Source organism: Prionailurus bengalensis, chromosome A1, assembly GCF_016509475.1.
Source record: "Prionailurus bengalensis isolate Pbe53 chromosome A1, Fcat_Pben_1.1_paternal_pri, whole genome shotgun sequence".
Classification (NCBI taxonomy): Eukaryota; Metazoa; Chordata; class Mammalia; order Carnivora; family Felidae; genus Prionailurus; species Prionailurus bengalensis.
In genome coordinates, this window is record NC_057343.1 from 80,861,590 (window position 1) to 80,932,873 (window position 71,284).

The following is a 71,284-nucleotide window of genomic DNA, read 5'->3' on the forward strand; positions in this document are numbered from 1 at the left end:
TTGCCCTTCCCCTGCCCCCTGCTAACCAGCCTTCTGGTGTCTACACCTGTACATCCGACTATTCTAGATGCCTCACGTAAGAGGAACAAGCAGTATTTGTTCTAGACGCCTTCTGTGTCTGGGTTATTTCCCTTAGGTAGCACCTTCCAGGTCCAGCCACGTTGTTGCCAGTGGTAGGACCCTCCCCCCCGCCCCGCCCACCGCCTCTTCTGCCAGGCTGAATAATATTCCAGTGCACATACATTCCACATTTTCTTTATCCGCTCATTTGTCGATGGACACTGGGGCTGCTTCCATATCCTGGCTATTGCAAACAGCACTGGGTCGAGCATGAGAGTGAAGTATGTCTTTGAGAGATCCTTATCTCATTTCCTTTGCATATATACCCACAAGTGGGATAGGTGGATCGTGAGGCAGGTCCACTTTTAATTTTCTGAGGAGCCTCCATCCACGCTGTTTTCCGTGGTGGCTGCACCAGTTTACAAGGGTTTCAATTTCTCCACATCTTTGCCAATGCTTTTTTTGGGGGGGGGAAACATTAGTCATCCTAACAGTGTGAGGTGATATCTCATTGGAGTTTTGATTCGCATTTCTTGACGATTAATGGAAAACGTGAGGCATCTTTTCACCCACCTGTTGGAGACTTGTATGTCTTCTCTGGAGAAACGTCTATTCAGGTCCTTTGCCCATTTTTTAATTGGGTTATTTGGCTTTTTGTTATTAAGTTGTAGCAGCTCCTTATGTATTTTGGAAATTAACCTCTCATCAGATATATGGTTTGCAAATATTTTCCTCCCATTCTGTATGTTGCCTTCTCCCTTGGAGTCTCCTCTGTGGTGCAGCTTTTTAGATGTGCCTTCACTTGTCCGTTTTTGCTTTGGGTGTCAGATCTCAGAAACCATCGCTGGAACATCAGGGGGTTTTCCCCCTTTTTTTCTCCTAGGAATTTTATAGTTTCGGATCTTACATTCAAGCCTTTAATCCATTTTGAGTGCAAATTTTTGTGCCCGGTGTAAGATAAGGTATGAGTAGAAAACTGAAAAGCCTCGCCAAAAAAGTGTTAGGAGAACTCAGCAAGCTGACCGGATAGGAGTCAAATTTATACAATAAAAAATGCTCTTATATGGACATTGTTAGAAAATGAGATGGAAGGGAAAAATCACATCATAATGGTAGAACAAATTGAGAAACATCCAGGAATGAGTATGGCACACATCTATGTCATGTGTGTACACAAAAAAACAGCATTACTTGGGGTGCCTGGGTGGCTCAGTCAGTTGTGTCCGACTTCGGCTTAGGGCATGATCTCACGGTCCGTGAGTTCGAGCCCCGCATTGGGCTCTGTGCTGACAGCTCGGAGCCTGGAGCCTGCTTCATATTCCGTGTCTCCCTCTCTCTCTGCCCCTCCCCCACTCACACTTTTTCCCTTTCTCAAAAGTAAATAAATATTTTAAAAAATAGCATTACCAAAGACCCAAATAAAACAGAACACAGTACCATGAAAATGCCAGTCCTTTTTAAATTAACAAAGAAGTGCATCAATTCTAATGTTCAGCAGGAAGAATTAATGTACTACGGGGTAGTAAGAACATCACAGAAAACAGTGGGGAACCGCCACAAACACAGTGGAACAAACAGAGAGAGGAACAGAACAGAGCCCAGAGGCTTCTCCAAGCACACGCGGGAATTCACTAGATGAGCAGGTAGCTTCAAAACTGAAAAGAAGCTGTTCATACAAACTGGGGGGAGTAGTACCTACACATTCAGGTATATTTAGAAGAAAATACAAGTTGGGGTGCCTGGGTGGTTCAGCTGGTTGAGCGTCCGACTCTCGCTTTTGGCTCAGGTCATGATCTCAGGGTTCATGAGTTCAAGCCCCGTGTCGGGCTCTGCGCTGACAGTGTGGAGCCTGCTTGGGATTCTCTCTCTCTCTCTGCCCTTCATCTCTTCGTGCTGTCTCTCTCTCTCTCTCTCTCTCTCTCTCAAACTAACTAAACTTAAAAAAAAAAAAAAGGATCATAAAAGAATTAAAAGGCTAGCAGAATATTTTTGAAATTTTGTGGTTGGGAAAGCAATTTTACAGAAGAGATTAAATTCAGAAACCATCAAGGAGGAGAACAGATTTGACAAAAATGTTCTGTGGGTTAACGACACTAGAACAAAATTTAAAAACAAGGGACAGAAAGGCAAAACGATGGGGCACGCATTGACAAGGTCTGACCATATACAAAAGGTTGTATCAATCGATAAAAACAGCAATCCAGGGGCGCCTGGGTGGCGCAGTCGGTTAAGCGTCCAACTTCAGCCAGGTCACGATCTCACGGCCCGTGAGTTCGAGCCCCGTGTCAGGCTCTGGGCTGATGGCTCGGAGCCTGGAGCCTGTTTCCGAGTCTGTGTCTCCCTCTCTCTCTGCCCCTCCCCCGTTCATGCTCTGTCTCTCTCTGTCCCAAAAATAAATAAAAACGTTGAAAAAAAAATTAAAAAAAAAAAACAGCAATCCATCAGAAAAATGGACAGAGCATACAAAGAAGTCACAGGAAAATAATTCAGATGACAAATAAGCATATAAAAGATCATAACTGAGGGCTACCTGGGTGGCCCAGTCGGTTAAGCGTCTGACTTCGGCTCAGGTCGTGATCTCACAGTTCGTGAGTTTGAGCCCCACGTCGGGCTCCGTGCTGACGGCTCGGAGCCTGGAACTGCTTCCAATTCTGTGTCTCCCTCTCTCTCTGCCCCTCCCCTGCTCATGCTCTCTCTCTCTCTCTGTCTCTCAAAAATAAATAAATGTTAAATTTTTTTTTTTTAAATAAAAGATTGTAACTGAAACGTCTGTGTATTGAGATTGGCTTAAAATTATCGTCAAACCCTTGTTTAAATTATGTTGAGAATGTTTTGTCCCATAAAAAGATATTGAAACTTTAGGAAATTGATTCTGAAAACTCGGTCGGAGGCACTTCATGCCGTCGGGCAGCCGCAGTCACTCACCCCTGATCCGTGTTATCTCACTTTTCCTTTTTGGTCCAAGTCTGGCGGGCACTAACCACCATTCTTATTTTTTAAAGTTTGCATATCTTTATTCAATATGCAGATGGGTCAGCTGAGTTGTCCTATCTCTTTAAGGGTACACTTTTTTTTTTATATGTTCATTTATCTATTTTGAGAGACAGAGGGATAGAGGCTCGAACGGAGGAGGGGCAGAAAGAGAGAGAATCCCAAGCAGGCTCCTTGCTGACGTGGCGCAGAGTCACAAACTGCGAGACCGTGACCTGAACCGGAATCAAGAGTCGGACTGAGCCACCCAGGCCCCAGGGTACACTCTCGATTTGGGGGGAAATACATGCTGTCATCTTTCACAAATAAAATAAGTTTCAGAGAAAACGTTCTGTTCTTTACGCACAGAAATTAGAAGCAGGGTTGGAGGAGTGGGCTGGAGACTTCCCGGGTGTCCCTGCACCAGATTGGATGGTCTGACCTACACTGCATTTTAAATTCTTTTTAAGTGTGTTTCTAGCTGTGCGCCCCATGGGCTGCCTCTCTCAAGGTGAGATGAATTATTCCCTTTCCAGTTTCAAAAATAGCCACTAATATTTTAAACATCATCGTTGTTGCTCTAAAAAGCCACACACAGTCAGGGGGCCACCTTAATTAAAACTGGTTTCCAGGACTGATATCTGCAGTAATTTGAATAGAATGATGAAATCAAAGGCAGGCCGGGCTGTGGTGGGCACATGATGGGGGTTGTCAGAGAAGCCTCAGCTTCCCCGAGGCCTTCTGGGCAGAGCCGTGGCCAGAGGGACACTCCCCACCGGAGGGTCTCGTCCTTGACTCTACTCCTGGAAGCAAAGTCTCCTGGCTCCACCCGGCCCCAGACTTCCTATGAAACGCTAATTCTTCCGTCATCCTGTTCCGCTCTCTGTGTGCAGTTTTCAGTGTCTCTTTAAAAGAGATTGTTATAACTTGGCTGTATACACGTTTTTCATGAGACAGATGAGCCAACTGTGTCTGGGGAGGGATGAGGAATTCGCAGCCTCTTTTTCAGCCGTAAATATCTGCGTTATGCCCGTCAGCCCGTGTCGCTCAGTTTCAACAACAAACGCCAAGCAGGTGTGGGGCAGGACGTGCCGCGTTCCCGGTATCTGAGAAAGGGAGATTCTGCTGTCACCCTCTCCGGGAACCCCACAGGCATAAACCTAAGCCCTCACTTAAAACCGCCTTCTGCAGTCTGCACCAAAATTACCTCCCCCACGCCTCTGTGCCCAACCCCTCCCCTGCACAAACACTTAAGTAAAAAATCCTGTCTCCTTTTGGAGACTGAGTTGGCCAGGCGTGTCCAGAGCCCTGCAGATATTCATAAACCGTGACCCAATTACTTTACTTCCAGGATTCTATCTTAAGGAGGTGATACTGAATCTGGAGAAAGCCACACACTCGAAGATATAAATGCGTCATCGGTTAGGCAGCAAGATGGGATTATCCGCCCTCCTCTCCCTTCTGAGGGAGGGCACACACCCACCCGTCTACTACGGATATGGATCACACCAAACAAGGAAGACGGTCGGTCCCCAACTAATGACGGTTCTACTGTGTGACGATGGACACCGATCCCCGTCCAGGACAGGATGCGCCGGGTGTGGGATTTGGGTCTTGTGCTGGGCTGGTGAGCCGCGGTTCTGTCTTTCCTGCTGATGCTGGGCACGGAGTCTCGAGGACAAGCAGCCCCCGTCTCCCCGTACGACCAGGCTGTGTGGCACTCCTGGTACAGACTTCAGTACCTTCCACCAGACGCCCCACCAGACATGTGACTTCCACCAGACTGTCACATAGGCTCTGGGCTGGATGATCTGCCCGACTGCTGGCTGACGGCAGCATGCTGAGCACGCACAGGCCAGGCCACGCTCCGCTGTTCCGCAGGGCAGGCGTGTGGAATGCATTTGCAACTTCCCGTTTTTCCCCACCAGGACGTAATGTCCACGAGAGACGGAACTGTCCCCAGTGCACTGACTCCATTTTACCACACGGGTCTTCCTCGGCTTAGGATGGGGTGACTTCTAGTGTTTTGTGACGACAAACAATATCGCCGTGGTCACTGCTGTTCGTACGTTTTGTGTGCGTGGGGGACTGTTTCTGCCCAAAACTCCTCCCGCCAGGGGCCTGCGGTTGAAGGCTCCGAACACTTTAATTGGTAATAGATGCTGACACACTGTTCTCAAAGCAACAGTCTGCAGCCCTCACCTGCCGGACAGCAGCCCCTTGCCACACCTTCAGTGCCGTGCGCCCAAATGTCTCAGCATGGATCTAACAGTTACACGCAACTCGTAACCAGGTAAAGAGCACAGAACCCTCCACACTTAGTTACGCTTTCCAGACACAATCATTCCTGCGTCTTACTTCCATAAACAACGATTTCTTTGTCTTCTATGATTTTTTTAAGTGTTTATTTTTGAGAGAGAGAGAGAGAGAGAGAGAGAGAGACAGAGCATGAGGAGAGGAGGGGCAGAGGGAGAGGGAGACACGGAATCTGAAGCAGGCTCCAGGCTCCGAGCTGTCGGCACAGAGCCCGACGCGGGGCTCAAACTCACAAACTGTGAGATCATGACCGGAGTCGAAGTCAGACGCTCAACCGGCTGAGCCACCCAGGTGCCCCGAAACACACATCTATTTTAAGTCACTCTGATTTGGTGGTTTTGGGTTATACACACCCCAATCTAATCCCACGTGATATACTGCCATTATAACCTCAAACAGTGTGCTTGAGATTCTGTTGTTCTCTGCTCCGCTCCTCCTTCCCAAGGGGATACTGTTGGCTTCCCGTCAAGCACCCGCACCCCTCCCCATCACGCCCACGTGCCATTCTCTTTACAGCTACAGCTGGGCAGTCGATGCCTTGCCCACAAGCTGAGTCCAAAGACACATGGACACCAATGCATCACTACGAACTTTGTTTTTTGAGTAGTGTCTGGAGAGCAAGCATCCTTAGCCCCACACCAGGTAAGAAAGTCAGTGCTTCTTTCCACTGTACCCCACACCCATCACCCGTTACGAGATAACCTGAGACTCTGGTCCCACAGTCAGATACTGATGTGTTGTATTGATACAAACAACAGCTATATGGACCACGTTAAACATTCCTTGTTTCCTCACTCATACTGTTGCTATCATGGATTCTTTGGGGGGTAAGGGATCTGGCTGAAGTTAGGGTGACCGATTCACCTTGGTTTGGGATTGTCTTTGCTTTAGCATTAGAAGTCCTGTTAGCTTGGTTGGTAACAGGGTTCTAGGTTCAACACCACCTTCCTTTCAAACCTTTGGAGTAACTTTTCATTAGTGGGAACGTCCATTACCCTACTGGAAGGTGTGCCTGGCTGCCCCCCACGTGACAGGGTCCCCAGGGCAGGTTCCTACATCTCACTCTCCTCGACCTGAGGGCCAGGTCCATGGCCACCTGGGGCACATCCTGCAAATGTTAGCAGTTTTTACAGAACCCACCTGATTTTTTGGAATAGTCTTACATTACAGGAAACTTGCAAAGATACTACAGACCCCATATGACACCTCTATTATTAACATCTTGTATTAGTGTGGTACGTCTGTTAGAATTAAGAAACCGACACTGACACAGAGTATAATGAAGTTCTCTACTTTATTCAAGATTTCCTTAGTTTTTTTTTTTAAGTTTATTTACTTGAGAGAGAGGGAGTGCGCATGAGCAGGGGAGGGGCAGAGAGAGAGAGAGAGAGAGAGAGGATCCCAAGAAGGCTCTGTGCCACCAGCACAGAGTTCCAGCTGGGGCTCGAACGCACAGACCGTGAGATCATGACCTGAGTCGTAATCCAGAGTGAGATGCTTAACCGACTGAGCCACTGAGGCGCCCCCAGATTTCCTTAACTTTTAGCGAATGCCCTTTTTCTGTTCCTGGGTCCCGCGTTACGTTACTTGTGTCCCCTTATGCTCCTGGCTGAGAGTTTCCCAGACTTTGCTCTGACCACGTCGACAACCCTATGCCCACTGTGCACCTGCTGGCATGCCCTCCCGTTCGGCCAGTGAGGTCACGACTCTTGTGTCAATGAAACCGCAGAGGTGAGTGAACACCGGGAGGTCTCTGAGCAAGCACGACTCACCGAGGTAAATTCTAGGTAAACAAACAAACAAACCTGTTTTGCCTGGTCGGGACAAAATACCGCCCCGCCCCGTGCTTGTCCACGTCTACATCTGGCCCCTCTGCCTGTTGCACGGAGTACCGGCTGTCAGCCGCTGGGGCTGAACCCTTCGCACTTTAAAACCATCGTCTGGTGCCGCTCGTATGGTTCTGTCTTCTCCCTCTTCCCGCTGCTCTTGTCTGGAGCGTCAGGTGTGATGGCGTGACCTCCCCGTCCCCGTGGGCCCCAGAGAGCAGCGCCCAGGAGACGTCAGGTTCAGGGTCCCGTCCGCGGCCACGGAAGCCGTCACGCATCAGAGAGGAGTCGGGGCTCTCATCGACCGCGACCATGCGTGGCAGACGTCACCTCGACAAATCCGCGTCTTGCTTCAAAGCCTCTATTCCGTCTGGAACTAAGAGTGGCTTGTTGTAGCCTGACAGGCTGGGAGGCTGGGGGGATTTCATGTTTCTGGAAGGCGGGCCTCCAGCGCAGGCGGGAGCGACCCCGCAGGGTCTGTCGGAAGAAATCACTGGACAGGACGGTCGCCAGGTGGGAGCTGTCGGCTAGATTAGCAGTCAGCACCTGTCCCCAAGGCTCCGGTCAGGTGTCCCCCTGCCAGCCTGGCCCCGGGTCTGTCTCCCCTCCACGAGCCAGGAGTCACCTCAGCCCCCTTGGTCACAGGATCTCACCACCGCTACTCCCCAGGAGGCCCACGGGTGGCAGAGAGGGCAGTGGGCCCCGTGAGTGGCCTGCACACGGTCTGCTCTCCCCGTGAAGCCCCTCGAGAGCACGTCGAACGCTGCATTTTAATCCTGCTTCCCTGCCTGCTGGCACAGGCCCCTGCCGCCGGGACAGGACTGGTCTCTCCCACACTTCCCTCCTCCTTCCCTTCCGGAGACAATTTCAAATCTACTCAAACGAGGCAAGGGTCACTGTTGGGCACTGAAACTTAATGTGCTATTTGGTGTCACGGCCCGTGTTGTTTCGCCCACAAAACTGGCTTAGATTATTGTGAGCGGTAGGAACTGTCAGAAGAGCCTCGGCGGCAAGCGGCAGAAACGAGGGATCTTGCAGCAGAGGGAGCAGGACCGGCTGCCGGTGCATCCCAGCTGCCCCTCTGGTGGCGTTTCTACAAACACGTTGATCAAATTCCCTGGTGGTGGCACCGTGGCGGTCACAGGTGGTAGGGAGCGAGACCCGTCATTTTCCGAGTTGCGGGGACCGTGCCGCTCAGGGAGCGGGGAGAGGCCGAGCTGTTCCGACCCCACCTTCCTTACCTTGTCCTGAAAATGGGTTTCACCTGAATGTATTTGTTTCAGCTGTGCCCCACAAACAGCAGGGGCAGGGGAGAAGTCCACGTCTCGGTGGCCCCCTCCCCTGTCCCTGACTCTCATGAAGGTGGTGTCCCACTCCTGTCCCCGCGGCTCCGTGCTCCTGCCACACCCACACTCGTGCCCACAGACAACACATGATCGTCGTGTTCTGAAGCTGGGATACCCGGACTCGTAGCGTGCACGCCACTCTGCGGCACGGGCCCCTCACACGGCTTCACGTTAGACGCCCCCCCCCCCCCCCATGCCGCTCCGGGAAGACCCTCGGGGGCTGCCAGCTGCACTCTGGCGCAGCTTTTCAGGCCCGCACACTCGTTCGTGCAGCCTGCCCCGACAGCTGGGAGTTCATCTCGTGTCTGCTGGTACGCAGCGTCCGAGATGCCCGGGGACCCGAGTCCTTCTGTTCACACCCTTCCCCTTCGGGGTGGGCTCCACATACCGACTTGCTTCCGAGTCTGGCAAACAGTCTCCCACACCCTCCTTTACCCACCTGGGGGGAAGGCGGCTGCTGTGACGTGAGAGGGCCACGTGGCGGGGACGCAGTTAGGCCACACGGCGCGCGGCCCAGGGGGAGCCGGAGCACCCTGACCGTGAGGGCGCCAGGAGGCGGAGCCCGGATGCTCCGTGTGGTTCCCACGTGGCCGCGCCGCCCTGGTGCCTGTTGCTCCAAGGCTCGGAGCTTCGGGACCGCGTGTTACACAGCAGCAGGCGACTGACACCACACACGGTGAGAACCCAGGGACGTCCCAGAGCACCGCCAGATCTGGGTTTCCATGTCGTCTTTACCGCAACTGTCAAGGAGTGGCGTGCGAACATCCTGCGTTAGAAACACGGCCGGCCAGGCATTAAGACTCCGCCGTGACTCTCATACCAGGAATTTTTCATCTGCGCACAGATTACCGTAACCCTCCCTGCATTCTCAGTGCCCCTCGCTGTTTCATTTCGTGAGCGCCTGCCAGTCGTGAGCGCCGCACTCTGGTTAGACGGTGACTCCTGCTCTCTGCAGTGGCCGGGCTCCAGAGCTGCAAACCCTGCGTCAGCATGTGCTGACCCGCTGCTCTAGGGAGGTGGGGGGGGGGGGGGGGGCGGGGCGCGGGGGATGGAATCAGGCCCCTGCGAGCATCTGGTCCCAACATCTTCCCCAACCATCAACTCGTAACCTTGTTTCACGTGTGTCTCTGTTTAAAGACACCCCGCTTGCCACACGTTGTTGGCACGTTACCGCTGACCCCGCAGACACCAGCAGGGCACCTCACGCCTGAAGGAAGCATTTTCTCTGCAAGGCGCAGCTCAGCCTCCCTGCACCAGGGGCGCTCGGCCCGACCCCTGTGGCCACTTCACAGTGAAGCCACCAGCCAAAAGCACAGACATGTGAAAACCGTGGCACAAAACGCACTGGGAAGAGGACCCCCGACCCCCACCTCCCCCGCAGAGCCTGAGCGCTGGGACACGGGGCGCAGAACACGGTCTCACGGTCTCTGGTGGCGCCGTGGGCGCTACGATGGGACTGGACGAAAGATCTGCACGGAGCCCCGAGGGCTGATTTGGGGTCTGAACACGCTTCAGCAAGTAGGTGATTTCCCAAGTTGGGAGTCTGCAAACATGAGGGATGGCTGCACAGACACCTGCCTGAGTCTGGGTCCCACGATAAGGCGGTGCCTCGATCGGCCGCTTCCCGGTTTGCCCCAACGGCACATGTCCTCTTTCTGGCTCGTGGTCCAGACAGGGCGCCCACCAGCCCAGGCCCACCCTTCCACACCATGGGGATAACCAACCGGACCCCAAGCATCTCCCCTGCACAGCGGGCACAGCCTGAGCTTTGCCTGTGCGGGCACTAGGGGAACATGGTGGGGAGGGTGGGGAGGGGGGTCTCTCCCTGGCCGGGGGTGCATTTTTGCACATTACAGCACCTGCCACACACCCCCAGTAGCGTGTGTGCGGAGGCTGTGGGCGCATGCAGGGGCATCGTGCCCCAGGTCAGTCCTCAGTGACACTGCTGCCTCGGCCAGGGCCTGGTGACCACCTCACCACGACCCTCCTGGGGGCTGCGACCCCCTGGGGACCCCGCCAGCCTTGGCCGGCCCTCGTCGGGCCCGGACCCGTCGTCACCCGGGGGGCTGTGACCACAGCTCCTGCCCATGAGGCCCGAACTGCAAAGCACCCCTTTGCGAATGCCTGCGGCCTGGGTCTCCTCCCTCAGCCCCGTGGGGCCCTGTCACAGCTCCCTTCCCGTCCCTGTAATTACCCTCCTGTCCTAGTTCAGGGGTTTTCAGAGCAAGCGTTGCTCTGAGTCTCTGTCCCTCCTGATCACCTGGGCGGCCTCTTTACCCCTTTCGACTCGGGGTGCTTCCCGATTTCCCATCTCAGTCTCCCTTCTGAATCACCCCCAGAATCTTGAATCCCTAACTTCAGAATTACCTGACAGAGAGGTTATACAAAGTCTGTTTCAGGACGGTTTCTAAGACCTAACCAAATCTTAGTTTCCCACCCTACAAAACCCCTGAACAAAGCCGCAGAGGCCTGCGTCACCAGTGACAGAGAAAAATAAGACGCTGTAAACATCCCACTCACCCGGGTCAGGTTCACTGGTCTGAGTTCTTTCTCAGCAGTGACCTTGGGGCCTCGCAGAGAGGAGGTCCGGCCAACACACCCCAGTAAGTCTTCACGTCTGTTCCCAACGTCTCCTGACTCATCCCAGCTCCCTCTCTGCACGCCCCCTGCCCTCACCCCCCTGGGCCCCGCCGGCTGTCCTCCTGAAGGCAGAGCTGCCAGTGAAGACTGTGGCCTCTGGACCCTTCTGTCCCCTCAGCGCCCACACCGCGGCCTCCCTCCCACCACACGCCCTGTCCGTCTGACCCTTCGTGACTCGGTCACAGCTCGGACGGTGTCACCGTCTGCCCAGATTCTCGTCGCGGACCAAGTCTAACGCGAGCTCTCCCCCTGCCCGGTGTCACTCGGGCTCGTGGTCACCGAGTGGGGGAAACCAGGCCCGTGGAGCCACACCACGTGTCCGGACACCCCCTGGCCCTCCTGCTCCCCCACACAGCCCCCCAGGGTGAAGGTCCCCACCCGCCTCCCGTCCTCACTCACAGAGCCCATCTGGAAGCATCCCCTCCTTCCTGTCTTCCCATCTGCAGACTCTCCAGGAGGCACGGCCCCTTCTTCCTATGGACTCCTTCTTGGTTCTCCATTGCAGGAGAACTCTTCAGAAATTTCCTAGTTTCCGTCTCCAATTAATCTACTCCCATTCTCTGCCTCCTCATTATGAAAACATTCGATCTACAGACAAGCTAAAGAATGCCCAGGCACACCTGTCTAGATTCCCAGTATCTATCATTTAGTCCCTGAGGTCTCACTGCCCCAAATATCAGGGCATCGTACACCCAACACGGGGCTCGAACTCATGACCCCGAGATCCGGTCGGAAGCTCTACCGACCGAGCCAGCCAGGTGCCCCTCTTCAGCAGTTCTTAAACTGTGACCTGCAGGCCCTTGGGGACCCTGGGGCATTTCCGGGCACCCCAGATGTCATAACCATATAATCAAGGAGGGAGGACTTCTTCCTGTGACAAGTACGTTGATGGTTCACAAGAAATGCTACCAGTCTCAGCAACAATTTCCCAACTACTATTCTATTTTTCAGCACTGCACTTTTTAAAAAGCCAATTCCACTTAAGAACGTCCTTGACACAGTGAAAATAATTTTATTAAGATCTCGACCGCCGAGTACGTATTCTGCGTGATGAAACAGAAGGCACACATAAAGGATTTCTGCCGCACGGTGGGGGCGGTCTCTAGGAAAAGCACGTGTCTGCATCACAATGTAACTAGTTGCTTTTTTCTGGAAACATCGTTTTGACTTGAAAGCACGATTGAGAAACTACAGTTACTAAGACCTGGGTGTCTGACAGATAACGTTCTGTGGAATTTCACCAGGTGACCCTAGCCACTTCAAGAGAAACGACCGACTGAGTCTGAAGACGAAGTTTGAGCTTTCGAGCAAAAATTAGAATTTCCAAACTTGTATCCACCACCATGCACTTGACAGTTTCCAGCTGTGAACTTTTATGAGACTGTTATTGATATTAAGGTGATTTTGTATAATAAATACAATGTTTCAGCATTTGGAAGATCTGCAAAACTCAGTTAAAGAATATTTTCCAGCCCCCTGGGTGGCTCAGTCGGTTGAGCGTCTGACTTTGGCTCAGGTCGTGATCTCACGGTTCGTGGGTTTGAGCCGCGCATCGGGCTCTGTGCTGACAGCTCAGAGCCTGGAGCCTGCTTCGGATTCTGTGTCTCCCTCTCCCTCTCTGCGCCTCCCTGATTCACACTCTGACTCTCTTAAAAATAAATGTAAAAAAAAAAAAAAGAAAGAAAGAAAGAAAGAAATTCACTGATATGGTCTGATTTAACACTGCAACTAACCCTGAAGAAACTACCACTGTAGAGTTCTGGTGTATCAATTACCTGTTTGAGGCCATATTTTCTTTACATACTTCAACCAAAACATTTATTTAAACCTTTCTCTTTCAAATGTTTTATAGTTTTCAGTGTAGGGTTTTGAGTATCTTTTTCTTAAATACAATTAACATACAGTGTTACATTAGTTTCAGGTGTACAATGGGATTCAGCAATTCTATACATTTCTCAGTGCTCATCAAGGTAAGTGTGCTTTTCATTCCCTTTATCCGTCTCGTCCATACTGATCCACCTCCCCTGTTAACCACCAGTTTGTTCTCTGTACTTAAGTCTGGTTTTGGTTGGTCTCTTTTGTTTTGCTTCTTAAATTCTACATACGAATGAGATTATATGGTATCTGTCTTTCTCTAACTTATTTCACCCAGCATTATACCCTCTAGGTCCATCCATGTCGTGGCAAATGGCAAGACTTCATTCTATTTTATGACTGAACAATATTCCACTGTATATATATACATACACACACCACGTCTTCTCCATCCTTCATGTATCGATGGGCACTTGGGCTGCTTCCATATCTTGGCTGTTGCAAATAATGCTGCAGTAAACACAGGGGGCATGTATCCTTTCGAATTAATGGTTTCATTTTTTAGGGGGGTTAATAGTAGTGGAATTACTGGGTCGTATGGTAATTCTGTTTTTAATTTTTGAAGAACCTTCATATTTTCATAGTGGCTGCACCGATTTGCATTCCCACCAAGAAGTTCATTTTTTTCCACCTCCTCGCCAACACGTTTCTTGTGTTTATTTTAGCCATTCCGACAGGTGTGAGGTGATAGCTCAGTGTGATTTGGATGTGTATTTCCCTGACGATGAGGGATGTTGAACATCTTTTCATGTGTCTGTTGGCCACCTATAGGCCTACTCTGATGCTCTATCCATTTTTTTTAAACTTGAAGTTTATTTATTTGAGAGCGAGCGAGCACAGGAGTAGGGAAAGGACAGAGAGAGGAGAGAGAGAATTCCAAGCAGGCTCTGCACTGTCAGTGTGGAGCCCAATGTGAGATGCAAACTCATGAACCATGAGATCATGACCTGAGTGGAAATCAAGAGTCAGACGCTTACCCGACTGAGCCACCCAGGTGCCCCTCCTCTGTCCATTTTTAACTGGACTGTTTTGTTTTGTGTAGAGTTATGTAAGTTCTTTATATATTTTGGATACTAATCCCTTGCCAAATGTATCAGTTGCAAATATCTTCTCCCAGCCAGCTGATTGCCTTGTTTTATGGTGGCTTCCTTTGCTGTGGTAAAGCTTTTTTTTTTTTTTTTTCTTGGTGTAGTCCTAATAGTTTAACTTTGCTTTTATTTCCCTTGCCAGAGGAGACATATATAGAAAAATGTTTCCATGGCTGATGTCAAAGAAATGACTGCCTTTGTTTTCTTCTAAGATTTTTATGGCTTCAGGTCTTACATTTAGCTCATTTTGAATTTATTTTTGTGTGTGGTGTGATAAAGTGGTCCATTTTCATTCTTTTGCACATAACTATGCAGTTTTCCCAACACCAGTATCGGAAGAGACTTTCCCCATCATATAGTCTTGCCTCTTTTGCTGTAGATAACTGACTATATAAGCATAGGTTTACTTTTGGGCTCTCTGTTCCGTTGATCTGTGTCTATTTTTGGGCCACTACCATACTGTTTTGATTACTATAGTTCTATGATATAACTTTAAGTCCAGAATTTTGATGCCTCATTTTGTTCTTTTTTTCAAGATTGCTTTGGCTATTTGAAGTCCTTTGGGGTTCCAAACAAATTTTTAGTATTATTTGTTCTAGCCCTGTGAAAAATGCTGGTGGTATGTTGATAGGGATTGCATTAAATGTGTAGATTGCTTTGGGTAGTGTAGACATTTTAACAAGATTTGTTCTTCCAATCCATGAGCATGGGATATCGTCCCATCTGTTTGTGTCTCCTTCAATTAGTTTCCCCAGTGTTTTATAGTTTTCAGAGTATAGAGCTTTCAAGTCCTTGGTTAAATGTTATTCCTAGGTATTTTATCATATTGGGTGCAATTGTAAGTGGGATTTTCTTAATGTCTCTTTTTTGCTATTTCACTAATATATTTCATTATGTACAGATTTCTGCTTATTAATTTTGTATTCTGCAACCTTACTGAATTCATTCATCAGTGCTAGTAGTTTTCTGGTGGAGTCTTTAGGGCTTTCTGTATATATATCATGTCATCTGCAAACAGATTTTCTTTCCATAGTTCAACCAAAACATTCATTTGAACCTTTTGTTTTTTCTCTGAAATGTTTTACAGTTTTCAGTGTGGAGGTCTTGAATATCTTTTAAGATATATCCCTAGGTATTTTATGGTTTTTGGTATTACTGTAAATGGACTTTTTAAAGTCTAATTTACCAGGGCGCCTGGGTGGCTTGGTCGGTTAAGCGTCCGACTTCGGCTCAGGTCATGATCTCACGGTCCGTGAGTTCGAGCCCCGCGTCAGGCTCTGTGCTGACAGCTCAAAGCCTGGAGCCTGTTTCGGATTCTGTGTCTCCCTCTCTCTCTGCCCCTTCCCTGTTCATGCTCTGTCTCTGTCTCAAAAATAAATAAACGTTAAAAAAAAAAATTAAAAAAAAAGTCTAATTTACCAATTGTTTGCCACTAGTATTTAAGTATACAAGCACCTAACAGGGTCTTCAGACCAAAAAAAGTTAAGAACCAGTTAACTATTATAATAGTTTAGGATGCACTTAATTTTGGTGAGACATGCAGAGCAAAATTTAAGCTTATTCTTGGTCAATGTTAAAATGACGTCCGTATGTTTTTAAAGTACTAGATCATTCTTTGTCTTCTTAAAGTCTTAATTTAAAAAAATTTCCTGGGAATGCAAGCTGGTGCAGCCACTCAGGAAAACAGTGTGGAGGTTCCTCAAAAAACTAAAAATAGAACTACCCTACGACCCAGCAATTGCACTACTAGGCATTTATCCACGGGATACAGATGTGCTGTTTTGAAGGGACACATGCACCCCCATGTTTATAGCAGCACTATCAACAATAGCCAAAGTATGGAAAAAGCCCAAATGTCCATTGTTGGATGAATGGATAAAGAAGATGTGGTATATATGTACAATGGAGTATTACTCATCAATCAAAAAGGATGAAATCTTGCCATTTGCAACTGTGTGGATGAAACTAGAGGATACTATGCTAAGTGAAATTAGTTAGTGAAAGACAAAAATCACATGACTTCACTCACATGAGGACTTCAAGATCCAAACAGATGAACATAAGGGAAGGGAAGCAAAAATAATATAAAAACAGGGAGGGGGATAAAACACAAGAGAGTCATAAATATGGAGAACAAACTGAGGGTTGCTGGAGGGGTTGTGGGAGAGGGAAGGGCCTAAATGGGGGAGGGGCACTAAGGAATCTACTCTTGAAATCATTGTTGCGCCATATGCTAACTTGGATGTAAATTATAAAAAACAATAATAAAATTAAAAATTAAAAAAAAATTCCCCCAAATATATACAAAGTACACAGAACAATGAACATTTACATACCCAGTGTCAATATCAGCTCACATCCAGGCTTGTTTGAGCTTTGTCTCCACTCACTTTACCACTCCTGTTTCAGTTTTTTTAATGTTTTATTTTATTTTTGAGACAGAGAGAGACAGATATGAATGAGGGAGGGTCAGAGATAGAGGGAGACACAGAATCTGAAGCAGGCTCCAGGCTCTGGCTGTCAGCACAGAGCCCGGCAGAGGGCTCGAACTCGTGAACTGAGAGATCATGACCTGAACTGAAGTCGGACACTTAACCGACTGAGCCGCCCAGGAGCCTCTTGGGTTGCTGTCTTTTATGAAAATAAGCACGCAGGGACATTACTGTTAGCTGACAGCAATTTAGACCCCTAAGAGCCACCTAGTGAGACCAAGTATCCATACAACTAGAGCACACATGTTAACAAATCAAACAGTGGTAAGAAATAACTACACGGGCAGGATCAGGGGAGTCAAGTAAAATCTTACAAGCAAAATAAAAGGCAATACTGAACTTGAACCTCCCTTCCTGTTTCCTGCACAGATGCGCCCTACGGGCCCTCACACCTTGGAAAGAAAGAACACCCTAGGAACAACTCGAGTGTGAGAGTTTTTTATTCAATTTGTAAAGAACAGTTTAAAAACAACATGTTAGTTACACTCTTAGAACATTGGTTTGTTCATCTGACATTTTCTCGATCTTCACCAATTTTTATTACAAAAATCAGAAAAGTAAAAATTCATTACAATATGTGCACAGTGTGACCACTAGTTGCCTAAACAAAAGCTAATTTCTATAAAACCATAAACTTAGTGCAGTTTTATTAAGAGAGATCCGAAATTCTCTCAGTTGACTGGATATACATAGTGGTATACATTTTAAAGCAGAAAACCCCAAAAAACAAAAACGAGGAAAAAAGAAAATATAAGTCAAAAAGTCAGTTAAACATTCTGACCTGGCAGTTCCTACAAAGAGTAATTTCCACTACCTATAAAGGAAACCGTTATCTGTGGGAAAAGGTGTAGAGACAATGCAAGAAATGTGGAATAATATCATAGGTCAGTCCCGGGCTGCACGTATTTTCAATGAAATCCAGGGCAGGGAGCCACGGCTTTAAAGAAGGGGCCGCTCACACCCCCGAACCACTACGTGTGGCTCTAAGCAAGACCTTACCACACGGCAAGTCGCAAAGTTTCCATGAAAAGACTGAAAAATCAAACATTCTCTTCAAGAAATCTTTGTAAGGCTATACTTTGCATAGGGAAAGAGCTGTCTTCTGTCACAAATTCTACAGGAAAGAGTAAAAGCAAGCTCTTCAAAATCACTATGTGCAAGGAGTTGAATCACCAGGCACCTCATTTTCTGGCCCCAATTTATGTTGATCAGATATAATTTAATTTGACTGAAGGAATAATGGCAATTAAGGTGACGGTATTCAAAAGAAAACACTGCGGCTGGCGGGAGAAGAATCAAACTCCAGAAGAGGCTCACCATCCTGTGAAAGAAACAGCTATGCACTTAATAAGCCCTACGCGTGCACACAATAGGGACTCGGGAGGAGCTTTTCCAATAAAAGCTTATTTTTTCCAGAAACCTAAAGTATAAAAAAATAGTACAAGTCGCAGCATTCCCTCAAATCGATGCCACTTCAGGACTGAGCTGGCTGCTGCAGGGGGGTGGGGGCGAGTGCGTCTCTAAGAGCCGTGGTACAGGTGCATGGCCCCCAGGGCGCCGCTGCCGTGTCTGTCTCCCCCCTTCGCGGAGCCGGGGCACTCTGCCACGCTGTGGAGCTCGGGGATGCTTTCGGCAGTGTCCCCAAAGCCATGGTAGTGCCCATAGTGCAGACTCTCATCGATGTCCTCCACCCACGAAGGTCTATTAGCTACGCAGCTACTCGGACTCCCGTTCAGGTGCAGAGAGCCGCACATCTCCGAGTTAACGCTCACGGTCTTTTCCGGTTCCTCGGTCCCATTAATACAAACAGAACCCTGACTACTTGGAAAAGGCCGTCCTGGCACTAATCCGTTGCTAATTCCATTAGATCCTGTCAAGCACTGGTCATTCCTGCTTTCCATCCCACTGAGCTGTGTCGTGGAGGGGAAGTCCAAGTGTCCATTGATGGCACATCCGTTTGTCAATGTATTCGACACGGAGCTACTGTTTTTCACATCTGCATTAAGAAATACACCTGTCACCAAAATTCAGAACCAGGGGGGGAAGGAGAAAGTGCAAAAAATGTTTCACTGCTGCTACAATTGTAAAGGGTTTATTTAGCTTTTGTTTTTTCTCTCAAACAGACCGGTTCCTTCGCCGAAGTAGAAAACTGTGCACTGGCAGATTTAAAAATAGAACACAACAGTGCCACTTGCCTGGTAAGATAGGAAACATTTATGAATTTCAGTAGCATCGAGTAGCTGAGTTTAAAAACCTAAGCTGACAAATAACACGGCACGAAAAATACCAGCAGTACTGAAAAGCTGTCAAAAAAAAAAACCTGTTCTCATTTTAAGACTACTTTCAGAAAGAAGTTTTAAAAATCACCCGAGAAAAAAGTCCAGCAGAACTAAACGGAAGGATTTCCACGGAGCTAAAATAAAACCCCACACCTCTGCAGCTCTTAAGGGAAAAAGAGAAGGGTCCGTGAAGCCGGGCCTGGGGCAGCTCCTGGGACCAGGCGAGACAGTGGCGCAGAGCTCCGTGGAGGCCGCCCGCCTCTCAAGCCGGGGAGGTGGACGCAAGAGGTCACGTCTTAGCGCCACTCGCATCCACCTGGCACTTCTGCGAGATGCCACACGGCGGCGCAGGCACAGCGCAGAGCGGCGACGAGAGAACGAGTCGCTAAATGTTTTCCCGCGTCCGCCCTGGGGCCAGCGGCACATTGGCACTGACTGGTGGGCTCCTCCAAGTTCATCATTTACAGGGACAACGGGGTCCAAGGCTTCACCTAATTGGACTGCTGTAAAAAATCACTTACGGTGGAAAAACGTTGGTTGTTTAGACACCCATTAAGAGGAGGATGCCTTATGGGGGGAGGGGGGAAGAGTCAGTCACAACACGTGCGGACCCACGGGAAGAGCCAGTACGAGGTATTTTTCGGTACGAGGAGACTCAAGACTACCATTTGTGTTCGTGGGGATTCGCTCAACAGCACAGAGGATCATCTACGATCAGGTCTTGCTTGTGACACTGAATTTAATCTCAATGGTCTGGGCTATTAAAGAAGGGTATTAAATACAGAGGAGAGGAGTCCCACTGCCTTCCCAGCGAGGACGCGTCTCTGCCCCCCAGCAGGGCTTGCTGTCCGCTGCGCCACCTGCCATCTGTGCGCCTCTGACTGGCGTCTGGACACCAGGCTTCTGTGTGATCCACAAATCTTCCCGCCAACAAAAAGATCACGGCTTGTTCAGTGAACAAAAACACCTTCCAAACATTCCATTAACCATCCATTTTTTCTGGCAATTTAAGTGATAATCATAGTTTGGAAACTGCTATAAATTCTTCAGAGGATAAGGGATTATTTTTTTTTTTTTTTTCAAATTAAATGGCAGCTTTTCCATTTAGTAAACACTCAAGGCCAGAGAACAAGTGTCTCAAGAACCTAATAAAAAGAAATGAAACAAGATATTCCCAGAGAAACATTTATATCAGTTATTTTTCAAAAAGAAAGTATAGACGACGTTTCCTGGGTGGTCAAACTCCCGACTATGATGGCAACCTTGACAGTGATTAGGACAAATAACGATGCACTTTTCACAAAGATGGATAGTACATTTCCAGGTGACTGGACCTGAAAAGGTAAACGAGCATGACCTTGGAAATCCGAGTTACCCAGACGCACTGTTCCCATGTAGTGTTCCCCGTGTGTGTGTGCGTGCATGTGCGCGTGTTGTTTCTCTTCGGTGCCCAGTTAGTGTAAATTAGCTCCATTATGCAATCTCAAAATCGAGGCCAGTTGATAACCTCACGTCGTCATGGAGTATCTAATAAAACTGAGCCTGAAAATAGCAGGTATCCCAGAGACTGGCTGAGCTGTGACCCCCGCATGGCTGGGACCGTGTCCTCCTGGCCATCCTCACTTGGCTCCCGGCGCCCCTTGGGGCGCACGCTCCTGCTCCCCGTCTGCCCACCCACCGTGGGGGATCCCTGGCAGTCCAGTACCCTGTGTGTGTGCCGGCACACAGTGCCGTAAGCTGAGGGGAAATGTGGCATCTGCTCCGTTGGATGAGCTGGGCTTGAAACGAAGCGTGGCCTTTTCAATCTACGCCCAAGCCTGGCATTAAGTTCAGCCCGAAAACCCAGGGAATTAGTGCGTGAAGAGTAAAGAGTGATTACTCCTGCCTTTTTAAAAGCATGTAGCAATGCCATTTATTTATTTATTTATTTATTTATTTATTTATTTATTTTGAAGAGCTTTGAGTTTTGTTATTCGTCTTTGGCCAAGGTCTTTAAATGTGTTATCCAATCAAAATTTCCCTTAGAAAATCTGCCCACTGAATTCTTTGGCAAAAAGGCGAATCCACCCGTAACAACCCTGTACGCTTCTAGAAAGATGTGCACATTTCCCTCTCATTTTAGTAAATAGAAATGATTTCTTCACGTACGTCTGGGAAACCGTACACATAATCTCCTACCCCGCTGAAGAATTTAGCACAGAGATACACTAACAAAGCCTTAAAAACCAACCAAGCAACCAACCAGTATCTCCTTCTAAACGTATCAACACAGGAAGAAACAGCTAACGTGTTTTCAGGGTCACCTGAAGAATGGCAGAGCAAAGTGTTAACTGAAAGGATAAATCTCGAGAGATTCTAAATGCTAAAAAGAAATGGAGCCTTCGACTTTTAAAAACTGAAAATGACTATCAACCGTTTGAACATGTTAACACCCTGGGCACGCAAAGCGTGCTTCGTGAGGCATGGTGTTCAGCGACGCCCCAGAAGCCAGAGCGACCGGGAGCGGCGAGCAGGAGAGTCCACAGCGGCGTGACCGGTCACAAGTGAGAACCACGCGTCAGCTGGAGCTCCTTGTCTACAGCAGCGGGTCACGCTCCCCGCCCTTTATCCTGCTGAGATTACCGGCAACGGACGCCCGTCTGGTGCGTTCACCCAAAGGTCACATGTCAGAAAGGGACGCATGCAAAACCCAGGAGAATTAAACAAGGCACGTTAAGCAAAAGTTTCAAATCAAAATAGGAAGATTGCACTTAACAGCTTTCACAGCTATACAACGTGCACCCAAAACACTCGTATCCTTGTTGTCTACAAACTCGCCCAAGATATGCACACGGCAGAACATTCTTTAAAATGCTGGACAACAGAGTGCAAACGTTGTGAGAGAAACTCATGTTAGAAATAATATGCATACTGGTTCTTGCAACGACAAGGGGTCTGCATTGCGGACACAGTATATATTTCTATTTCTTTTGGTCCGACAGAACCACCCTCCTGCTGTGTGGTGTCTTCGACCATGGGGCTGTTGCCGCAGCTAACAGGAAACTGTCCACCCCCACCTGTTACAGCAGCACACTCTCTGTCGACGAGCATTCTGTCCGCATCGTCTTCCGTCTCGCCATTCTCCAGCGGCACGCAGTAGTCCGAACTCTGAGCTGCACAGAACACAAAGGTGATTTTAGATCCCCGGACCTAAGAGCCTTCAAGATAATCCTGTTGCCTCAAGAGCACTAGCTGCTGTGAAACTGCCAACAACTTGGTGATCCACAGACGGCTGATAAATCAAGTACACTCCTGGGAAACCCCCTTTTCCATAATAAAGAACATCTCCTCAAGTGTGCGGTTTCAATGAAAAGTCACGGGATTCCAGGTACTCATTCTACGTATGCTCGATGGTGCAAATTCTCCTTTAAGACTGTCACCTGGACAAAATACAACAGGTGTACAACCCAGAGATGTTTCTAAATAGGTTTTTAAGGTCAGCATATTCTATTATGCCCCCAAATGTTCTTTCAGTTGTGTTTCATAAATACTAAGATAATTCTTGAATAGAATCAACCATTAAAACTATCTTCAAATTTCAGAACAAAAATCACTAATTTCAGTAGCAGAAAATGAGGTTAAAGTCAAGACTCAATAGTGTCCTGGTGAGGCACAGGCCTGTGCACCAACACACGATAAAACTGGAAACAAACCTTAAGAGTCTTAGTTTCAAGACATTTGAGAGGAAGTTACAAATGCACATTCCTCAGAAAATGATCATTCTCTGTGTCTTGGAGAAAAACTAGCGTGCACGTTCAATCGTGTCTCCTCCAAGTATCGCCTTTGCGCACACTTCCCCTAGGAACCCCGTCGACAGGAACAGTCACGGTCACTGGACATTTGGCTTTCTAGTCTTCATAAGTATGTGCTGTTATAAAAATGGACCCCAAAGTCACTTTTATGCCTTGCCTTCTTATTCATTGACCATGGCATGAACGCATCTCATCAACTAAGTTCAAAAAAATTCATTAAAGTTGAATAGTCATCCACTGCATGGCTGTGTTATAATTCACCCACCACCAAATCCCCACCGCTGTCTGGCTTTGCTTCAGCTTTCTTTCCTGTCATGAACACCATAATCAACATCCTTATAGACACAACTCTGTGCCCATTTCTGGTTCTTTAGTCAGAGAAATACTGAGAATTATTGAGTCCAAAGATATACAACCAACAGTAACTTTCAGAACTAAATATTTCTTTCAAATAAACATTTAAAAACTGACACGAACTCTGCAGCTCTAATTACTACTAATTCTAGAGGCACATGAGTCATTTTCAATATACATAACAGGAATGAGCATCATGGCGCCTGGGGGGCTCAGTTGGTCAAGCATGTGACTTCGGCTCAGGTCATGATCTCGTGGTTCATGGGTTTGAGCCCCGCGTTGGGCTCTGTGCTGTCAGCTTGGAGCCTGGAGCCTGCTTTGGAATCTGTGTCTCCCTCTCTCTCTGGCCCTCCCCTGCTCACGCTTTCTCTCTCAAAAATGAACATTAAAAAAAAAAAGAAAGAAATGAGCATCAAGGCCCCTGGGTGGCTCAGTCAGTTAAGTGTCTGACTTTGGCTCCGTCATGATCTTGCCATCTGTGGGCTGGAGCCCCGTGTCAGACTCTGCTGACAGCTCAGAGCCTAGAGCCTGCTTGGGGTTCTCTCTCTCCCTCTGTTCTCTGCCTCTTCCCTGCTCACACTCTGTCTCTCAAAAATGAATAAACATTAAAAAAAACAAAACAGGAATGAGCATGCCACGTCTAGATTCTTACTAACCCTAACCCAAACTATGGAGACCAAAGATAATAATGTATGGTCTTCATGAAAGAGGCACACATTCTGAGTGGTGAGTATGTGGGGAAAACAGAAAGTGAACAGTGTGGTTTGTGTAGCTGGGCAAAAACCTGAGCGAACAGGCACGGGGCGAAGAGAACTCCACAAGAGAGGTGCTTGCAAACCAGAGGCGTTAAATGGTGGGTTTCAGTCTTTCCCACTGAGAGCTTTCCTTCCTCCTCTAAGGGCCTACGTCAGCGACAGGCAAGGCTCTACCTTCACTGTGAAACAAGGTACTTTCAGGAAATCAGCGGTAAACAGGCCACCTTCAAAAGCCGGGTGGGTGGCCCGGGCATCCGGGGTGCAAGTTGACGAAGTAAGTCCTCATGACCTTCAGGCAGACCTCAGCTAGTTACTTGGGGGATGAGGAGTGTGCAGTGGGCGGGCTCTGCCCCTTCCTCTCCTATGCCTGAGAAGTCAGGCAGGTGCTCAGGTGGCTGGAGGAGAACTGTGCGGGCCAGCACGGCAAAGCCACAAGTGTCCTTGCAAACAGGAAGGAAGATTCCACTGGGATACAACACAGCTTTTGGTATGCATACTTGTAACGTCCGCTCTTCAGAATTCAGGGGCCAGAGTCCCTCCGGAAAAGTGACAGCTAGGCTATCTGTACAATTTCAGATTTCTGAAAAGCAGGTTTAAAAAAAAAAAAACTGACAGAAGACAAAAAACAAACAAACAAACAAACAAAAACAAAGAAAAAAAACCCCAACCAACCAAACAACAGTGCTTCATAAAAGCAGGGAAATTTGTCTCCTCATCCCCTAAGCCCAGGGCCTGGAAGAGCGCCCGTCTCAGTGCATGAAGCCCACGGGCTAGCCTGGAATGGCTCCGACACAGCAATCCAACAAAAAGTCTCAACAGTAAGTAGAGTAGCCAGTAATGAAGCCGGGAGAATTCCCTCCGATGAGACCGGCTGTAAAGTGCAGTGGGACACGAGGGCACACCTGCCACTAGGGGGCCAGAAGGGCCGCTGGCAAAGGAGTCTGGGGACATCCGAGGGAAAACTGTGTCCAAGGGGAGGGGCCAGGGCCCGATGCCACTTCACGGCAAAAACGACTCCCTGAACCTGAGACCCAGGCTCCGCACTAGGAACTACTCGGCAACGGTCCCATCTCACAGGCGTCACTTTGTGAATGCTGATAGTACCTCATTAACACGGCAGGAGAAAAATGAAACAGACCAAGGGCTTGCGTATTTTAGTAGGCAAGGAACTCTTTAATGTGGGCAGCAGGTGCCGATGCAGCCAGCCTAGAATTTTCATTCTCTACAGACAGGCAATCTTTGTAGTGCATTGTTCCCGTAGAATGTCTGCAAGGATTTTTAACTCCTTGGCTGATAATCCAGCTGGCCCAGAACCCTGGGTAGTACTATTTTATACTTCATTTATTTCTAGCACCTCTAAGTAGGAAGTGCTTAATCACTCAGAGGAAGGCACTAAACTTGCAATTTACTTTTTAAAACTGTATTTTAGAAACCATGATGTTAATATTGGCCTCTCAGAATTTTAAGAGCACTGGATCTGACTTCACTCTTTTCTCCCACACGTACCCACTTTGTCTTTGCCAGAGGAACCGATGAAATATTCCACATTGTATCTGAGAAAGGTGGACTTACAGAAATGTCAGAAAAAACAAAATGTCTTTTTTCCAAGTTACCCATTTTGATCTTATTTACACTTTGGAAAAGAAGAGACTCCCTTCCATTTTCCTACTGACCTCCACAGTTAAAAGGAAAAAACTTACTGAACATTTTATTTAAAAATGTCCTTACCTTTTACTTGGTCAAAGCAGGCATTTGAGAAGATTCTAGAACATGTTAGATGTTGAATAGTTGTGATAGAAAACTGGCTAGGCTTCACTCAAAATAAACCCTCCCAGCTTCCTTCCTGCAGAAGCAAGTCCTAACCAAGTGTGACCACTGAACACAGAAATCTGCTTTTGTACTTTCATCTAAAATCCCTAAAGCCAGTTCTTAGCAAGGCTCTAAAACTACAGATTTATTTTATGACCAAGCCATTTGAAAACATGGGAAAGATACTGTACTTTGCTTTTGGAAACCAGGCAACACCTATCTGCTGCATTACAGAAACCGTGCCATCGAGGAAGCTGGCTGCTGTGCTGGCTGTCAAGTCTGGAAGGTGCACACTTACTGTGCAACCAGCATGCCACCTGTACAGACATGTAGAACATGTACACAAAAACTAGATTTATTTTTTATTATTTTTAAAAGTAAGCTCTATGCCCAACATGGGGCTCGAACCCAGCGAGCCTGAGATCAAGCGTCCACGCTCCACTGACTGAGCCAGCTGGGCGCCACCAAAAACAAGATTTCAATTGCCAAGGGCACTGAAGGACTTACCCAGGGCTCACAAAAATAAGCCTAACCTGGCTTAACTTTAAAAGCAGAGAAATCTCTTAAAAGGCAAAAACCAATCTGTACGGTCACATACTTCTAAGATGTGAGGGCTTCCGGGGGGGCTTGGTCGGTTAAGCGTCTGACTTCAGCTGAGGTCATGATCAGGTCATGAGTTCGAGCCCCGCGTTGGGCTCTGTGCTGACAGCTCGGAGCCTGGAGCCTGCTTCGGATCCTGTGTCTCCCTCTCTCTCTGCCCCTCCCCTCCCCACACTCTCTCAAAAAAAAAAAAAAAAAAAAAAAAAAAAAAAAAATGTGAGAGCCCCAGCTGGCTAGTGGGGTGCTAACCCCCCGACACCTTCCACACAGGTGAGACCACCTGATGTGCAAATACTGCCAAGCTGTTCACACCACAGACTTCAGTGAGGTTGGGGGCAGGGCATGGACTAGTGATCTCCTTCCTCTGTGCATCTTTCAGGTGCCAGTGCTGCGGGGGTCCCAGGTCCACCTCACCCCCCTGCGGTCTTCCCCTTGGAACCAGGAGCTCTGACCGCCAGGGAAACCATCAGTGCCCCTTTAACAAAGCCAGGAAGGAAATGTCCCCTTGGTAGTTCCCACCAGCCCTAATTAATCAGAACTATTCTTGATTCCACTACAGAGCACATTTTACTCAAGTAATTACTTTTTAAAAGAAAGGTGCTATTAACATCAGAGCAGTACTAAGGCCAAAGTGAGGGTGGTTCTACTGTGAGGTGACCTTCCATAGGACGTTAGCTCCTGCCCTGGCCCCAAGTCAGGCCCTGGGGGAAAGTCAGGAGGGCAGGGGAGCGGAGATGTCAAGGGCACGGAGCAGCAGTGATGGTTCTGGAAACACTGAGGTGGGACTTGGGATTTTGTTAAAAGGACAGGGAAGGGAAGGTGCATGAGAAGAGACAGTTCTGAAGAAGGTGCGCCAGGACGGAGTCCCGCTGGTTCCTGCCACAGCCGCGGCTCGGGAGGTCTGAATTTGGAAGAGTGCGTATCACAGAAACCTCCTGGTGTCCAAGTGGGACTCATTCACATTGCAGGTACATGACACTAAGTCTTTAGGGACTAAGATGAAACAATCACCTGTTATTCAAACCAGCGTTCTCCTCCTCTGGTCAAACAATGGAAGACAAGTAGTCCTTTCCTGCAAACATGAGGACGCTTAGCACACCTGATGTCATGTGTATGTATAGGACAGACAGAATCAAACGAGGAAGCAAATTACAGATTTACTCCTGGGGAGGCATTTGATTTCCTGAATCTCAGGCTCAAATTACTTAGAAGTATCATGTAACAAATCACACCCTCTCCTTTCCCCGCTGCCCCTCTTTAAGTGTGGTCCAGACAGATAATTAAAAGGTGGAGACTCTTCAATGTCAAACACACCCTGGGCACGAGTGTACTGAGAAACTTCTCATTGCTGATTTTTTTTTTTAAACTAGGCTCCACACCCAGCACAGGCCTTGAACTCATGACCCTGAGATCAAGAGTCACATGCTCTGACCCAGCGAAGGGACCCCCTCATTGCTAATTTTAAACCGAGTCATAGTACTGTAGACACTCTCCCTAAAAGGTATTTTTATAAACTACTTAATACATTATGAGATTCTAAAATCAGTAATATATCTTTGATTAAAAAACAAAACCATGGGGGCGCCTGGGTGGCGCAGTCGGTTAAGCGGCCGACTTCAGCCAGGTCACGATCTCGCGGCCCGTGAGTTCGAGCCCCGCGTCAGGCTCTGGGCTGATGGCTCAGAGCCTGGAGCCTGTTTCCGATTCTGTGTCTCCCTCTCTCTCTGCCCCTCCCCCGTTCATGCTCTGTCTCTCTCTGTCCCAAAAATAAATAAATGTTGAAAAAAAAAAAACAAAACAAAACCATGAAGTCAATTTAACGAGAGATCTGGTATCACCATGGCCTACTTCCTATGGCAACGGTTTCCAATTATAGAACCCTGGGCTACTGGGCCAGTGTATAACTCACACCGCCTTGCCCAACTCAGACTCCGGGATTGCACCCAAAACACTTCCTGATTAAAACAACGTGGAAGCTTCTCTCCCGGATGGGACTGGCGTTCTTTTCCAACCAGTCTCCCTGGTAAGTTTGGCCGAGTTTCCGAGGACTACACACATCTGAGAAACTGTACTGAATGTTATTCCTGAAGATTAACAGAAATGCTAACAAACCTGAACCGTTAGAGCAGTTGTAACTGAAGGCCATCTGTCACTCCATCTTGGGCGAATGACTGATAAATGGGGCAGGGGGGACACCTCAAAACCCACTTACATACTGATGCTTCCTTAATACAACCCCAAATGAATAAAATCCCTTCTAAGGCCAAATACTTTTAATCGAAATCAGCTGTTTAAATGACTTTGGATTTTACTTCGCCCTCCATAGTTCACGGCCGCGTCCACCAGGTCTGTGCTCTGAGCAGTAGACACTGGCGTCAACGGTGGAAGCTGGGCACCTCCCCTGGGACCACCTTTGTCGTGCACTTGTTCCCATAGGGCAGTTTATGTGGCCACATGGAAAGGCTGAGGCATTCTTAACCCTTCAAGTCCTTTTCCATCGGTAATTTCCAAGGGAAAACCACACCAATAACCTTAAAATACTTGAAAATTGTTTATTGAAAGCAGAGACAGAGGCTACTTTCTGTGGAGAAGAGTACTTTCAGACTCAGGATTGCAAAGTTAAAAAAAAAAGTTAAAAAATAAAATTTACAAGGCACATCTTTAAAAGCTGGCTGAGCCAGAAAAATTTCTGGAAGTACCTGCTTTTATGAACATAGATTGCACACCAAAACACAAGTATGTGTAATCCTTAAGCTGTAGAAAGACGGAATGAACTGAGTTTTATTAATAAGGTCCAAGCTATGCATTTATACAGAAAAGATATTCCTGGCACCTATTTAAAAAAAAAGAAAAAAGAAAAATAAAAAAAGCAGCAGCCAAACTTATACTGGGGGTGGGGTGGGGGGGAGAGGGAGAGAGAAAATTTTAAACTCTTTTAAATACTTTTACATGTGAAGTTATTCAAAAAGGCATTTTATATCATGTATTGCATATGGAAAAAAAACACTTATTTTTACTCTGGCATGAAAATCAAAAACTTGTCTACAAAATGAATAATTCAGAGTGAGCAAAAATTTAAGCTCACACATTTAAAGAGCAAATCAAAACAAGATGCCAGAAATTAAATGAAAAGTAACTTGAACGTATCTTGAGTTGCATACTAAAACCCGATCAAAGAATGGAAATGGCTATATAGCTACCGAAGGCAAAAAGAACCTCACTTAGAAAATCCAGGCAGCTGGGCAAACATCTTTAGTAGTGGAGACACCCCCGCTCACAGTGAGTATGTAATAATAAAATGCAAAAAATCCCATCTCTTTCCTCAGAGGAAAGACGGGCAGGGGACGGCATGGGATGGAGGCACCTGCCTGTGCTCCAGACAGAAATCCATGCACGCACATGCTCGAGTGACACGTGGGCCATCCTCAGGACCACCACCGCTTGCAGGGCTGCGGTGTCCCAAGCGCCAGGTGCACGGAACTGCGATACGGCTCAGCACACAGCTGAGCACACTCGAGAGGAGCGGCGAAGTCAGGGCATCTGGAGTCGAGCCGAGATTTCTCCTGTGGTGGTGACAGAACAGGACCACTCCGGGTGTGTGCAGCAGAGCCCAACAGTGGGGCCGTATCCCCCGAAGCACCAGGCTCCGGCTGCATCTGCCTCCGAGCTGGCACCCGGCTGAGCAGGAACGGGCAGTTCGGGAAAGCCGCACGGGGAGTTTGGTGGGCAAAATGTGAGCCCCTAACCCTGGTCAAGCAAAACAAGTCCGTGTCTGGAAGAGGGAAATAAAAGCCCCTGAACATCGCATGATTCTTCAAACCCAATCTGTGTTTGGAAACAAGGTTTAGGAAACTTAAATTCAAATTCCAGGAATCCTGGAAAGTCTTTTCAGGATACTTCAACAATGAGATACCGGCCAATTCAACTGACCCAAAAACCCTGACACTGGTTTTACGAACTCCTCAGGTACATTTCTGAGCCTTATTAGAATGTTAAGTGATGTCCTTAGGTACTAAACAGAATTTAAGATTTATCCTACATGACTCTCGCTTGAGGGCACAATGAAGCTAACACTTTGTATCATTCCAAAATATTAAACCAGGCATTTAATAGAATGAAAAGGACTGTATTTAAAAAGCGGTTGCTCTTAAAGGGCCTTTAAAATACATTAGAAAGAATATTGGGACGTGGCACAAATGAATGACAGTACTGGACAACACTTCACCATTAAAAACACCACTTCTCAAGTTTAGACACTCCTTCCTGTTGTGCTTAGGACTGTTATAGCACCTTTCTAGAAAGCATATATAATTATAAAAGTTACGAATTTGGTTAAACATTTAGGCTCATGCATTCATTCCTACAAAAAAAGTCACAGAATTCACGATAAGCATTTAAAAGTAGATAATACAACTTTATCAGCTTTATAGTAAAAACAAAAACAAAAAAAACCCAAAACCAAACCCGTTTTCATCTGGATACAGTCCAGTTCAACTAAAAAGGTGCAGGATCATATGCTGACCCACACCAAATTTAGTCAATGCAGACCTCCGGCCACTCAGGGTTCCTCATACTACCCTTGGAGAGGTGATCTGTTCTCAGTCAAAGGGCACAACTTTGCATTTCTGCTCAGCAAGTCTTATCTAAGTTCATAATTTCAAGATGACTACTTTTCGTTGCCATCTCTAAATCTCTAAGTTCATTAAATATTCTTACCAAGCTATGAATCTGTCTTGTAAGATATCTTATAGGCAGGAAATCTACACACAATTTTGTTTCCTAGACCAAGGGGAGGGTTTTCATCACCCAGGGACTGGGTGACTGCTTATTTGCAAACTCCACCAGAGTTATCTGAAGACAAAAAGGTGGGAGAATACTTACAACTAAAATAACTTACCTTAGAGACTTCTCCTCACCGTCCACCTGACACCCCAGGTCTTGCTGTGGCACACACACCACCCTGTGGGGCGTGGGGACCGGCTGTGGCCAGGGCACAGCACGGGTGAGGCAGGGGGGCAAACCTCTACCTGCTCAGATGTCAAACTGTGTTTTGCACCCAGACCAACAATGTCAGTCACAAGCTCAGGAACATTCACAGGAAATAAAAAAAAAAATCAGGCACAGTGGCAGATTTTTTTAATAGTTGTATTTCAAACAGGTACAAGAAACGAGAAAAATCTTTCTAACTCATGGCAGGTGGGCCTGGGTGTGCAGAAAGTTACACCGGCACATCCACACCTGGGCTGTCGACATTCCCTCTCATCCGCTCCTGGGAAAATCACCACCACTGCACCAGGACCCTCGGGGCACACTGCCCCTCAAGTGAAGGTCTCATCTGGAAGGCGCTTCCGGCCGTAAAAAAGAAAACGTGTTACAGAAAGCAGGAGCGTCTGCCCCCCTCACCCACCAAGGGGTCTCACCTTCGGTCCTAGCCTTCTTTACTCCAAAGGGTTCCGGGTCTTCCAAGCATCTCTTGCGATGTGCTCCCACACTAGTATGATTAGGAAATATGTTCTGCTGGCCCCCATTTAAGGTGCCATTATTATAGAAACGGTTCAGATGACAATTCTGCAGGTTCGAGAGAAACTGGGTGCACTCTTGGAAACCCTGGGTGTGGGCAATGTCTGCTGCAGTCAGGCCACTGGCGTTCCTCAGGCTGTGTGACACAAAACACCGAGTTACACCCCGTCGGCGTCCTCGCCTGCTCTCTGCCCCTGCCGACCTGACTACCTCACGGGGCAGCGAGAAAATACACGTTACGGCGAGGCTCCCTTACAGGGAGCTCCTCGCCCCAGCTGCGTAACTAACTTCTCTCTTAAGCACGTCTGATTATGAAGCACGATTTGGGAGATAGGCATTTCAAAATCAATACGCTAAACTTTAAAAAGGCATCTTCCTATTCAACTTCTCAAAATCATTTTTTATGTCAGTCTGAAGAACCTAAATTTATGCCAACTTCAGACTTATCCTGAAGCAGAATTCTATATTATCTGCACTTAAGTTTAATAATCCATTCCTTTAGCTTCAGTAAAATCATAACAAACAAACATGTACTGAAATTGTCCATGGCATTCGTAACAATCGGCTCTCTCAAAAGAGTGCACTGACAAGCCAGATTTTATGCTAACGTGTGACACTGTAAGTGGAAGTTTAGAAGGCTGTCCTGACATTAAAATCACTTCTCCGCGCGGCCCGAGACGTGAAGTGCTAAGTTCCCGTGTGTTTCAGGTCGGTTTCTGGCCCTGCCTGGAGCACCCCACAACACGTGCATGGGCCTCCCGGGGGAAGGCCCTCCGAAGGGCCCGCGGCATCTCTCATGGCGGAGGGGGGATTTTCCACAGCAGCTCCCATCAGACTCAAGTACGAAGTGGTGGCAGAGCGTCATGTGAACAATCTCAATGACACAAACAGGAAGGAACCACCTGTGAAGCTCAATTAGGAAAGAATAAATATGAGAGGAACAAAAGCAACTCCCTGTTGAGGTTCCCCCGAAAGACCAGAAAAACACGCACTCTGTGAAGTCAACCTGTGAATGAGCGAAACAGGCCGACAAACCGAGAACAGAGGCCCCACACCGCCTACTCCTCCACAGAGCAAGGCCACAGGCCCGGTACAGGCGGACCGGATGCATGAGGCTTGCTTCCCCGGGCTAACGTCCGTGCAGAGACACCAGAGTGAAAACCACAGATCCGGGACGCACAGGGGTTCCCACCGAGCCTTGTACCCATACTCCCAGCCATCATACTCCCAGAGCTCCAACCTCAGGAATGAAAAAAATCTATTTTGTAATCATAACCTGTCTCCACTCTAAAGCATAAGATAAAGAAACGTGTTACAGTTCGAAGAAAGGAGAAAGTCCAAACTTGGGTTGAACAGAAATAAAAGACACAAGACTCGAGAATCCCAGAACCAGGAATGTTTTCTTAAAAGTGTGTAAGGCAGTTGTGTGCAGGGCTAACGGGGACTAAAACTGACTTCTTGATTTCATGCCTGTAAATTCTGATGAGTGCTATTCTACAATTTGGTATTATTTTTAATATATGAATTCAATAGAAAAGAAACGCCGAAGATTGGACAGTGTGGTTACGTTAATCTCACACACATAAAATGATCAGACGCTTGGTTTTTGAAATCATGTTATTGATGTAAAAATGTTAAAATGAGTGTGGCTGGATGGTTTTCTGAAACGGTGTATTTCATCTCTAGGAGCTATCCCAAGTGCAGAGAGTCCGAAAAGGTCTACTCTATCAAAAATGTGAACAGAATAGGTAGCTACATGGAAGGAAACATCTAACTCCTCAAAATCTGAAAAAACGTAGGCCTAGAACATATGCCAAAGTTTATAAAATGATCACTCCTGTAAAGAAACACAGACTTGCTCTCCAAAATCATAAACGGAAATGAGAAGCTGCTGCCTGAAATCAGGACAGACGACGTCGGCAGGAAAGATCCGAGTGAGGAAGAAAAGCACACGAGTTTCTGGATGGTTCATTCGCCACCCGGGACTTCACCGAGGAAAGCAGAGACGCTTAAGGAGACTCCAGTTGCTGAAGAGAACAATTTCCCAGACACACTCAAGGGCTTCACTTTCCTCTCAGAAACACAACACCAGGCTGGACTGGGGTTAGAACAGAGAGCTTACTGCTTTCCCAGGAAACAACCTTAACACAAGCAAGCGACAAATCAGCACCAACATCCAGAGAGGAGACCACGGAGCCTGCTAGCAGGAGCGCACAGAGACCTGACCAGGAAGGCACGGTCTCCTCCCCCGCAAAAGCAGTCACTCGCCCGCACACCACGTTTCCAGATGGCAGGAGGGATCACCTTCAAAACTCAAAAGGACCGTAGCCAACTCATGCCATGTGCTCCCCACGTGGGACCCCACGTGCGGACCAAGCAGGGAAGAACGAGCAGCCATGGGTCTGGACTGATGATGGTTCTGCACACGCTTCTGTGGGGCCAGGAGTCAGAGTGATGTGAAAGGGAGAGAAGATGTGCTAGAAGATGTAAGGACAGAACCTGGGACACACGGTGACTGTGGAAGAACTAACCGGGAGAGAACAACGCTCACCATCTTTACTTTGTTCCCACTGAGCTACAGAAGATTCCAACTACAGCAGACCCTTGGACAATGAGGGGATGGGGTGCCCCCCCCACCCCCCGCCCGGGTGCAGTGGAAAACTCACACTAACTCTGACTCGCCCAGAATTTAACTACTGATAGCCTACTGTTGTCCAGAAGCCTTACTGAAAACACGAAGAGTTGATGAACACCTATTTTGTATGTTATATGTATGATGTGTTGTATTCCTATCATAAAGCCAGAAAAAAAAACACATTAAGGAAATCGTAAGGAAAATACATGTACAGTATGTACTGTATTTATCAAAAACAAATCCACATATGAACGGCCGTGCACAGTTTGAGGGTCAACTGTCCTTGAATGTATACTGAATGTATACAACTGAATGTATACAACACATGGTTTATTTAACAGCATTTATACTCCTCTTGGGCAAAAGGGTCCGTTTATACCTGAGTCTGGTACACAACAGAATCCCGTTTATCTGCCTTCACTCTTCCATTCTGTACTCTGTCAAATGTTCAAGTCCCTAATCCTGCTCTGCTTACATTTAAGAGCGCGGCTTCTCCACGGCACAGCGCACATTACACAAACTGCCTGGGAAGGAACGCGGGCTCCCTGATCCTGGGCAGGCGCTTTCTCTAGAAATGGCTGGACGGTAAATACTGCAGGCTCCACAGGCCACACCCTTGCTCACAACCACTCAGGCCTGTCCTTGTGGCCTGAAAGCAGCCTCGAACAATATGTACACAGTAGAGCACGTCTACGTTCCAGTGAAATTTTGCTGATGGACATTAAAATGAGAATTTCATATAAATTTAACTTGTCACAGAATAATGGTTCTTCTCCTGATTTTTGTTCAACCATTTAAGAATGTAAAAATCATTCTTAGTTTACGGGCCATACAAAAACCAGCAGCACAGCAGACCCGCTGAGTTAACATCTGACCAGTGGACGGTACTACTAACTAGTCCCCTGTTTTTATAAAACAAGTCTGACCATGCGTTCGTTCCTCAAAGCTGTCTTTCCAGTAATTTTATGTACTATCCAAGCAAACAAAAAAACTTTTTTTAAAAAAGTTGCCAAATTGATTACACCACAAAATGTTAAAGGGAAACTTTAAAAGCATGTGAAAGCCCAAGAGAGCATGTGGAAAGAAGTAAGACCATCATTCCTACTCCAGCTGAGTGTTTTGTTAGATGTTCTGGTGTCTTGAGATCAGGCAATATGCTTACTATGAAGGAGACGAAAACTGTCTCTGTAAGTATGAATTCCACAACCATTTTTCATAGTTTCATAAAGAGGGAACTTTCACATGTCCTACAGAGGCTGGAACCCACATGGGGTTTCCATCAAAGACTAGAATAAATGATCACTAAATGGAAGAGTTCTCAAGGCCTGAAATTTTAACGAAAGAGACTCATGTCTTCAAATCCTTTCTTCATATATGCTTTCCCACTTGTTCAAGCATGTTTCAAGTTTGATGTTTTAAGAGTTGAAACAGTAATCCTGGTTTAAATGTACCACCAATTCACCGAGGCTTTAAACCTCTGTGTTGCAAGGTCATGTAGGTACTCCACCTAAGCTCTCTCTGCTATGTTCCTGTCAGTGCAAGCCAGGCATGGACCAGGACTGCATGCTGGCAGGTGGCTACTCTCACCTCCCAGTGCAGCACTGGGTCTGATCCCATGCTCTCTGAAAGCCAAGCCTTCCCCCTCTGGTCCACAGGTGTTCAGGCCACGTGGGGCTATATAGCCATGTGCACTGCTGACCCCCTAACAAGCTCAAGTGAGGCACTAATACACATATTAATCAGAACTGCTGTCTACACACGCTAGTCCAGAGGGAAAGTACCAATATCTGGAAAATTATTTAAATATACTCTCAAAAGGTGTATTCTGCATGAAAACTGGGGTGGTCCTGAAAGCACACGTTACTGTTAGCCTCATCTTGAAAACAACACATACTCTCAGCATCTCCACGTTGATGCACTTGGGTGAATGTAGATGACGTGTGACCTAAAATTCACCTCTGTCCATTTCTGCAGACAAGAACCCCTGTGGACATGCTGTAATGTCATTCTAAAAGCTCTCCATTCATCCTCTGATTCCAGTTGAAAAATCTCCGAAAATGGGCAGAGATTTGAAAAATGAGACATCAATCAACTTGATGCTCAAACTGGGTCAGTTTGTTGAACTTTCAAAGTTAATTTCCTTTTAAAAAGAGTGGACAGGACCGGATTTTTAGGCTGGTGAGACCAGTCTGCTAAAATTTCTTACGGCAGCCATGCCGACAGCGCCTGAACCTGCAGATTCTGGTTCCTGTGACGCTCACCGCGACCGTGAAAAGCGATCTTTGAGCAGGCCACCGGTTTCCTCCCAGGGGGGGGAGGGAGTCCTGGTACTCGTTTGAAATCGCAACACAGGGGCGCCTGGGTGGCTCAGTCGGTTAAACATCTGACTTCGGCTCAGGTCATGATCTCACGGTCCGTGAGTTTGAGCCCCACGTTGGGCTCTGTGCTGACAGCTCAGAGCCTGGAGCCCGTTTCAGATTCTGTGTCTCCCTCTCTCTCTGACCCTCCCCTGTTCATGCTCTGTCTCTCTCTGTCTCAAAAATAAATAAACGTTAAAAAAAAAAAATTTAAATCGCAACACAGAAATACGAAAGACATCAAATCATCTTCACTGTGAATTATTTGTTCTGCTGAGTAACTGGCAAAATAAAGTGCTATTTTTTTAAAACTCTACTGAACTTAAGAGGTAAATGCTTGGAGATTGCATTTCCTGCAGTAAAGTTCTGAACGGAATATTAACACTTACTGTACTGAAGGATGTCTCCCCAAAGCATTTAAAAAAAAAAAAAACTCCACCCTGCTGCCAGCTGGTCCTCCGTCTATTTTCCACTTACAGTGTCACACCATGGGAATGTACGAGAAGCCGTTCTAGCAACAACAGTTTTCGCTTTAATTTGAAAAACCACGGATCAGGAAATCACTGAAATAGAATTTTTAGAATCTGAGCTGTCACATCACCTTCAGGATGTTTTCTTTTTGTTAATGCCATGTGACAATACAAAAATAACCACAATTTTTATATAAATAGTATTTCTGTTAAAATTCTGATCTCAACTTAACTATTGTTAGTTACAAATAAAAGGTAGGTATCATAAATTAGGGTAAGCAGAGCATGCAAATCTACAGAGTCTATGTCTGAGTTCCTAGATTAGCATGAAAACCAATCACCGCAACAAATACCTCAACATATGCCTCGTGTGGAGAGAGGAGGCCACACTGAGCGCTCACTGCCACAACCGTAAGGTTTTCGGAGAGGCCCCTGTGGCAGTTTCAGTGGTTTCTATATGGAGTGCTCCCCTTTCTAGGGTTACTTGAAAAATCAAGTCAATTCGAATTACGTAGCTGGAAAACATTGACACGCGTAGTTTTTACAGATTCAGAACCTTCTTTGTGATTTAAAACGGGCAATGGTTCATAACACAGGAAACTTAAAATATTTGCAGGCAACATTTGGATTAAAAATACATATACATACATGAGGTGCAGAAGCACATGTACTGAGCGTAAGCCACTGGCGTGTGACCACCTTGATTGACCAAGAGCTGCCGCTCCCCAGCACTGCCTCCTGAATTACCGCTAGTAAGTACTGTGTAGCATGGAGCCAATTTAAATATGCCAACAGTTCAGCAAAAGTTTAACAGTACGGACTAAAACCGTTAACTCACGATTCTGGTTACTTTAAAATTTGGTATGCTGTATCTCAAATACATTAGTAACTATTCCTAGATGGAAATAAGCAAATACATGGAATCGTTAAAAAAAAAAAAAAAAAAAAGATAAAAAAAAAGCATCACTAAATGTCCATTTGTACAGACAACATTAGCAAACATCTAAAATTTCTTCAGCAAAAGAAAAACATGTGTATTTTTAACCCTTTGGTATCCAAACTCTTAAATTTTGAAGACTTTCTTAAATACAGTCTTCAAGTAACAATAGGAAGAAACTTTTTTAAAGTATTTACCTGAATAAATTTGGTGCCAAGTTTTCATTTCAAGGTCAATATTACTGAGGATAGTTTTATACTGCAACTGAATCCCAATTATGTTTCCATATATTAAAGGATGAGAGCATCATTCAAAGAGTCAGATAAAATTAACTTAATATGCTCCCACTATAATTTAGCAAAGGAAAAAGATCTTTGGCTATAGAAATCATCGGTTATTTGAAAGCACTATTTATAAAGGCAGTAATTACACAATTATCAAAATCTAGGTGCTAGTCAAGGTATTATGAGATTTATCAAACTTCTAAACTAAGTCTGTCGACAACTCTACAATACTGTCAGTCCACCTCTGCTCCCGTCTGGCAGGAGCCATCTCAGGAAGGATTTCATCCACGGTGTCTGTAGCACCTCAGCAAAAGGGGAAAGAGCCAGCAGAGAGCAAGATCAGACCAGTTGACCGCAGGGACAATGAGCTAGGGGAGGCAAGAGCAGGAGGGGAGCAGGACTGGAATGCAGAGGATACAAAATCAGAAACTAATTCAGAGTTCCAATTCCGGTAAATTTCATAGACTGTTATTCTTAAGGGCAAATAAGTGAACAAATGAAAAGAAACCACAAATTTCAAACATGAATGAATGGCTAATAAAATAATTCTGGGCAAGAGTTGCAAACAAACTTGCCACAAGGAACATCCAATCTGCTCATCACACGTAAATGCCCTAAGGGGAATTCTGCTTCCAGACAGGGCTCTACAGGCAAGGACGCAGGCTGGGTCACATAGATATGACCACCACTTTGGAGCCAAACTAAACCAACTGAATTTCAGTTAAGGACGTCTGGAAGTTCGGTAGTATGTATACAGTTTTTGTAACATTAAACAAAAACCTATCAAGACCACAGTGCAGACTTTTGTTCCTACAGCCGACTGTGCCTGTTTTCTAAATTAGGCAAGAGAGATTTTTTTAGAGTGAGTCACTGAACTTGCTTACATAAGGCTATTGGTGCTTCTCCAGTTATCTGATGACCACAGTTAAGTTCCTCTTGGGATCAAAACAATTAAGTTAAAATATATGTAGCCCATTAGAAGGTCTGGTCACCATGGAATCAGTGGCCTCCCCGGAAACGCTCTCTTATCCGAAGCCACGGAGACCCTGCCATGACCTAATTACACACTAGTGCCCGTATGTCATGGCATGGAAAGGACCAGCAAATGTGCCTGAGACCCAAGCACATCTAGATGCACTCGAAGTCCTGCAGAGTCCCTTCAGGTCTACTCAGAGGCAGGAAAAAAGCTATCTCAACATGTGGCTGACACGGAAAGGTTTTCCACTTTACCTCTCAAGAAAACACTGGTGCCAAAATACTGAAAGTAAAGATAATCCAAGGCTTGAAATGTCAGTTTACAACGTCAGCAGTAAGAAGGTGTCCTTAATTATCCGCAGGCAGTCGGCAAGTTTTCAAGTCTGTCTCCAAAATCACATGAAGACTTAATCTTATACTATTACTTATTTGAGTGTCGAAAAGAAAAATGGGGCAGTGACTGTTCACATGCCCTCCATGTGGGCAGCGTTCAGGTTTGGCCTGCAAGACAAAGTCAACTGTCAGGTAAGCAAGGCTGGGGACAGGGACAAGTAACTGACGTATGGACACCCCACACCTGACATACTGGAGGAGGATGGGGCTGAGGACAATCTGCAGAGATGCTGGTAATTTAAAGTCCACACACACGCAGTGTGCTCACAGAACTGCCACTTACTCCCGCGTTATTTTTCTTTTTGGATGTAAACAGTGGTAAATAACAATGACCATCATCTAAGCCAGATAACAAAACCTCACGAGAAAAAGAAAACTTGGCACCAAAACTCAAGATGTAAAATAAGAGAAGGAAAAAAAACAAAACTCCATCAACATACTCACGTGTGGTGCTAGAAAATGTAACACACGATGCACAGCAGCTGACATGCGTTATCTTACAGATGCGGCCTATATTGACAAGTAAGTTATAGAACAAACCATTCTAGCCACAGACGCCTGGTACGCTTGCCCTCACCATTATCTACCCAATGACCAAAAAAGCAGCAACTTAAGACTTTGGCCACTTTATGCAGCTGATACATAAAAAAAAAAAAAAAAAAAAAAAAAAAAAGTAGGAATTAATAACAAAATTAATAATTACCACCAAGTGTGACAAAATACTGACATGAGACAGCTTTTAATCTATTCGCAGGAAAAGGAAAAGTTTATATCATCTCCTAAATATCATAGCATGTAGTATGAAGAATTAAGAATCTGGCCCATTCTGAACTGGAAAAAACATAAGTAACTTTAGGTAAGTAAATTAATACTGTCCCCCATGATTGATTTTTAAAAAACCAAACAAACAAAAGGCATTTTATTTGCCACGACTACTCTTTACCATGAGGAGCATTATAGGAAACAAGTAAAATAGATCTAAGTACCATAATTTGGGGGACACAAACTGTTATTTGTTGGTAGGCTGTGTTAAACTTTATAGTTTAATGTGCAAAACAGATATCAAAAAGCAATTTACAAATTAGCTTACTAGCAAAACTGGCAATGTATCCAGATGTTAAACTAAATAACCACATAAACAACAGCAATAAATAATGATTACTTGTGTGCTCTGTCTCCAGGCCAAAGACTTAGAATTTTAAGAATCGCTTTTGGCTAGGTGGCTCAGGCTAAATATTTCTTCTAAAAACCATCTGAAGGTTCAGGCAAGGGAGATCACCATAATGCAGGGTCTCGAGGGAGAGGCTCTTATACTGAGAAGGAAAAACAGACTGGCACTCGAGGCTGTGCTCAGTCACACTTGGTGGAAAAGAGACACTCGAGGGTCCTGTAACCAAGGACAGAATTATAAATAAAAGGTTCTCATTTTAAAAAGACACCTATTAAAAAAAGATATTATTTACGATAAATATTTATTGGCTCAAAGGATTAAGCTATTCACTGAAATGAAGAAAACTAACATCTTAGTAATAAAATGTTCAGGATCGATTAGACTATAGTTTAGAAAAATAAGTCGTTAAAGAGGTCAACTTCTAATTATTCATTATTTCAATAAATGACAAGTGATTTAATCATTTATTTTATGACTCTGTATTTCATAATCAAAGCTTCTGTTATTAAAGATTTTAGTTTTTAATCTAAACACAGCTAAGAAAACTATGAATATAACTTCACTGTGAAGCAATCCACTGAGCATCGTCTCAAATTGTATAATATATATTCATATTATCAATTGTTTCTACATTACCTTAAATCATAATTACATATGAAGTCACGAGGTTCCCTGCAACGTAACAGTTAACACAGGGCATATTTATCATACTAAATTTCTATGTAAGTAAAAATTCCAAGCCCAAACTAATGACTTGGCTTAATAATATAATACTTAATGAAACAGAAGCTCAGACACTAGGAGTCTAACGACAGCCCCTGAGATTACAGCCTATAATAGGCTTCGCATTAATCTATATGGTTTTGCTGTCCAGGATCTAATTTCAATAAATGTATTATAACACAGAGTCAAAACAATGAAGTGGAAACCAAAGGGTTAAACTAAGTTAGTTTTGTGGGTTTATTTCTCCCAAAGTCTAAATTTTCACATTTCCAATTAGAATAAAGTGGTTTGTAATTAATTCTTATGAGATATTCTAGACAGGGTAAAACAAAAAAGCTGATATTATAGTTATTTTGGTTATTACAGCTCTATAGCTTACACTCAACATTTAAGGGTGAAAACCGCATCCATTTTGTTAATGCTGTGAACTGCAGAAGAAAAATTTTTACAATATAAATCTTTAAGAGAAAGTTAATACAAATGAATTTAATATCTAAACTAAATGCCCACTGCCATGACTAGCTAATGATGTTTGCATATAAGATCACATCTTCAAATTAATACACTCAAATATTAACACTGTTCTATCAAACCATAAATAAACTAGCTGATGTAAACTGGGAGAAAACACGATTGCAATAATGTCATCAGTGTGAAGAACTCAGAATGAGTCTCAAGTCTTTAATGTATATGGTTCCATTTTATGAGAAGTTATAAATCATTAAAAGTCAAAATAGGCTTTAAAACATCTCACATCTGCTAAAAGAGGAGAAAATCACAACTTAGAAAAGCAAACTGTCTGCAAGAATTTTGGGACCGGAGAGGCTGGAAAAGATTCTCTAACCCAATCCAAGGCCCCCATTTTGAAATTAACACTGGCATAAAAGAAGTCTGAAGACTTGCCCATGGTGACACAACTAGTTGGTGGCCAAGTCAACAATGCCAGGTTCCAAATTTAAGGAGTTAACTGCCATTTCCACCCTGGCATCCTGTCGTGGCAACAGTTCTGCGGCTGCTGTGATGAAGCTCCCTCTGCTAGTCGTCAACCCGCAGCGAAACCTCGCTCACTAACACCAACTGGTCTACAAAGCACAGTTCCATTGCTAATATAAACACAAACTTGAGGACTGCTGCTTGCCCTCAGTGGTGCTTTCTGGAAGCACAGCGCCCTGACTACATCTTCGGGGGAGGAATGTGCGGAGGCACTTACTCGACGTGAGCCCCGTTAGCCACCAGGGCGCTGACGCAGTCCAGGCTCCCAGAGCGGGCCGCCTTGTGAATGGGGGTCTCGCCCTCACAGTCCTGAAACAAGAAAGAGCACACGCAAAATATCAGCTCCAACAAGACTCTGACATTTGGAATAAAATACGTGCCTCATTCACCTCTGAAACCAAGCAACATGGTGAGTCAAAGCGCAAGCAGGGCACAAAGAAATGTGGCTAGAGATGTGGGAGGGATAACACAGTCCGCCAGGGAAGGGGCAGGTTCGCCTTGATTCCTCGGTCAGCAGGGACGGCACGTACGCGCAGGACAGAAGTTTAGAAATGATCTTATGCTAGATCTTAGCACAAATGTGTTGTATGTAAAACCCCAAACAACCATCCTCTAACAGGTTAAAGAGAAAAGAGTAACCAAGGCCAAGAACACAGGACATAATGTCAAACGTCTGGTCTGGTCGTCTACCACAGGGCTGGCCTGAGCTGGGGCATCACCAGTGGCTCCTTTGCATTTTCTGCCTTGAACTTGAATTCAGACCGTGATGGCGGAGGATAAAGGGTCAGGAATGAGGAGAGAGAGAGAACACAGGGCCGCACACAGCCAGCTTCACATCCAAACTCAGGATGCGTGTGATGGGCAACTTTGTCCAAGGACTGGGAGAAAGTCTGTGTCAGAGAGATTCACGCTGGAGACGGCAGAGAGAGACCAGACCCTGGGGAGGGACTCTGAGGAGGAGTTAGTTCATAGTTCACACTGTATGAATGGGAAGAAATCCGAAACACAATTTCATTCATAGGTTCCCGGGTACAGAGGAGGTAGAGAAAGATACAGCAGACAGAGAAGGAAGTCGTTTCTGTTGTAGGACTTCCTGGCGGGGAAATGCTGACCGAGTCCTCACACTTCACCGTCCCTGGAAGCTGAACTTGGCAGCAGACGACTGCACGTAACAAAGGTGGGGGGGGGGGGGGGGCCGCTGTGCACCTGGCGTGGCGCTCGGAGAGCAGCTCATTCACCAGCGAGACACAGCAGGGGGCCACTTCTTCCGGTACACACAGGCTTGCACATGGGCTCGCAGGGGACACTCCAGGGTGCAGGGCGGTAGCTTATTTTCCAGAAAGATGTGCTCTGAAAGACTCCGGTGTGCAGTGGGGAGAAAAAGTATGCACATTACTTTAAAAAAGAAAAAAAAAGCTCAAAGGGGGTGTAGAGTTCTAAACAGAACAAGCCCATTTTTGAAGCAAAAAACACAGAATCTCATGTGGCTACACAGGAAACCATCTAGTGAATGGAGATCCTTAATAAAGCAGAAACCCATCTCTATCCTCCCAGAAAGGTGGGAAGGGGGGATGGGAGGCACATGACAAGGACAAATAAGGATGACACAGAGGTATGGCCAGGAAGAGTGGAATGGAGATGTGGGAGGAGGCGGGGGGGTCGTGCCACCCCTGACTCCCTCCCCCAAGAAAACAGGAAAGGGTTTTTTCAGCTCTCTTTGCAGCAAGGAGAAAAGGCAAAGGTTTGCTCTATTACTTCAAGACGGCAGGACAGCAACAGACAGGACAGAGCAAACCAGCTCCTGCTCTGTGCCCTGCGAGGACAGCACAGTCCAGCCGGGCAGGAAGAGCAGACACCACAGAGAAGTGCAGCCAGAGAGGAAGACTGAAGAGCCATTTTAAGGCTACTCAAGGCTCAGGTTCAGGCCAGTCACATTCCAAAAATATCAAATATGGTGTCGTCTGATTCCGGAACTATTGTGGGCAAACTGAGTAAGAGAGGAAAGTTGGGAGAGGTGCCAGGAGTGCAAAGACAGATGAGTCACCTTGCATTTTAAAGAAAGAAAAGTCTAGTTCTAATCCAGTTACAAGAAACTAAAAGGGGTATCAAATTCCACCAAAGTTCTAGGAAGATATTAAAGGCATGGCCTGTAAATAATACAAAAAGTGATGCCCGTGGGTAGTCCACACAAAAGTGACCAAGAACAAATCCCCTGAAAACTTGCCTCACTCCCTCTCTGGGTAAATGCACGACTCTGAGCCTTCAGACAGGACATCTGAGTCCAGTAACCCCGTGTGCCAAGTTCACAGATAGCAAAGGAAGTCTCTGTGAAACTCGAGAAAAATGAATTTAGAACAGGTAGGAACTAATATGCCACAAGATTAGGTTAGAAGATGAGTCAAAACGGGGGCATCCAATTTTGGCCTAGGTCACGATCTCGAGGTTTGTGGGTTTGAGCCCGACGTCAGGCTCTGTGCAAACAGCTCAGAACCTGGAGCCTGTTCCACACTGTCTGTCTCTCTCTCTCTCTCTGCCCCTCCCCTGCTCATGCTCTAAGATAAACATTAAAAAAGAAAAAAAAAAAGGGTCAAAACTAATAAAACAGTTGTAAGAAGAAATGCTAGAGGAGGTTCAAATCCACTACACACACAAACAGAAAACTTTAGAGAACCCTGGACCTGATTTTCTGACCGTCTGTGTGGGAGATGAGAAAGTGTCTACCTTAGGGTGAGTCAACACTTGCTGGGGGTGGCTAACGAAAGGGCTGTGTGACCTCAGAGGTCGCTGGGTGCCTGTCCCAGCAGGCCAGCCGCTAATCCAGAGCAAGCCGGCATCTGAGACTCAGCCCGCAGCCTAACACATGCGTAACACGGGAGACCACACTGAGACCCTTTCAAGAACAAGGGTAGGACGCTGGTAACCCCAGGTGACCACCTCGGAAGGGAGAGGACTTGAGGGGAGCGACAGGGAATGAGGTCTGGGGACTCCTGTCCTGGAAGCAGGACGCCGGAGGGTGTCCACACAGGACTATCTAGAGCAGTCCTGTCGTCCAGGGTAAGGACTGCGCTGCTGTAACACGTTACCTGAAAACGGACTCTTCTAGATTTAAAAAGATCTGAAAGGCAGCGCCAATTTCTTTAGATTTTCTTCAGATCTCTGTAAACTAGATGCTATGTCACAACTGAATGAAAATTAACCCAATGTTTTAAATTCCACATTAACATTAGTTATTAATCACTACCATTTGTGGATGATCCACATTCTGTCGACAAGGAGACTGAGCCACAGAACAAGGAGCTGCCCCAGGCCAGAGAGTGGGGGAGGTGGCCACCCCCAGGGTTCTGCCAGGAGGTTGGGGAGGAGAGAAACAGCACCGGGACAGGCAGGTTGGGACAGGCGACTCCTGGCACCATAACCGTGTGGAGCAGACAGCCAGAGCCTCTGGTAAGAGCAGCGGCATGTGCGGTCACCCCCTGTCCCCCGATCCCTGCTCTACAGCACCGATACAAAAGCCTTTCCTCAATCATGGGCTTGGAGGTGTGCAGCTGAGTTACTGGGAAGAGAGGGCTCACAAGCTGTTACACCTGCTTCTCATCAAGGGATGAATCTTCAGACAGAAACGTGGAGAAGAAATAAAAATGGTTTTGCACACAGTAGGCCCCTGATGATAATTAGTAGAAAAAACATATAAAACCAGGGTAAAGAGAAAACTAGGAAGGCATAAAGGCATCCCCAGAGCCTGAGGCACAAGCCCCTTAGATGAACTGACCCTCAGGGCAGGGTCTCCCCCTGGGGACCACTTTGGTCAGACTAGCCTGAGTCGTCTACACCTGTTCACGCATGAGTCCCCAGTAAGCAAAACTCTCTCCTTGAGGTTTTTTCAAGGAAGTGAAAGGAGTAGTGAGAACACACCATGAAGTACACGCACGTGCACACTCATGCTTGCATACTTCAACACACAATCCCTGCACGCCTGCTGTCCGGGTGACCACACGACACCTGCTACTTAACTGCGTCCGATCTCCACCCCCGACTGCTCCCTGAAGCAGTCCTGACTCAATGCTGGTCGGCTCGCTCACCATAACTTAACCACACACAAGATTTAATAGCCACTTCTTCGCCAGCACGGGTATGTTTCACAAGGATCTGTGCACATGAAGCGAAGGCAGCTGTGAGCAGGGGAGCCAGGAAACCCGGGCTCCAGGCCAGACTCCTTCAGTCACCAGCTGTAACTGGGGGCAAATCACCTGGGGTCACCAAGGCTCTAAGTCCCTGAGCAGGTGCAAGCACTCTGTAAACAGAAAGCCCTGCTCTGCGAAGGGCCTATTATCCACAAGTAACTCAATAAACAGAAATTCCAGTTAGCCCAAAGGTTAAGATATCAAACTCTAATTAAGGCCTCACTTTAAAACTCAACACCATGTAATTACAAGTAGAAAAAGAAAATAAAAACCAAGTTAATCATCGGCACTCCCTTACCGGTTTGTTAATGCTGGCTCCAGCTTGGATCAACCAGATGAGGCACTGAGGGTGTCCCCCGAAAGCGGCGATGTGGGCTGGGGTCTGTGCGTAGCGCGTCGTGGACACGTCCAGAGTGGCCCCAGCTCTCACCAACTGGATCAGGCAGTCCAACTTTGAAAACAGCAGGAGGGGGATGACACGCGTAAGTGTCGTACACTATTAAACACCACACACGCCATTTCAATTCTATGATGCAGATAAGTGGCATTTGTTAACATTTTTTTTTTTCTGTTTAAGGGAACATAAGTCGTTCCTTTGCAATACAAATTGTAAAAAAGCATTTAAAAGAGTTATTTTTCCTTGTCCTGGTAAAAAAAAGTTCGTACGCAGGAAGAAAAGTAAAAACTATTGATGTCACACAAACTTAAATAAAGACCTCTCTGCAGTCTGCACATGTCCATACGATGCAGCTTCGGGGACTCGGGTGAGAGGCCCATCCTCCAGACAAGTCAGGAACAAGATGTGCAGAGTGAGAGGTGGCACTCAGTCCCCCACCCCCGCCTGGGGGAGAAAAGGGCCTCATGAGTGACTAGGAGACCACACTCCACAGCCAGGCGCCCATATCATCCTAGCTCATCACACTCAACAGATGTGCAACACATGCCTACCGCGAGCCGGGCCTGCGGTCCCAGATGGCCTGCGGTCCGCAGACTCACACTGACAACCCCCCCCCCCCCCCCCCCCCCCCGCCTGTGTGTCCTCAGACCGAGGGGCCGGCCCCCTTTACCCTCTTGAGGCACAGGGCAGAGCTCACAAAAGAGCTCTCCCTGACAACGGCTGTATTCCGGGAGACAGCCCTCAGAGAAGGACAAACGGCCACACCCCAAACTCACCCCACAGCTCTTATCGTTTTTCTGCGACTTAAGGTCAGGTCACCGTGATCACCCTGTGCAGGAGATGAGCCCTCATACTTTGGAGCACCCAGATTTAAAACACGCTCTCTCGGTCTTCTAGGAACTGGAAATCTGGGAGTGACGGCTCATAAAGAGACACACCGTTGGTATACTTTCACACACCGGCTTTATTGATGGACCCAGTGAAAAGTGACAGTGCCAACAGAGACAAACAGGTGTCAAACCCCAAAAACGGCAGAAACAAGGATGAAAATCAGCTGGTGTGCCAAAACCGGTTAATCTCATAACATCAAGAGCTCCTTAGACTTAACTCTGTCACCTATGCGTTCACTTTGGCAAACTGGGTTTGGAATGCTGGAAAGATACTGTTCCATGCGGCAACTTATAAAAGCAAAGTGTAATTAGGGATTTTAAATAATGCCTAGTTCTCGAGGAAAAAATAAGCCTCACAAAAGGTAAGGCAGCGTGCATACTTGGCACATTGATAGGAACACCAGCTTGAAAGTTGGGAATAGTTCATAACGTGCAGGCCTGAGGACAGCAGAGGCTTAAATGTACAAAAAGCAGGGAAGCTGCAGGCGATGGGGCAGAAGGGACTGGACTGAGAACCCGGAGCCCTGACTCCTGGCCTCATTTCTGCCCCAACAGCTTTCTCACACTGAAGTAACTAACTGCCTCCAGCTATATTTGGTATCCAAGGTTAACCCACAGGAGGTGGAGACTTTCAAAAAGTGAATTCAGTGGGTTTTACTTCTTACTGCTCATAAAATATACATAACACGCAACTTACGATTTTTAAAGCATGTTCAAGCCCTTATAGCTACTTGTATTCCCTAGAGCTACCTTAGGGGCACCCGTGGGTTGGTAAATAAATACTCTGAATGAATGTCTGTAAGGCTGTTTTAAACACCGTCCGGAATGTACCAGATTGTCATGCAATACTGTGTCACTCTCAACTGGAGAATAAATCAACAGGGGAGCCTTTTCGAAAAACGCTGTCCTTGCCTGTTACGGGGTAGTCTTCCCCCAAAACACTGAGGGACAAAAGACGTGGAGAACCAACGCTCCGAGTTACCCACCATGTAAACATAAAGCAGAGCAAGACGCACTGGACAGGGGACAGAGCCTCAGATGGGGACACACAGGGCTGGCGGGGGGGGGGGGGGTTGGGGGAGAAGGGCCAGAGGGGCTCCTGTACTCGCGCCTGCTAGCAGGTACAGACGGGACGCTGGCACGGGGACCCCCAGCGGGCACGCCCTTCCAGACCCGGGCTGGGGTCCTAACCGCTGTCCTAACCCCCTCTCGTTTCCTCCACCAAAACCACTCTGACTCTCCCATTTCGTGAATCACAAGCGCTGCCCCAGGAGATACACCTGTACTGTGAATGTAGCCGCAAGGAAAGCAGCCTCACCGACTAGGGACAAAAACACGTCCCTGAAAGGAAATAACTCACTTCACGTCACTGCACGCTTCTCCACAAAACCCTTTCTCCATTTCGGCCCCGGCTCCTCGCTTCACGGGGAAAGCATTTTTTTTTACACGTCCGGAATTCTGGTACATCAATCTCTACCATTAAAGCGCTGAAATGCAGCGTGGACCTCAGTCGCTGACTCGCCCTGAGCCGAAGATTACGAAGCGACGGAGAAGGGGACGCAGAGGACCCCCCCCCCCGCCCGGAGGACTCCCAGCAGCCCGGTGCAGCCCCACACCAGCCCCGGGTCCACACAGCTCGCGCCCCGCGGGTGTCCGCCCCCATGGCGCCGGCAGCACGGCTCGCAGCTGACCGCGGAGGCGCGAGCTGCCCAGCCCGCCGCAGCCACCAACTGCCTCCGCCAGGCGCGGCGCCCCCGCGAAGCCGGCGCCGTTTGAAACTTGCGCCGCCGCACATGCGCCCGGGGCCCCTCGGGGCGCCGTCGCCTCGGGGCCTGCTTCCGCCTCGCGCTCCCGGCACGCCCTGCGCCCCCCTTGGGGCCCCGACCGTCCGCGCCGCCGCACATGCGCCCGGGACCCCTCGGGGCGCGGGCGCCGCCGAGACCCCGCTTCCGCCCCGCGCTCCCGGCACGCCCCGCGCCTCAGCCCCCACCTTCCCCGACCCACCACGGGAAAGCTGCGGAAAATGGCGCCTTAAAGCGCCCGCGCCCACCTTGCCGAAGTGCGCGGCCCAGTGCACGGGCGTCCAACCGTAGAAAGAGTCTTCGGCGGCCAGGTGGGCGCGCGGCGTCTGCTGCAACAGAGAGCAGAGCGCGGCCAGGTCCCCGTCGCGGCAGGCGCGGTGCAGCGGGAAGCGGAGCGACAACAGCTCCTCGCTGGAGAAGCCCGCCTCCACGCCTGCGCCCGCTCCTGCCGTCGACATGGTCCGTCACCGGAGAGCGCGGGCTAGCTGGCCGAGAGGACGCGCGGGTGAGGACCCGAGAGGCCGTCGCCTGAGCACAAAGGAGCGAGAGTGCCGCCGCCGCCGCCGCGTCCCGCCGGCTGCCGAGCCGAGCCCAGCCGAGCGCGTACAGGGGGCGGGGCGGGGGCGGGGCCTACCGCGGGCAGGTCTGAGGCCCGTGCCCGCGGACGCCGGGTCTGAAGGTGGGGCCTGCAGTGCCAGGGGGCGGGGCCTGGTGGGGCCGGGGCTGACTCGTGGAGCAAGAGCGGGCCAGGGAGCAGGGGGCGTGGCCTAAGCGGAGGCGGAGCCTGGAGAGCAGGCGAAGTGGCCTGGAGCTGGGGGCGGTGCCCAGCTGGTCCTGGGTAGCGGGCCTGGACCAGGAGGCCGGCCGGGAGTGGGGCGGAGCCTGGGGAGTCCGTGATGAGGCCGGGGGCAGAGGGCGGGGCCTAGTGGGGTCCCGGATGCGGCAGACGCCTGGAGCGGGAGGTAGGTCGGGAGAGGGCGGGGCCTGGGAGCGGGCGACGAGCCCGGGGGCAGGGGGCGGGGCCTAGCGCGGTCGGAATGGGGCTGATACTCCGAGCCCGAGGCTGGCTGGAACCTGGAGCAGGGGGCTGGGAATGGGGAACCTGGAGCCGGGAACGGAGGGAGGGGACTCGGGAACCCGGAACGGGGACTTGGGATCCGGGAACGGGGAGTGCGGGGGCGGAGAGCCCGGGGGCCCGGACTGGGAGGCGGGGAGCGGGGAGCTGCGCCGAGGCGGATCCCCGGCCGCGCGGGTGGGGTCGGCTCTCAGCCGCGTGCCCCACCCAGACCCCAGGCCCCGCAGTCCAGACCAGCCTCCGCCCGGCTCCGTCCTCTCCAGGCGCCTGCCTGTCGGGCGAGCTTCGAGAGCAGCCAGCAAAAACCCTGGAAAATCCTGTCAGTGACAATCACAATGAGAATCACAGTTTTCTTAACAGGTTTTTTCCTCTGATTATGAGTAATACGTGAATATCAATAATTTCACTATCGAGGAATAACTACTATCAACGTTTATGGGTAGTTCCTTACAGTACCTTTACCACATAGTTTCGTTATATATTTTTCCTTGTATATATTGCCTTTTTTCCTTTTTTTTTTTTTTTTTTTTTACAGAATTCTGAATCACAGTAATTCAACTTTAAGTAGGTAACCAGATGTCTGGGAAAATAATAGTGCATGAGATAGCACCTGGCAGCATTAGTTAATAAGAAATTAGGCACCTCGTGCCTAACAAAGGAGATTGTTAATTTATGGTATAAACGTACAACACATTCCTCTATTCGTTAAACAAACATGTTGATTACAATGCGAATGGAGCACTTTGGGAGGTGCCCCAGATGCAGTGAGGGAAAGCAGCAGTATATCAATTCAGGGGGTGATTAGTAATGCATGGGAAATATGAATGAGGCAGGTTCTGTTTCCTTTCCAGGAATTTATAATCTAGTAGATGAGGCAGGGAAGAATATTTCAGTAGGCGAAACAGTACCTTTTTTGTTTGGACCAGAAAGGTAGAACTATGCTGTAAACTCATTGCAAGCTTGAATTCTGGAGCAGACAGAATTCAACCATTTTTCTTTTCATACACCAGGCTGATTTTAATCTCATTATGTCTGTAAGATGTGCACCATAATGACTTCCATCCTTCCTGGGAAAGCAGCACCCCATTTTGTAAGATGCCTTGTCATCTGTAATAACTAGAGGGAGGGGTTACTTATGCCTCTTTATAGTGCCTGCTGCAGTGGACAGAACTGAGACACAGATAAGCTGAGAACTTGCACAAGGACAAACGGTGTGCCTGGGGCAGAGCTGAGAATAATTGCCAGACCTAGTTTCCAATCCAGTTAGATTTTTTTAACTTTGGAATATATTTTGCATAAAGAGCCTTAAGGCCTAGGAAAATAAAGTAGGTTATAGTGGCACCATACTTAGAATGCCGTCTTTCCTCAATTAAGGTTACTTTCTGGTTTTCAGAGTTGCTAGGAGTATGTAGATATTTATTTATTTTTATGTACATATTTAAGTTGAAATAGATTGTCAACCTAGCTATGATGGGTCCCTAAGATAGCCTGCATGATAATTGTGGATGGAACAGTTATAAAGGGTGTCCAATGAGTACTCCAAATTCCAGTGTTCTGGTTGGTTGGTCCCAAGTTTTGCCCAACTCATTATTACCAATTACGGATTTTCTTTGGGATTCTTGTTTTTACAAAGCTCTGGGGGAAAGGGAGGAAACCAGATTCATCACTCATGTGCTTTGATTTATTTGACAAAGCAACCATAAATAAGTGACAGAACATTCTCTTCTTGACCAAACTACTCTGTCTCCCCCCAAATTTTGACTAGGCTTAAATGTTTGGATTTGTGTATTTGTCTCTGCATTGTCCAGTTTTAGCAAGACTCCTGCTAAGTTGGTTGAGCTAGAATTCCCATCCCCCATATCAGATCGTCTTTGATATCTAATCAGTTTCTTCACCCTCCAGCCACCCCCAAGTGGTGTTGGCTCAACCCAGCCTGCCTTCAGCAAGAATCCTGCTGGGTCAGTTTGGCCAGAACCTGATGGTTAGCTGACCCTGCTGTTTTGTCATAGTAATTTTCCACCCTCCATCGCCCACCCAGGGTAAAGAAGTTGCCCATGCTGTTCTCAGAGCCGAGTCCGATCTCTCTCCCCAGAGTCCGATCTCTCTCCCCACTGCAAGCAAAAGTGGGGTCCTGGTTCCCACTTGCCATAGCCTCCTCTGAGTACAGTCCACCTTACTATGCTTTAACACGTCTCACTAAACGATGTTTTTGACTAATAATCTTTTTCTTTAACATAAGCAAACTTGTGTATTTGAAGAGGTGATTCGGAAACATGAAAGAAAAGAGGAAGACCCAAAATCCCAAAGTATCAAAATAAGATAACACAACCCCCACGCCCCCCCCCCCCCCCCCCCCAGCCCCGCACTTAGGATTGCATTGTGTGAGAATTGCTTAAATGGGCTCAGGTGAAAGGCTCGGGTGAAGGCACGTCCCAGTCAGAGGTGCGCAGAACTGCCCACACGCTGTGGAGACATCAGTGGGGCTGTTTTCACACTTGGAACAGGTCACAGTCAACGCCGTGTCATGGGAGGGGAGACTGCAGAAGAAAGCAGGACCCAGGCTATGCACCACGCTAAGACACTGTCCTTCATTACTGCAAGTGAGAGGCTTTGCTGTGATGCCAGGTGATGGGTGAGGGCTCAGAGGAAGACCCACATCCGATTTGCAGCTGGTTGTGTGTGGGTAGCCCACTGGGACGGTGCCCTCAGCCTGGGCTGCAAAGTGGGAGCACAGCCTTACTGTTCTCTCTCGTCCACGACCCCCCATCTGCCTCCCTCCATGTGGCCAGATCCACCTTTTAAGAAGGCAAATACACTTAAAATTGGACACCGAGCAGTGTCTCGGTCTGTTCCAGCCTGCATAACAACCCCCCAGTACCACAGTACCACAGACTGGGGGGTTTAAACAACAAACTGGAAGACTGCGAGTCTGAGATCAGGATGCTAGCAGGGACCCTCTTCCTGGATCACAGATGACATCTTCTTTCTGTGAACCCACTCAGTGCAGAGGGAACCACCTCTCTGGTGTCTCTTCTCTGCGGGGCACTGACCCCATCATAGACGTTATCCCACCCTAAGCACCTCCCAAAGGCCCCACCTCCAGATAGCATCACGTTGGTGTGAATTTCGGGGACACAGGCATTCAGTCCGTAGCAAACGACTTCCCAGACTCCTGTCATTCAGATACCACTCCCACGTGGATTTTTACCACTTCTGCGTGGACTTTTGTATCCACAGAGGATCTGTGCTATTAATAATTTTCTTAAAATAACTTCATTTTTTGGAATTACTGACTTTACGTTCTCTTTATTAAGAAAACACCAATGAGTTTATGGTGCCAACTACATTTTCCTCATTTAAGCAAATCCACAATAAAATAACACATGTTCACGTGCTTCCCAAATCAGTTCCCACGGTTGGTGGTGCTACACCACACTTTGGAAATTGCTCCTTGGGAGCAAAATCCCAGATCTGTTCCTTGGCCTGTTGACATGCCTACAGCCAGGGCCTGCCTGCCTCTCTGGACTTGTCTGTCCTCCTCACAGGCTGTCCAGGGAGCCCTTGAAACCAAGGGTGCTTCTGCTGAAGGCTCCCACCCCATCCCCAGCGCTTCTTTCCCCTGTTGTGACCAAATCATGCCTCCCTGAGTGCTTTAGAATGTGACCTGATTTGGAAATGGAATCGTTGTAGATGTAACTAGTTAAGATGAAGTCATAGTGGGGCAGGCCAGCCCCAAACCCAGTGTGACTGGTGTCCTTATAAAAAGGGGCATCTGGACACAGATGCACACATGGGGAGAACACCATGAGGCAGAGATGGAGGGGTGCAGCAGAAGTCAAAGAACCCCAAGGATGGCCAGCAACACCAGAGGCAGGGGGACACCTGGGACAGGTCCCCCCTCACGACCTCCTTGGGAGGTCCAGCCCTGCCCACACCTGGCCTCCAGAGCGAGAGGGCTTAGATTCAGGTTGCCCAAGCCCGGTTTGCTGGGCTTGATTGTGGCAGCCTCAGGACACAGGCTCTGCTGGGGAGGCTCCCCCACTGCCCACTGCCCCCTGCCCCCTGCCCACAATCCAATCCAAGTGCCTCTCCTTCCAGAAGCCTCCACCAGGCAACAGCTGGAGCCTCCTTCCCCTCTACTCCAGGGTTCCCAGGTGTCTGGCATTTTAGTTTCCTCCCACCCTTGGATGAAAACATTTAAAAACCCAGCAAGTAAATGTTACTCATTTTTAGTCATAAAAACTTGATTGTTAACAGGCCTTTTCTGAGATGGCCTCTCCACTTCCAACAGGCCTCTTGACGAGTAGAAACATGCTCCAAGCTTGCTTCTGGTGGCTCCAGGTGGGAAGGCAGAGAGAGGTGGCCTCTCTCTGCTCTGAAAGGGAGCCCCCAGGCAGGGCCAAGAGCTTGCTCTGCAAACCAGTGTCCTGTTGAATAAAGTACTGGACAGATGGCTTTCTCTCTCGCTCCCTCCACCTCTGTCTCTATGTCTGTCTGTCTCTCCATATTTCCATCATTGTCTCTCTGTCTCTGTCTCTTACTCTCCATCATCACTGTATCTTTCCTGTGAGGACAGAGCCCCACCCATGCTGAGCCTACAATACAAATTTGTTGAGTGACAGGAGGCTAAAGGCTGAAACTCAGATCAGTTGGCAGCTCCTTGTCAGGAAGGGGAGACCTGCTGTGGACCAAGGATGTCAGTTATTGAGCATCAAGATTCTGGAATCTTACTGATTGTCCTGCATCTTACTCCTATCTTGTGAAAAAAGTGATTAGTGCTGTAATGGGAAAAATTCAATTTTTTTCCTTCTGATGTAGAAAAAAACCCAGTTCTTCCTCACTGTGTTTCTTCCCCATGTGTCTCCTTTGCCTTCACAGAGAACACTTCGCTTCTGATGCTTGTGGTCACCAAATGTGTGGAGGTTTTTCCCCCACACAATTCTCTCTAACACCAGCTCAAGTCTGACACCATCGACCCAGAGATGGGACCAGACCCTACAGGTTAAGGGCTCAGCCCCACAAGACTGCCCCGACCTCCACTTCAGCTGCCACTGTCCCCTGTGCTTCTGACTGACTCACTACAGATGGGAGGCTCCCACGAGCCCCTCCTAAGGTTAGTTTGCTAAAGCAGCTCACATAACTCAAGGGAACACTTAGAAGTTTATTAAAGGACATGAAAAAAAAACCCCACAAATCAGCATCCAGGTGAAGGGATGACAGGAAAAGGTCAGGAAGGGGCTCAAATCCACAAACCATGAGATCATGACCTGAGCCAAAACCAAGAGTCGGATGCTTAACCAACTGAGCCACCCAGGCGCCCCAATGACTTCAACTGAACAAAAAGGACCAGAAATGAAGTAAAAGATAAGCTATAGGTCCACGGAAATAGACTGCAAGTCATTTAACAAAGGAATTACATTCAGCATATACAAAGAACTTCTACAAATCAAGAAGAAAGACATGAACAACAAAAATGGGCAAAGATATGAATAGGCAACTCACTGGAAGGAAACACGAATATCCAATAACCAAGACATTCAGTAACCAGTGATTTCTCCTGTCCTACTGAATGGATTAATCCTGTCCACAGGCAAAAATTTGCATGGATGCTCTACCTTAGGACAACAGCTGTCTTTCCCATATGTATCTTTCCAGCGACTGTGCGTATTTCTATTTCCCTTCTTCCCTAATGTCAAAGAATTTATATATAGTTGACACTTGAGCAATGCAGGGATCTTGGGCACTGACCACCACCACACAGCTGAAAATCCACATATGACATTGACTGCCCCCCTCTGCAACTTTACTACTAATAGCCTACTGCTGATCAGAAGCTTAACCAGTAACATAAACAGTCAATTAACACAGACTTTGTGTCCTATGTACTATATACTTTATTCTTACGATAAAGTAAGCCAGAGAAAAGAAAACCTTCTTAAGAAAATCACAAGGAGGAGGAAATACATTTACAGTGCTGTGCTGCAAAAGACCTGTATGTAAGTGCACCAGTGCAGTTCAAGCCTGTGGTGTTCAAGGGTCAGCTGTAGTTTTTGCCTTGCACTCCAGCAGGGCATCAGTCCCCAGCAGTCCTGTGGAATAGCTCCTGGCAAACTCATCACAGCCTCTGGGTTTGCCAACCCACAGTCTCTGCTAATCTTGTGTTTCAGGGTGTGGAGTGGCTGGGCAGCTGGCTCCTCTTGGGAACATGATGTCCTGGCTTCTGTGACTCTGCAGCTTTCCTGTGCAACCTCCAAATGCTCAAGGGCCCCAGGCCTCGGTCCTAGACCCTTTACTCTCTTTACTTTCTTCCTGGGCAATCACATCAAATCCCATACCTTCGAGTACTGTTTACATACTGATGATTCCTAAATTCATGTCTCTGGCCTGGACCTTTCCTGCAGCCCAGACTCATAAACCCAGCAGCTTAGTCCTTATCTCCATTAGGATCTCTCCTAGACAACTCCACTGATGCCCCAAATGGAATTCCTGAGTCACCCCTACACCTGTCACTCCCACTCACCACCCCACCCCCACTCTCTGTCTCTGTGAAAGACCCAGACATGTCTACCCAGGGGCTCAAGTCCAGCACCCAGGGGCCAACGCTATGCTCACTGTAGATCTTGGTGGCTCTACCTCAAATATGTCTTCAGTGCACACGCTTCTTTCCATCCCTACCACCCCAAGCCATGCTTTCCTGCTTAAAACAGTGTGACTGCCTCTTGGCTTTTCTTGTTCAGGATATAAATCCAACAATAGCTCTGGCTTAAAACCTGCCAATATCTTTCCACTAATAGTAAAAGAATATCCACATGGCACAGACTTGAATGTCGTTAGTAAGATTGTGGAACTGAATTTAACACTTTATTTATATTTTTAAAATGTTTTAATGTTTATTTATTTTGAGAGAGAGAGAGAGAGAGAGTGAGTGCTTGCGCAAGTTGGGGAGGGGCAGAGAGAGAGGGAGAGAGAATCCCAAGCAGACTCCATGCCGTCAGTGCACAGCCCAACGTGGGGCTCAATCTCATGAACCATGAAATGATAACCTGAGCTGAAATCAAGAGTCAGACACTTAACCAACTGAGCCACCCAATCCCCTCAATTTGACACTTTATTTAATTTTAACTTATTTAGATTTGGATTTAAAAGCAATTATTGGCAAAAATTTAAGAGTCTAAACAACTTAAAGTCAACTTGGATATGAGTACCTGCTCTTTCTACTGTAACCATTGTGAAATGTAAACGCAGATCAAATATTCCCAGGGAAAATGTAGCACTCCCATTGAGACATGCCGTACCTGTAAAATGGACCCCGGATTGGTAAGAGTAAAAGAATATAAAATTCTTCATGAATGATTTTTAATATGGAGTGCATATTCAATTTGTCACATTTTGGATACGTTGGGTTAAATAAATTCTATCGGTCAAATGATTTTCACCTGTTTATTTTTACTTTTTTTTTTTTAGCGTGGCTCATGGAAAAATCTTCCTTATATACGTAATTCTCACATTTTGTTTCTATTGGTCAGCTTGGCATGTATTATCTATCCATAAATCAATGTAAGTAGTTAGTTTTTTTTGTTTGTTTGTTTCTCTCCTGGGGGAATACCAGCAGTTTCTTTGTCTGAGTGCTGGGCTTGACCTAAGGCCTATTTTGAAGAAAGGAATGAGTATCTTTGAAGAGTAGGATCACCGGCAGATGGTAAATGCTCCTGAGGACTCGGGAGGAATGAGAGCCTGAGCCCAGGCCAACCAACTGCTCTGCCCCACGGTGGGCACCTTCTCCCCTCCCCCAGGCGGCACGGGCAGCATCCCGGACTGTTCACACGGTGTTTCTCTTTCTCTTCCTCCCTCTCTTTTTGCTAAGTATGTGCGGTTGAAATTATATAAGCTAAATGCAAGTAAGTTAAATATGCATGGGATATGAGGCAACTTTCAGTTTAAAATAACTATAATGTAATCTTGCAACTGTTTATACTTCTAAACAGAAGTATAAATAGACATACCTATTTTCACCCTATAAATCGATGTGAGAAATGGTTTTTCACCTGTGAGTTTCTGGGGGGTGAGATGTTAGGGACATATATTTTTTAATATGTCTGTAGTACTTGACTTTTTATTTTTTATTTTTTTATTTTTATTTTTTTTTTTCAACGTTTTTTATTTATTTTTGGGACAGAGAGAGACAGCATGAACGGGGGAGGGGCAGAGAGAGAGGGAGACACAGAATCGGAAGCAGGCTCCAGGCTCCGAGCCATCAGCCCAGAGCCTGACGTGGGGCTCGAACTCACAGACCGCGAGATCGTGACCTGGCTGAAGTCGGATGCTTAACCGACTGCGCCACCCAGGCGCCCCTGTAGTACTTGACTTTTTAATGTTTATTTTTGGGAGCGAGAGAGACAGAGCATGAGTGGGGGAGGGGCAGAGAGAGGGGGAGACACAATCCAAAGCAGGCTCCAGGCTCTGAGCTGTCGTGGGGCTCGAACTCACAAGCCGTGAGATCATGACCTGAGCCGAAATCGGATGCTCAACCGACTGAGCCACCCAGGCTCCCCAAGTACCTGACTTTTTAAATGAGCATTTTCCGGTGGGGTGATTAATGGTTCTTATAACAAAGTCTGAACATTACAGAAATACATAAAGGAGATAGTGAGATGAAGGTCCCTCATAATTCCACCCCAGTGGTGGTCACACGTGTTGTATATGTTTACACACACACACAAATATAAGTATTGTTACACATTAATCTAGCCATAGTGTTTCCGGTAAAATAGACTCCTCTTACCCACAGTGTCTGCACCTAAAATTGGTAAATTTTAGGCAGCTTTCCATGCTGGCGGTAGGCATCCCTGCCGCCCTTTCTAAAAGCCACGTGGTTTGCCCGTGTGTGTCTGAGCATGATTTATCTTCCTATCCTTTATAGATGAATGCATCTTTTTTTTTTCTTTTTTCCAATTATGAGAGATGTTGCAGTGAATACATTTATATACAGTTCTTGGCATACTTGCCCAGTTTTCTGAGATGGAATCCTGGTCAATTTTCTGCACAGTTTAATGGCTTTACATACATTTCCAAGTTACCATTCAGAAAATGTGGGCAAATTTACACTCCCACCAACGATGTTTGAGCCTGCCTGTTTCCTCACACCTTGGCCAATACTAGGTATTAATCGTATTTTTAACTTTAGGAAATCTGATATGCAGAAGCGATTCATCCAGCAAGTATGTACGTCATTAACTTACAATTCTAAAAATATGAATGAGACTGCTACGGAGGGTCTATGTGTTTTAGATTCCTGTGTGTTACGTATTCGTGCCGAGTTGCCAATTGGTTCGCTTGGGTTATTTGTAAATGTTCTGTTAATTTATTATTTAAGAAAAATTTTTAACATTTATTTATTTTTGAGAGAGGGAGGGGGAGAGAGAGAGAGAGAGAGCATTAAGAAGGGGCAGAGAGAGAGGGAGACACAGAATCTGAAGCAGGTTCCAGGCACCAAGATGTCAGCACAGAGCCCAATGTGGGGCTTGAACCCACAAACCGTGAGATTATGACCTGAGCGCTCAATGAACACAGCCGCCCAGGCACCTCTGTTCTGCTAATTTATAAGAGCCTTTTATATTTAAGAATACTGACTCTGTCATGTTACAGGGTTGTCTTCGCTATTTTAATGTCTCCCTTTCCTTGGCCAGACTCGTCTGCTTCATGCAGTCAAGTCTGACCACGTATTTTTCTTCATAGTTGCTGTCCTTGGAGTTGTGCTAAGAAAAGAATGCTGAGATTATGACAATATCCCTGTGCTAGCGATCGACTTACTGTGCTTCTGCTGTGGCGTCCACTCTGTCACAGTGGGTGGGACGTCCTGACGGGTTTTCGGTTGCCATAGACGCAGCGCCCAGCTTCAGGAGTCGGGGCTGCTGGAGGGCACGTGACAAGGGATACCGCCTGTCCTGGTCTGGGAGGGCCCTGTTTGTTCCTTCACCCTTGCTCTGCGGGATCTGTGGCGGTAGGACGATGGGCACACGCAGAGGGACAGGCTGGACTTGCAGCTCCTCCCAGCCCCCCCACGGACCATCTTTCCTGCCGCCCTGCACCTGGGGCCGACTGGTTGGGCACCTTCCCCACCGAGCCGGGACCCTGGTCTCAGGGACAGGCCCTTCTGAATCTGAGGGTACCCTCCCTTAGCTCCGGGGTCCCCTTCACTGCTCTCTCTCCACCTTCACCCTTGCTCCCCGACCACATGGACTGTTGTAGTTCAAGTTCCTCTGTTTAAATGACTGGCTGGACCCAGACCGGCACCGTTGCCTCCTGTGTTCTCCCAGGCTTTGTGGTGCTGATATCCTTGATATTTACATCTTGAACCCATCCTGGGCGGCGTGTGTTAAAGCTCTGACTTCGTGCTTTCCCAGGGGGCTCGTGCACTGTCCCCAAACCTCCCGTGTGGCTCTGCATTGACCTTCTGTCATGTGCACCACACATCACGACTCTCAGGATTTCTGGACACCCCACTCCATTCCGCTGAGGTTCTGTCTGTTCCTGAGCCACAAGTCTAGAGCCTGTAGCTTCATAACACACCACTCTCATGAGACCCCCTCTCATGTCTGTGTTCCGAGAGGACATCTCAACAACCACCACCCACTCCCTTTCTCCCCAACATAGATGATCTCGGTCCACAACAACGTTTAGAGATAGCAATACAACGACCGACGTCCTGGAAAACTAAAAATTCTAACTTCCCAGGAGCAGAAAGGAATAAATGAAGGCGCGCGATGGTTGGGGATTATCCCCAAGAGCCTGCTGTATAAAACCCGACGTGTTGTGCATCTTCCCAAGCCACGGCTCTTGCACCCAAAACACACATGACGACTACTTATTTTAATTTGCAGAATTAACGTCCCAAATGCAGCTTCAAACCAGGAAATGATGCACCGAGACTGGTTTGGAACAACAGGAGCAGCCCCCTCCGCTCTGCAGAGAACGGGACGGGGCAAAGCGGCAGAAGCCCCATCGTGGGATCGCACGTGGGAGCCTCACTCTCACCCTCACCCTCCTCCAGAGGCCTGTATCGTCCTTCTCTCCTCCTTCACTGGTTACTCAGAAGACGTGGGGTCTTCCCCTCCCAGCCACGGCTAACCGGCTAACCGGCCCTCCCCGCGCTCTTGACCTCAGGCTGCCACCTGTGGGGGGTGGACCCTGGGCATGTATATCCTGCGGGTTCTGTTTCTCTGGGGAATCCCGATGGGTCCATAGGCTGTGAGGTTATGTTTCTTTCAAAGTTCATCCTGTTAGACAACAGTAAGGTTTGGACACTCATTTTTCAGGCTCCATTAGACTTTCATTTTTTGGTTGGAGTATAAGGGAAAAAACCACATCACCTCTAAGTTAATATTTAAATGTGTTCATTTTATTTGGCACTCCTTGAATAAAGAGATTCTTCTTTATAGAAAATAGTGATTCTATTTTATTTTTCCTCCTAGTGGCGGGGTGAGTGGATGTCCCCTCAGGCGGTCTTGGCTTCTCAGTTCCGGCTCCATTTCCCCTTGTGGTGTTTGGCTCCTTTGAACAAACGCCTGTGCTTCTGCAGTCTTTGCTTGAGAGTGTTGCCTGTTTGGAAAGAGGAGATTTTCTTGAGAAATCCTCTGTGTTCCTAGGAAGCTGGTTTCACACCCTCCTGTGGTTCGCTCACACGGGTGTGTACTGGGCCGAGCCCTGGGCTGAGAGACTGAGGAGCACCTGACCTACCACAAGAGACTTCCTCGGGGTCGTCCCGGGTGTGGCCCTCCCCCAGGTCCAGGGCGGTGGGAATGTGTGTGGGCACCTCAGTCTGCCCCCGGCACCCCCGTGGGGCAGGTGCTCTGAGCACCCCACTTAAGAGAACAAAGAAGCTGAGGCTTAGGATGTGCTGTCCCCTGCCCTGGGTTACCCCAAGTCGACACAGCTTTTTGGGAGTCGGTTGGGGATCTGAACCCAGGTCAGGCCGACTCCAAATCCTGCACTCTGAGCCGCTGCCCAGCCCGTGGCAGGGAGCCTGACCCTATGTGCACTGAGTGTGCACATAGATGAGCCACTCAGTGAGGGGGACTGTCCTCAGTTTCCCAAAGGAGCCATGAGAGGAGAGAGTCCGGGTGGGGGGAATGGGCTTGCAGGGATGCAGAGGACAGCAGGGGGCAAGCCGGAGGCCCGAGAGGTCAGGGCGAACTCGGAGGCACTGTTTGCAGGAGGGAGAGGGGGAAGGTGTGGGTTTGGGTGAGGGTGGCAGTGGGCCAGGTGGGGAGAGCCCTGGCAGGATCTTGGGGAGCCCAGGCCGGGACGCAGAGAGGGGAGGAGCCACGGGGAGGTGGTCACAGAAGGAGGACCGAGTGGGGGCCAGGCTGCACCCTTTAATGCCTCGCTGCCACGGCCTTCTGCCTCCAAACCCGGTGAGGGCTCCTCTGGGCACTACTGGGCTGGGCTGGAGGTGTCCCCTCCCCTCAGGGGCACCCCCTGTGGACGCAGTCCTGTGATGTCAGGCTCTGGGAGGTCAAGGACCTCGGTCCCTCCCGTGCACGCATTGCTGGGCCCCCAGCCCTGGCACCAGAGGAGTGCCCGTCGTCCATCCTCCAGACAGGCAGGCCCAGGGCCAACGTGCAGGAGCCACAGCAGGTGGAAAGGCCCTGCCTCAGACACTGGAGCCATAGGGACATTTCTGTTCTCACGACAGAACTCTCAGGGCCTGGGGACTGGGGATTTGGCAAAGTCTCCCTGACATCTGACTAAAGCAGCAGAAAGTGGCTGGATGTCAGTACTGGTCGGTAAGTTTGTGGCAGGTGGGGCAACCGCTTACCCCCCTTTCAACCCCCGACTGCACTGGGCTGTCCCACTGGGAGGAAGTGCAGACCGCGGGGCCTGCGATTTCAGGGTCCCAGGGCTGGCTCTGGCCCCGCACAGTCAGAGTGGTTCCTGGCTGCTTGGTGACCAGTCACACAATGCAAGGTCTCTAGTGACCTGTCTGTGGTTCCACCCTGCTGGGCATTTAAACAAAGGACAAAATAGCAGGCTGGCCGCAAGAGGATGACGGGTGTGGGGGTGGGGGGGGTGGTTTGAAGGAGCGGCTGACTGGAAGACGCCGGACACAGAAGTGTCCCAGCAGGCTGGAGCGGAGGGCGATCTAACCTTCCTCTGGAATGTGGGTGCCTCGAGGGCAGGGGTCCGTGTCCACGGTGCTCAGTCCCCAGAACTGGGAAGGGTGTGGGCCCGTGGTAGGTGCCCAGTGAGCACTGATGGAGGTGAATGAAGGTGGCCAGGTGTAAGTGTTTGGTCCTGCACTTGGCTCTACGAGGACCCAACTAATGGGGCTGCACCGAGGCCCGTTTACAAACCCCCGGAAGTCTTCGCTAACACTAGCTTGAAACGTGGGCGTGATGCGCCCCCAAACCCGGCGGTCTCAGGGTGCGTGGACCGGTATGTGGTAGAAAGAACGCAGGAGGTGCTGATTCGAACTGTCTACGGGACTACAGAGTCTACTTGGGAGAGGCTGGGAGGCCAGGAGGAGGACTGGCCTGGAGAAGAGGCTCAGGAGTGTTCTGGAAAGTTCCAGGAAGAAGCATGGGGCCAGGGCAGAAGCCACCAGGGGAAATTCGTGGACCAACTTCAGCGATTAGGAAGTTGTCTGAAAGGGCAGGGGTGGGAGGAGTGGGGAGGGCGGAGGGCTGGGGTGCTCAAAGGTGTGGGACTCCCCGGGTGGGAGGCTTGGGGACCTTGTGGGCCTGGTCCTGTGGTATGTGGTGGTGGGCCCACAGGTCCCAGGGACAGGTGAGAAGGGAGGGGACACCCACACGTGGCCCAGGACTCGTGGAATTTGGACTCAATGGGCCAGGAGTCCCGCACTGACAACACAGGAAACCCGCGGGGGTCCCTGCCAGTCTGCCCAGGGACTGAGTCACCTGCCCCTCCAGAGAGCTGTCCCCTGGAGCAGACGGTTTACTTCTCTCCACGGCGGGGGCAGGAGCAGCCGTCCTCCACACTTATCTGTCACCAAGATGGCCCCAAGTTCCGTTTACCTAAAGCTCTTCGAAGGTTGTCAATGATTTTTTCCAGAACTTCTAGGTTTTTAATCTGATAAAGTGTCTCTTTCTCCTCTTCTGTGGGAAAAATTAAGCACAATGATCAAGATTTAACACACAACTGTGGTCTAATTCCAAAGTCCTGTTTTTCCTTTCAACCAGGCTGTCTGGAGCTCAGCTGGGGCTCTGGGCCTGTCCCCTGCACTGCCTCCTCAGGGCCCGTGGCCCCGTGGTTCGTGGCTCTGCATGGACCTTTCATTCCCTCCCGTCAGCTCAGAAAGGGGCCTGGATGGTCAACACACACACTCCGTCTGTTCATCAACCAGCTCACAATGGGGCTGCATGTGCCGCTTTCCTTTACCATCCCCCATGTTGCGCAGTGTCTCTTAGCACGTGACAGGTGTCATCACGAAGTCAAACGTAAGACTGTGCTACAGAAGATCAGCCATTGGGAAGAGGAGAAATTCCACCAGCAGTCCCACCATGGCGCTTAGTGGGAGAGAAGGGCTCCAGCCCAGGAAGGAGAGCCCATCAGTTTCCAAGAGGTGCCCTGCCGTGGCGGCCAGAATTTCACATTAGAGATTCATTCCTTGGAGCCTACTTTAAAAAATTTTTTTTTTCCAACGTTTATTTATTTTTGGGACAGAGAGAGACAGAGCATGAACGTGGGAGGGGCAGAGAGAGAGGGAGACACAGAATCGGAAACAGGCTCCAGGCTCCGAACCATCAGCCCAGAGCCTGATGTGGGGCTCGAACTCACGGACCGCGAGATCGTGACCTGGCTGAAGTCGGACGCTTAACCGACTGCGCCACCCAGGTGCCCCCTTGGAGCCTACTTTAAACCCTCTTTGCCGTGCTGTCCCCAGGTGTGGCATAGGAGACGACGTTGTGGTGTCTATACTTTTTTTGTCTCTGGGGCAGTCGGTGGTGGAGCTCAGGGTAGCCCTGAGCAATGGGTCCTCAACACATGGGGTTGCTTGACTGCCCCGCTGAGAGCCCGCCCATGTGCCCGCCGGGGGCGGGGGCTGGAGCTCCGGGAAATGCCCGCCTGTGGCCACAGGCCCAGGATGCACACCTGCTCCCAGAGGGGCCTGTGTGTTGCGTGGGCTCAGAGAGAAGGGACGCCTGGGGGTGCCCAGCTACGCTGAGCCGCAGGGGCCCTGAAAGTTTCCTGGGAGCAGGTATCGGACCTTCTTTGATCTGCACGGTCATTTCTAGTGGCTCAGCCTAAGACCCTAGTCCTCAGGGAGGTGTTCTGATAGGACACTGTCACGCATGCTCCTGGAGGGGCCATCCCAGTGTGGCAGGGCCCCACTGAGGCTCATGGAGACCACCTGCCATGTGTCCCACTGTGGGAGTTACAAGGCATGTCCCCACCTTCCCGCATGGGACCCTCCACCTGCTCCCCGCTGAGACAGCAGGGTGAAGGAGACCACAACCGCAGGCCAGCTGGGGCAGGTGGGGCAGAACCCGGGCTGTCCCAGGTCCCCCTCCTTTTCCAGCTCCTTGCGTCCCAGTGATGCCCCTGGGCAGAGGGGTTGGGGGCACAGCGACCTTGCGTAGCCCATCTATGCAGGTGCTGTTGCTGTGATTTGAAAGGAGACTTTCAGAGTCCCCACTCTCTCTGGCTTCCCAGCATGAGTGGTGGGGCTCCCCTCTCGCCCACCATCACCCCCACTCCCAGCCTTCCCTGCTGGGGGCCCTGGTGCCCCTATGCTTCCCTCTCCTTCATTCTCTCTGTCCCATTGGTTGCCAACATCTTAAGAAAATTTCCTACAGGGAGGAAGAGAAATCAGATGGATTCTGATGTTTGTAACATGTGGGTATTCTAAGTGGCGACCCAGAGCAGGAGCCCTGCCTGGGCCCGAGGGTGCTGTGGCTCCCGGGCGAGCAGGTGGCCTTCGTCCTGCTCCTGGGCCATGGGGTGGACTCTGGGCGTGCAGCCAAAGGGCCCCCGAGGCTGGTTCGTTTCCTGGGAGGCGTGGTGGCTGCAAATTTTCAAACCACCTGCCAAGTGTGGCTGGTGGACCTGAGAGTCAGCCCCACCCGACCTGGGCCCCGGCCCAGCCCTCTGCCCAAAGGGCCGGAGCTCCACCATTAGAGATCCATTCCTTTGAAAGATTCCCCTTGCCAAACTTTGCCTGCTCAAACACTAATAAGCGGCAACAGAACAGCCCCCTGACATGTTGGGGGCCAATGGCAGCCATCCTAGGCCATTGTGGGACACACCACTGACCTGACAATCAGACTCAGAATGACCCCGTGTGTTCCTTATTCCCTGGGGAGGAGACAACTGAAGTACCTAAGTGTCCCAGTGAGGTCATTGGTTGAAAGGGGAAAAGTGAAGAGGAGGGCCCCAAGGAAAGGAGGGCACACGCACGGAAAAGGACGTTAAGGCAGTTGATGTTATCCCAGAGCCGATGACAGATTTCAGGAGGTGGGCACGGCCCAGAACAGGCAGCGTGAGCCCGAACAGGCCGCCACCTCCACCTGGTCCACCTCCACTGTCGTGCGCCGGGACAGGGGCTGCCTAACCCTCCGGGTCAGCTTTCCCAGATCAAGCAGATGACTCAGGCCTGAGGACAGAGGAGCTCAAGGTGAGGCGGTAAGGGTCAGGTGGGAGGTCACCGGGGAGGAAGGGTCCCTTTATCCTGCCTCAGGCTGCATTTCTGTTATCATTTTCTCGTGGCTGGAAGGTCTGCATTTCACAGAATTTAAAAAAACAAAAACGCTATGTGGGAATTCTGGCGGCCTCTTGCTAGCGTGAGCCCCCCACCCAACCCAAACCTCTGCACGAAGTCACACGGTAGCCACCTGAGGCTCCTGGAAAGAGATCACATGCAGGAGGCTGTGGAGGTGTGGATTTCACGCGTCTGTGTTTGTTGCCTTCCTGGCTTCGACCCGGGTGTCAGCCCAGTGCGCTGCGACGCAGTGGCAAGGGCCCCGGAGCTCTGATAGAAACTCCATGTTTCTGGCCTCAGGGAGAGGAACCCCTGGGAGTAGAGCGTGCATGAGGGGGCTCGGGAGGGGAGAACGCCGGAAAGACGGCTTTCCTGATTCGGGGTGTGAAACCCCACCCGTCTCAGCCTCCCCCTTGAGCTGGTGGATACACGGGACCCTCAAACCAGCAGAGAAGAGACAGACTCAAACCACCACTCCCAAATGGCAAGATCAAGTACACTGTGGAAGCCTAACCAGGTGGGATGGCTTGCTAAAATAAGAACATTAATGTTCTCCAGAGGGTTCAATCGAAAACAGCATAATACTTACAATGCCCAGGAATAAACACACCATAATTCAATGTATAGAGAATCAGAAAAATATCACCAAATTTCAAGGGAAAATGTAATTGACAATACCAGCTTCTAGATGACTCAGATGTAGAATTATAGGCAAAGACTTTAAAGCAGCTATTATAAACATGCTCCATGAGGTATAGAAAAGCACTAGAAGTGAGTGAAAAGATATTCTCTGAGAATAGCAAGGAAATAACTATGGTAAAGAATCGAAGGAGAATTACAGAGCTAAGATATACAACACCTGAAATGAAAATTTTACTGATGGGCTCAACAGTAGACAGAGATACTGTGGAGGAGCGAGAGAGAGAAGTTATACAAATGGAAATGCAAAGGAAAATATGTAAAAAATGAACAGAGTCTCAAAGACCCACAGGACAACATCACAAGGTATAATGCATGTGTGTAATTTGAGTCCTGGAAGAATAAGAGAAAAATTTTGGAGCAGAAAAAATATTTAAAGAAAAATATCCAAATAGTCATATAGATATTTAAATTTTTTAATTTATCAGAAACTTTTCCAAAAGATGCAAAGTAATGGTTTTACTGGTGAATTCTATCAAACATACAAGGAAGAAATGATACCAACCTTACTCAAACTTTTACAGGAAATAAGAGGCATTACTGCCTGACTCATTAAATGGGGTTAGCTTAACTTTAACCAGAATTTGACAGTAATGTTACAAAAAAAATAAATGAAAAAATTACAAACCAATATTTCTTATGAACATAGATGCAAAACCCTTAGCGATATTTGGACATAGGTGAAAAATACTGAGCAAAAATTTGCAAGTTAAGTAGCACAAAACTGAAAAGGATAATATGTCATGACCAAGTGGGTCTTATCCCAGGAATGCAAGGTTGGTTTAGCATCTAAAAATCAATGTAATTCACGATTGTAACATAATAAAGAAAAAGAAGTGTCCAATCATTTAAATATACGCAGAAAAAGCGTTGGACAAAAGCCATAATAAAACCCCTCAGCAAAATAAGAAGTGAGAAACTTTCTCAGGCAGATGACGTGCATTTACAAGAAACCTACAGCCAACCTCATTCTTAATGAGAAAGGATTGAACTGCTTCCTACCGAGGCCTGGAAGGTGAAGTCGCTCCCTTTCTCCACTTCTATTTAAGACCTTACTCCTATAGTATCGGTGTGAGTCAGGGGTCCAAGACAGTTTCTAGTTCATTTCCGCGTGGCCCCCAGCAGAAGCCGGTCATCACATACACACCTCCACCTGCCCCCAGAGCAAGCGCTTGCTCTGGTCTCCTGTCCCGCTCCCTGTCCCAGGTGAGCCCTGTGGAAAAGAGCTGAAGAACAGAATTAAGATCCTGAGTCTGGGGCCCAGCTATGCAAAACTGACCTACAGCCCACACTTGGCCTTTAAGAATTAGCAAAACATTGGCTGATTTCTTCTTACCCACTTGCATGGTGGCCACCTGTCTTTCCCATGCTCCGTCAAAGCTGACACGGACCTGTGTCCCGTCCCTCCATGGAGATGCTCATCCCTTGTGGGAATTCAGCCCACCTGGTCGCCTTTTGACTTCGGCTCTCTGCTGGGCTCAAGAGAAGTCGTGGTTTTGTTGGTTATTTGCCTTTTTGTCATTGTTAGGGTGCGAACAATGTTCTTGGCAGCTTTCTTCCTAAATAGAAAAGTCCTAACGTGTGCTTATTCTATACTTTGAGGTTGTTCTGTTATGTGCTATTTTTAGTGTGTGTGTCTCCTCACGTTCAGCAGGTGAACCGGAGGCTCACCTCTGGGAGGGCAGTGGGTTAAGAACATCATGTGCAGCCCGGTGGAGGGTATGTTCCTTTGCCTCTACCAAGCGTCTCAGCAGTGTCAATGCCAGACCCTAAAACTATGTTTCTCAGCCTGATGTGTGGAAAGGACTGATTCAAACCATAACCCCCCATGAGCCTGTGTTTATAAATTTTCAGGCAATATCAATAGGCAGTTGACTAACTGGAGGAAGATATATATTAGTGACATACATCGCAGACAAAAGACTAATATCCTTAACATATAAAGAATTCTTAAAAACTAAGATATAGGGGCACCTGGGTGGCTCAGTTGGTTAAGGGTCCAACTTCGACTCAGGTCATGATCTCACAGTTTGTGAGTTCGAGCCCCGTGTCCGGCTTTGTGCTACAGTGTGGAACCTGCTTGGGATTCTCTCTCTCCCTCTCTCTCTGCCCTTCCTCTGCTCTTTCTCTCTCAAAAATAAATAAACATTTAAAAAATTAAGGTATAGAAAAATGAGAAAAAGGTATGAACAGATCACAAAAATACATTAAAACGACCCATAAACAGGGGCACCTGGGCTCAGTTGGTTAAGCATTGGACTTTGGCTCAGGTCATGATCTCGTGGTCTGGGGTTTAAGCCCCACATCAGACCCTGTGCTAACAACTCAAAGCCTGGAGCCTGCTTTGGATTCTGTGTCTCCCTCTTTCTCTGTTCCTCCCCTACTCACGCTGCCTCTCTCTCAAAAATAAATAAATATTTTTTTTAAATGACCCATAAACATTCGAGAAGCTGTTCCAACTCATTTATCTGATCGTCAAAGTTGTAAAAGTAGGAACACTTACTGTCACCAAGGCTGCAGGGGAACAGGCCCTCACACACACCGCCGGTGGGAGCACAAACGGGCACAGCCTCCTGGGGGTTATTGGTGGTTCATATGTGACCACATACACACTCCTGATTTCACTCAGCAGACCATGTGTAGACGTCTACCCTGAAGATGCACATCCAACAACATGAAAAGACATGTGCGAAGCGTACCCACTGCAGCACTGTTGGCGAAGTGTTGGAAACAACCTGAAAGCCCACGGGCAGGAGAGCGGTTGGATAAGCTGTACTCTGTCCACACGATGCAGATCTAGACAAGTGTAAAAACCAGGAATGAGGAAGCTTCTGTAAACAGAGGTGGAATAATTTATAGCACAG

At 48.1% G+C, this 71,284-nt stretch overlaps 2 protein-coding genes and 1 long non-coding RNA gene across 4 annotated transcripts in view; 1 reads left to right on the top strand and 2 right to left on the bottom strand.

Annotated features, from left to right (window-relative positions):
* Positions 1 to 17,035: 17,035 nt before the first annotated feature.
* Positions 17,036 to 50,617, bottom strand: ANKRD10 (ankyrin repeat domain 10). Of its 2 annotated transcripts, XM_043586037.1 has the most exons (6): positions 50,178 to 50,617; positions 47,139 to 47,291; positions 42,877 to 42,968; positions 31,622 to 31,857; positions 21,949 to 22,044; positions 17,036 to 18,609 (listed from the first exon to the last, which is right to left on the bottom strand). In XM_043586037.1, exons 1-6 carry the CDS (start codon positions 50,385 to 50,387, stop codon positions 18,134 to 18,136), a joined length of 1,263 nt encoding a protein of 420 aa, XP_043441972.1. In that variant the 5' UTR covers positions 50,388 to 50,617; the 3' UTR covers positions 17,036 to 18,133. The 2 variants fall into 2 exon arrangements, with proteins under 2 accessions (XP_043441972.1, XP_043442831.1); XM_043586896.1 differs by lacking the exons at positions 17,036 to 18,609; positions 21,949 to 22,044 and adding an exon at positions 28,740 to 29,948.
* Positions 50,618 to 50,701: 84 nt separating this feature from the next.
* LOC122487373 lies at positions 50,702 to 58,433 on the top strand. Its single transcript, XR_006298402.1, has 2 exons — positions 50,702 to 50,891; positions 55,883 to 58,433. It is a non-coding gene; the product is annotated as an uncharacterized LOC122487373 (long non-coding RNA).
* Positions 58,434 to 62,380: 3,947 nt separating this feature from the next.
* The window catches only part of LOC122487765 (sperm acrosome-associated protein 7-like), an 18,945-nt gene continuing 10,041 nt past the window's right edge, over positions 62,381 to 71,284 (bottom strand). Inside the window, exons 5-6 of the mRNA XM_043589028.1 lie at positions 65,038 to 65,118; positions 62,381 to 62,602 (exon numbers count right to left, since the gene is read on the bottom strand). Coding sequence (XP_043444963.1) covers positions 62,517 to 62,602; positions 65,038 to 65,118 — 167 coding nt within the window. The 3' untranslated portion in view covers positions 62,381 to 62,516. The remainder of the gene's footprint in view (positions 62,603 to 65,037; positions 65,119 to 71,284) is intronic.

What these genes read in the sequence shown, in the direction of transcription:
- ANKRD10 (XM_043586037.1), bottom strand. Translation starts at nt 50,387, where the DNA reads ATGTCGACGGCAGGAGCGGGCGCAGGCGTGGAGGCGGGCTTCTCCAGC. An exon ending in GAGCCAGCATTAACAAACCG is followed by an intron (nt 42,969 to 47,138) that starts GTAAGGGAGTGC and finishes TTCTTGTTTCAG; the next exon opens with GACTGTGAGGGCGAGACCCC. An exon ending in GCTAACGGGGCTCACGTCGA is followed by an intron (nt 31,858 to 42,876) that starts GTAAGTGCCTCC and finishes TGTGTCACACAG; the next exon opens with CCTGAGGAACGCCAGTGGCC.